General features: G+C 39.4%; 1 protein-coding gene across 1 annotated transcript; it reads left to right on the top strand.

The window, feature by feature from the left end:
• Positions 1-22,391: 22,391 nt before the first annotated feature.
• Positions 22,392-49,044, top strand: LOC127644219 (FHF complex subunit HOOK interacting protein 1A-like). The gene is made up of 11 exons (XM_052127283.1): positions 22,392-22,496; positions 27,164-27,856; positions 32,705-32,863; positions 33,129-33,215; positions 33,639-33,806; positions 34,831-34,910; positions 35,185-35,384; positions 37,344-38,297; positions 38,554-38,738; positions 47,119-47,239; positions 48,834-49,044. The coding sequence occupies exons 1-11, from the start codon at positions 22,392-22,394 to the stop codon at positions 49,037-49,039; spliced, it is 2,958 nt and encodes a 985-aa protein (XP_051983243.1). The 3' UTR covers positions 49,040-49,044.
• The last annotated feature ends 23,045 nt before the right edge of the window (positions 49,045-72,089 follow it).

Here is a 72,089-nt window from a genome sequence, read left to right as displayed (position 1 = left end):
GCTGTCCAACTATGTTTACATGAAGTTCTATAACTAGATGTTTGTGACGGTATTGAGTTAAGTAATCAGATGCTTGTGACAGTACAGTATTGAGTTCTGCAACCAGATGTTTGTGACAGTACAGTATTGAGTTCTGCAACCAAATGTTTGTGACAGTACAGTATTGAGTTCTGTAACAAGATGTTTACATAGTGACAGCATTGAGTTCTGCAACCAAATGTTTGTGACATCACAGCATTCTGTTCTGGTCGCAGATGTTTATGTGAAATCAAAGTATTGAGTTACCCAGTTTCTCTGGTGAAGCAGAAATAATGTAATTCATTGAAGATTTGATGTTATTAGCTTTAATAAAAGCATGTTTTAAGGTCATCTTTTGTTTGAGCCATTTGTTTGCTAGCAATTTTCAGCGTGTTTTTTATTTTAGAATGCACATTTTAAATTGTCAGATTTTAGTAGTTGTAAATGTAATGATCACATTTTAGAGTACTAAAATGTTTCATAGTTTGTGAAGATTACAGCAGGAACAGTAATATAACAATATAATGGCAGCCGAAAACCTGACAGTATTATACTGTGCAGCCTATATTTTCTACAGCACAGTACTGTAGTATTTTTTACAGTAATAAACTGTTGTTTCAGATTACAGCAATCTACAGGTAAATCTAGCTGCCAGTAGTTTACTGTAAATTAACGGGAAATTTTTACAGTAATAAACTGTTGTTTCAGATTACAGCAGGTCCACTGTAAAATTACAGCATTCTACAGGTAAATCTAGCTGCCTGTAATTTACTGTAAATTAACGGGGAAATTTTTTACAGTGTACATAATAATAATATATATATATATATATATAATAATAATAATATATATGTGTGTAACTTTTGTTGCCTATTCGGAGAATGATTTGTCCATTTTGACAAAAATCAAAATATTTCCACAGAATAATGAACATTTTAATTTCAACTCCATAAAACTATTTAACATTCAAATTGTATTCAACAGCACACATTATTCAGATGCATATTGCTCTGTGTGTGTGTGTGTGTGTGTGTGTGTGTGTGTGTGTGTGCATGTGCGCAAAGCAGATTCAAATTTGCCGCCAATTCCGTGTCCTCTACACTACAGTCTATGGTCCTCTAGTCCCGCCCACAACGACCGCTAACGTCGAATGTGTCGTAACAACTGAAAGAGCAAATGGTTGGTCACATCATGTTTGAGAAGTTTGAAAAATGACAAACGGTTGAAAGAGTCGTCTCCTTAACGGGTTAGAGCGGGAGTTTTGAGTGTTTTAAATTCATTCCTTTTAGGTGAGCCATCATCCGATATCGTGGATCTGCATTGGCATTTTGGAAAAAAAATGTTTTCTGGCGCGTTTCGAATGAAGTTTTCAATTCAATAAAAAAGTAGCATTATTTGCATAGATCTAGATCGATGGATCGTTAACACTTACACACCAGCTAAACGCTCGATGCACCTAAATCAAGTAAATAACGTTGCTTCCTATAAATTTACCTAAAATAACATGGCAGCCAAAAAGTAGCCTTTCCTGATTAGGTTTCATACCTATACATTTACATTTATTCATTTGGCAGACGTTTTTATCCAAAGCGACTTACAGTGCACTTAGTACAGGGACAATCCCCCTGGAGGAACCTGGAGTTAAGTGCCTTGCTCAAGGACACAATGGTGGTGGCTGTGGGGCTTGAACCAGCATCCTTCTGATTACCAGATTACCAGTTATGTGCTTAGACCACTACACCACCACCTATACCTGTTTCATATTCATACCTGTTATGGTAAACTATTTTAGGAAAATAAAATCATATAAATTCACAAAAATGTCACTTTCAACATTCTATTTGAAAATCAGATCTCTGTATTCTGTATTGCATGTTCAAACCTTACTATCAATCATTATAACAGGTTAAGTGTTTCCTCCATAAAGAGTTAGGAAAATGTAAAGAATGCTTAAATTAATCAATTACACTTTTAAAGGTGCACTATGCAAGGGTTATTCATGGTTAGGGGTAGCCCTAATCCTAAATGTAAATATTTCTTTCTTTTGTTATTTCAGGTTATAGAAAAACCTGTGCTTGTGGAGATCTACAGCAGATTACCATGGCAACCCAGGTGTGGAAATAGGGGACTGTTTTTAATCTGAAATCTGTATAGTCAAAGATGGACAATTCTTCTGACACCATATTATTGTTCTTAAAGCAAAACATATACATTTTGATCTATACTGTATTCATATTCATAATTGTATGTTTATCCTCGTGGCGCCACTGTGGCTGAGCAAGGTTTGGTATTGCAACAGTGAGACCCCCATCTTGCAAAGTTTGGTTAAGTAAATACGATGAAAATTAAATCTATTTACAAGAATTACATTTGTTTTATTTTTTCTGCTTCTAGTGAGATCACTAGTTGTCAGAAGACTTGTATTATACTACATGAGCTGTATGGAGTCATTTTATAGACATTTGTTGTCCTTTTTGAAAGTGAAGCTGGAATCAATTTACTGCAGTTGTTTAGATAAAGGTCCGCAGTAAGTTTTGGGTGAACTATTCTTTTAAACAGTCAAAGCCCCTGCTACATTCCTGACTAAAGTTTTATCTCATCTGAATGAAAAGATTGCTATAGCACAGTCTGATGACATTCATTACTTTGTCTTAAGTCTTCTTATGTGACTCTGCACTCACTGCTGGGTACAGCCTCATACATTTGGTTTAATAATATCAGGACTGGGCATCTCCCCCTGAAGTGGTATTGAAACAGTAAATTACTGTTACATACTACTTTTTTGAAGTTTGGGTTGTGGAGTTAAGTGGCCATAACATAAGTCCAAATATTAAAAGAATAGTTCACCCCAAAATGAAAATGTTCTGATAATTTACTCACCCTCAGGTCATCCAAGATGTAATCGGGTTTCTGTCTTCATCAGAATAGAATTTAAAACAGACGTTCTTTTGAAATTAATGCAAGAAATAATAATCCATCGTTTTGAATGGTCAAATACTAGATGCATCAAAATAATCCACACGACTCCAGTCGATAAGTCTTCTGAACTGAAACAATTGAACATTTTTACAAACAAAACATTAGTTATGTACTTTTAACCTGCAAATGCTTACTTCTGCCCTCGCTCTGTGATGCACACTCAGCCACGCGTCACAAGTATTGTTTTGTTGAACAACAAAAATTTTAATAGTTTCAGTTCAGAAGACTTTTATTTGTCGACTGGAGTCGTGTGGATTATTTTGATGTATCCTATATATGTATTTTGGACCATCCAAAATGATGGACTGCTCTCTCGTATTAATTTCTTGAGGAGACACCCTTGTGTTCCGAGGGCGAGTTAATTATCAGCAGATTTGGATTTTTTTTTTCTCTCAAAATCAAATAAAGTGATCTGCTGAAGAAACAAAAACCTATATCTTGGATGACACGAGGGTGAGTAATCCATATGAGAATTTTCATTTTTGGGTAAACTATTCCTTGAAAATGTTTCTTTGAATGTAGCCACTTATTCACCCAAAAACGAAACTTCTGCCATTAATTACTCTCCCTCATGTCGGTCCAAAACCTGTAAGACCTTCGTTCATCTTCAGAACACAAATGAAGATATTTTTAATGAGATCTAAGAGCTTTCTGTCCCTCCTTTGACATCCTAAGTAACTGATACTTTCAAGACCCAGAAATGTAGTAAATACATCATTACAGTAGATCATGTGACTCCAGTGGTTTAATCTTCATTTTATGGAGCCACGGCCAAAAATAAGCGTCTGACGCTGAAATTAAGAAATGGTTGAATTAAGTTTTTTCCCGTGGCTTCATAAAATGAAGATTAAACCACTGGAGTCACATGATCTACTTTAATGATGTATTTATAAATTTCTGGGTTGTGAAAGTTTCAGTTATTTAGGCTGTCAATGGAGTTGCAGAAAGCTCTCGGATTTCATTAAAAATATCTTCATTTGTGACCCTGCACCACAAAACCATTCATCAGTTGCACGGGTATATTTGTGACAATAGTCAACAAAACATTGTATTGTTCAAAATTAGCATATTTTCTTTTATTTTATTAGGATATTAAGTAAAGATCATGTTCCATGATGATATTTTGTAAATTTCCTACCACTATATATACACTCACCTAAAGGATTATTAGGAACACCATACTAATACTGTGTTTGACCCCCTTTTGCCTTCAGAACTGCCTTAATTCTACGTGGCATTGATTCAACAAGGTGCTGAAAGCATTCTTTAGAAATGTTGTCCCATATTGATAGGATAGCATCTTGCAGTTGATGGAGATTTGTGGGATGCACATCCAGGGCACGAAGCTCCCGTTCCACCACATCCCAAATATGCTCTATTGGGTTGAGATCTGGTGACTGTGGTGGCCATTTTAGTACAGTGAACTCATTGTCATGTTCAAGAAACCAATTTGAAATGATTCGAGCTTTGTGACATGGTGCATTATCCTGCTGGAAGTAGCCATCAGAGGATGGGTACATGGTGGCCATAAAGGGATGGACATGGTCAGAAACAATGCTCAGGTAGGCCGTGGCATTTAAACGATGCCCAATTGGCACTAAGGGGCCTAAAGTGTGCCAAGAAAACATCCCCCACACATTACACCACCACCAGCAGCCTGCACAGTGGTAACAAGGCATGATGGATCCATGTTCTCATTCTGTTTACGCCAAATTCTGACTCTACCATCTGAATGTCTCAACAGAAATCGAGACTCATCAGACCAAGCAACATTTTTCCAGTCTTCAACTGTCCAATTTTGGTGAGCTCTTGCAAATTGTAGCCTCTTTTTCCTATTTGTAGTGGAGATGAGTGGTACCCGGTGGGGTCTTCTGCTGTTGTAGCCCATCCGCCTCAAGGTTGTGCGTGTTGTGGCTTCACAAATGCTTTGCTGCATACCTCGGTTGTAACGAGTGGTTATTTCAGGCAAAGTTGCTCTTCTATCAGCTTGAATCAGTCGGCCCATTCCTCTCTGACCTCTAGCATCAACAAGGCATTTTCGCCCACAGGACTGCCGCATACTGGATGTTTTTCCCTTTTCACACCACTCTTTGTAAACCCTAGAAATGGTTGTGCGTGAAAATCCCAGTAACTGAGCAGATTGTGAAATACTCAGACCGCCCGCCTGGCACCAACAACCATGCCACGCTCAAAATTGCTTAAATCACCTTTCTTTCCCATTCTGACATTCAGTTTGGAGTTCAGGAGATTGTCTTGACCAGGACCACACCCCTAAATGCATTGAAGCAACTGCCATATGATTGGTTGATTAGATAATTGCATTAATGAGAAATTGAACAGGTGTTCCTAATAATCCTTTAGGTGAGTGTATATATATATATATATATATATATATATATATATATATATATATATATATATATATATATATATACTGAAGGGTGAGGGTCAAAATCCCTTGGCTCTTCAGATATATCAATACATATAGTTAAAATATATATATATATATATATATATATTATATATATATTTTTGTGAGTGGGTGCCGTAAAATCGTCAACAGAAATGAACAACTTTAAAGGCAATTTTCTTAATATTAGATATTTATTTTTTTGGCACCCTCAGATTCCTGCTTTTAAAATGGTTGTATCTCTGCCAAATATTGTCATATCCTAACAAATATTTTTCTTTATTAGCTTCTTGATTCAGCTTTCAGATGATGTATAAATCAAATTTTTTTTATTTATACATCTTTAATTATACTAATTAAAGACTGGTTTTGTTTCATTTGTGCTCAGAAGCTGAATGATGGTCTTACAGGTTTGGAACGAAATGAGGGAGAGTAATTAATGACAGAAGTTTAGTTTTTGGTTTAGCTAACCCTTTAAAAGTATTTTGAAATCTGGACCAATGAAATATGTATGTTCCAGTAATTGCTTTAAAAAAAAACAGAAGTTCACCATCTGTCTGCTAATGCCAGGAAACCCTCTCCTACTGTACTGTATAGGTATGCACATCTTTGAAAACCATGATAAATGTAGCTTTGCAAAATGATGCTCGCAGTTTATTCATACCAGTGTCAGTATGTTATCTTTTTTTTAAAATAAATAAAGAAATGTATCAGATATTTATTCATTTATTCTTCTGGCTCTTGTGGAGCTAACACCAGCTGACATGGTAGTGTTTAAAAACAAAACAAACAAAAAAAAAAAACGTTCCCATCAAAATAGCACACAATCAAAATAGAATCAAATAAGAACACAATATCTCTCTGTCTGATCGATCTATCTATCTATCTATCTATCTAAAAGGCCTATATTACATATACACACAGTGCTTAGCATAAGTGAACACACCCATGCTAAAGTTGACTAAAAAAAGAGGAATTTCTTTTAGAAATTGATCTTAATGCCTTAATTAAAAAATGAGAAACTCAATTGACACCAATTTTCTTGTGAATGAATAATGTATCTAAATAAATAAATGTTCTTCTTAAATACAGGTGCATAAGTCAGACACCCTATGTTAAATTCCCACAGAGGCAGGCAGATTTATATTTTAAAGGCCAGTTATTTCATGGATCCAGGATACTATGCATCCTGATAAAGTTCTCTTGGCCTTTGGAATTAAAATATCCCCACATCATCACATACCATTTTCCATACCTAGAGATTGGCCTGGTTTTATTTCAGTTAGCCTAATAGCTGGTTTGATTAGCATTGAGAGATGATCTTATGGAAAGTACCCCATGCCAATCGCTAGGTATGGTGAAGGGTGTGTGATGATGTGGGGATATTTTAATTCCAAAAGCCAAGGGAACTTTATTAGGATGCATAGTATCCTGGATCCATGAAAGAACTGGAATATTTAACTGAAATATTTACGATACATTATTCATTTACAAAGAAAATTGGTGTCCTTAAAGGTTGGAGTTATCCTCGTTTTTTTTAAGGCATTAAGATCAATTTCCCAAAGATTTTTTTTTTTATATATATATATATATATATATATATATATATATATATATATATAAATTTATGTAGTGTTTGTTTAGCCAATAACCTAGTCAAAAGTTGTGATTATGATTTATAACTTGAGCATCATTTGAAAGCATTCATCATAGTTTAAAAGCTGTTGCAAATTATAGTTTGTTTTTATTTTAAATGTAGCTACTTTTGTTGTATTATAATGTACTATGATTGTTTTTGCATTGTCCAATCAATTTTTTTAAAATGTATATCTGTAAAATAAATGCTTAATACTATATATGTACAGATATTTGTCTTTGATTTTACGTAATTATTGGGTTTTTATACATTTTGTCTGTTATTTTACAAAGATAAACTAAATGTACAGAGTATGGACAGAGCAACTTCATAAAGTAACTATAAATGTATGGCTTTTATTAGAGATTAACCTGAAATGTAGTTGTTTTTAATGTATTTTCACATACTTATAATGTTTTTATACATTATTTCTTAGTTATTTTACAAAGATAAACTATATTTTAAAAGTAAATTACTGTATAAAGACAGAGTAACTTCATAAAGTAACTAAAAAAAGCCATACATTTACAGAGATTAACCTGAAATGTAGTTGTTTTTAACGTATTTTCACATACTTATAATGTTTTTATACATTATTTCTTAGTTATTTTACAAAGATAAACGTCTAGTTTTCGTATGTAACCCCCGTTCCCCAATGGAGGGAACGAGATGTTGTGTCAGAGAAGCGACACTAGGGGTCTCTCTTGAGCGCCGATATTCACCTCTGAACTATGAAAAAAGGCCAATGAGAGTTGGCACCCAGTATTTGCATGTCCCGCCCCCGGACATACGGGTGTTTAAGCGGCGCAAATACGGGAGTTCATTCAGGATTTTTCTGAGGAGCCGGAAATGGTCTGGCCACAACAGTGGCTTGGCTCAGCGACGTGGCAGGGGAGACACAACGTCTCGTTCCCTCCATCGGGGAACGGGGGTTACATACGTAACCTAGACGTTCCCCTTCTGTCGCTCTCTCTACGTTGTGTCAGAGAAGCGACACTATGGGTCCACTTATAAAAGTGTCTTGCGCTGAGCCGTGTACGTGAACTGCTGATACAGGAGCGAGCAGGTATTCTTACGTGCAGGACGACCAACTGTATCAGGCTGCACGTACCCTTCCCCAATGCCCCATTTAAGCCATCAGGATTCCTTATCGTTACCCTGGAGGGGGGAACAAGGTGCTGGCCGCCAACCTGGGAAAGGGCCAAGCCTGGCCGGGCCTCTTTTCTCTCTATGTTTCTTGCATAGAGCAACTAAGGCCGGGGCCCTTACACGCATTGAGGGAAGGGGGTCTTAGCCCTTATTCAGGGTGGAGAAGACCCTGCGGAGGCCAGGCCTACCCAAGAGGGGAGGCAAGTTTAAGTGGCAAAACCATCAGAGGCCTGACTTAGGGCCTATTTGGAAAAGTTGGTGCGGTGGTGGATCCAGCCTCATAGAGGGGGAACATACAGCATGGCAACCGAGGCAGCCGTGACTGCCTAAGGGAAACACGGGAGTCCGCTCGCCAGAGGGGACAGAACCGTGGTGTTACACACAGGGGGAGTCCGAAGGAGGCCTTACCTGTGGAGCACCTATACCAGTACAGGGTAGCTTGCGGTACCCGCAGTGGCTTGGGTCTGTGAGTTCCTCCGCTGAACTGCGACCCACGAGGGCTAGGGAGGAATCAACCAGTGTCCCAAACCTGAGATCTCCTGGGAATGAAGGCGCACTGTTTCCCCTGTTTAGGGGGAAGGGCGCTAGGTGCAAGCAATTCACCCGGTCAGATCGTGGGCATGCTACCGAGTTCTACGGGCTCGGTACCTGAGAAAACACGGGACGATACTGACTCAACTCGGAGATTGTAGAATCTCGCAAAAGTGTTAGGTGTTGCCCAGCCTGCTGCTCTACAAATGTCTGCTAAGGCAGTGCCCCTAGCCAGTGCCCATGAGGACGCAACACTCCTGGTGGAGTGGGCTCGGACCCGCAAGGGGGGGGCACAGCCTGGGTGTGATAAGCCAGGGAAATGGCATCGACAACCCAGTGGGCGAGTCTCTGCTTGGAGGCAGCGTTCCCTTTCTGCTGTCCCCCAAAGCAGACGAAGAGCTGCTCAGAGCGTCTGGTGCTCTGTGTGCAGTCCAGATAAATACGCAAAGCGCGTACTGGACACAGCAGTGAAAGAGCTGGGTCTGCCTCCTCCCGGGGCAGCGCTTGCAGGTTCACCACCTGATCCCTGAAGGGTGTGGTAGGAACCTTGGGCACGTAGCCCAGTCGCGGTCTTAGGATCACGAAAGTGTCTGCCGGACCGAACTCCAGGCAAGCATCACTAACAGAGAACGCATGCAGGTCCCCGACCCTCTTGATGGAAGCGAGCACGATCAGCAGGGCAGTCTTGAGAGAGAGGGCCCTGAGTCCAACTGAGTCAAGCGGTTCGAAGGGGGGTCTCTGGAGTCCTGTAAGGATGACCGAGAGATCCCAGAAGGGGAACAGGTTAGGCCGGGATGGAGTTATCCTCCGGGCACCTTTTAGGAACCTGACGATTAAGTCGTGCTTAACAAGAGACTTGCCGTCTACTGTGTCGTGGTGGGCCGTGATAGCGGCGACATACACCTTGAGGGTGGAGGGGGACAGCCTCCTCTCCAGCCTCTCCTGAAGAAACAGGAGCACTGACCTAACTGCGCACTTCTGCGGGTCTTCGGCCCGGGAAGAACACCAGTCCGCGAACAGATGCCACTTTAGAGCGTAAAGATGCCTGGTAGAGGGGGCTCTGGCTTGATTGATTGTATCTAAGACGGTCGATGGTAGGCCGGCTAGATCTTCCGCATCCCGTCCAAGGGCCAGACGTGGAGGTTCCATAGGTCTGGGTGCGGGTGCCAGAGCGTGCCCCGTCCCTGAGAAAGAAGGTCTATCCTCAGGGGAATTCGCCAGGGAGAGGTTGTCGTGAGGAGCGTGAGGTCCGAAAAACAAGTCCGGATGGGGCAGTAAGGGGCTACCAGAATGACATGCTCCTCGTCCTCACTGACCTTGCATAGCACCTGTGCAAGAAGGCTCACTGGGGAAAATGCGTACTTGCGCAGCCCCGCAGGCCAGCTGTGTGCCAACGCGTCTGCTCCGAGGGGAGCCTCTGTCCGGGCATACCAGAGCGGGCAGTGGGAGGTTTCTTGGGAGGCAACCAGGTCTACCTGAGCCTTGCCGAACCGGTCCCAAATCAGCTGGACCGACTGGGGGTGGAGCCTCCACTCTCCGCCAGGCAAGCTTTGTCTTGACAGCGTGTCCGCTATCACATTGAGGTTGCCGGGGATGTGAGTGGCGCAGTGACTTGAGTCACTGCTGACTCCAAAGGAGGAGACGACGGGTGAGCTGTGACATGTGGAGGGAGTGTACTCCACCTTGGCGGTTTATGTAGGCTACGACCGTGGTGCTGTCTGTCCTGACTAGGACGTGTTTGTTCCAAATTAACGGGAGAAACTTCTGCAGGGCCAGAAAAACAGCCAGCAGCTCTAGGCAGTTGATGTGCCAGCGCAGCGGGCCTCGGTTCCACCGGCCTGCGGCTGCATGCCCATTGCATACGGTGCCCCAAACCAATTTGGAGGCGTCGGTTGTGACCAGAATGCGTCGGGACACCTGCTGCAAGGGTACTCCTGCCCTTAGAAAGCAGAGGTCTGTCCAGGGTTTGAAGGTTTGGCGGCAGGCAGAGGTAACTTTTACGTTGTGTGTGCTGCGGCGCCATGCTCGTCTCGGGACTCGAGTCTGGAGCCAGTGCTGAAGTGGTCTCATATGCATCAACCCCAGTGGCGCGGCCGCCGCGGAGGATGCCATATGCCCCAGGAGCTGTTGGAAACGTTTTAGCGGGACCACGGCGCCTGGCTTGAAGGAAGTGAGGCATTTCAGCACTGACTGTGCATGCTCGTTGGAGAGACGTGCTGTCATTGAGACTGAGTCTAACTCCAGACCAAGAAAAGAGATGCTCTGGACCGGGGAGAGCTTGCTCTTTTCCCAGTTGACCTGAAGCCCCAAACGGCTGAGGTGGCTGAGCACCTGGTCTCTGTGTGCGCATAGTAACTCTCGGGAGTGGGCCAGTATGAGCCAGTCGTCGAGGTAATTGAGTATGCGTTTGCCGGCTTCTCGGAGAGGGGCAAGAGCTGCCTCTGCGACTTTCGTGAAGACGCGAGGGGACAGAGACAGGCCGAAGGGGAGGACTTTGTACTGATACGCCTGGCCGTCGAACGCGAACCGTAGGAAGGGTTGATGTCGAAGGTGAATTGAGACGTGGAAGTACGCGTCATTCAGGTCTACCGCTGCGAACCAATCTAGATGCCGGATGCCAGATAGAATTTGTTTCTGGTGAGCATTTTGAACGGGAGTTTGGACAAGGTCCGATTGAAAACTCGCAGGTCCAAGATCGGTCGTAAGCCGCTGCCTTTCTTGGGTACAATGAAGTAAGGGCTGTAGAAACCCTTCTTCGTTTCGGTTGGAGGGACAGGCTCTATCGCGTCCTTTAATAGAAGGGAGGCTATTTCTTCACGCAGGGAATGGGCATGTTGGCCGTGTACTGCGGAAAAATGTACGCCCACGAAGGGGGGCGGAGACCTGGCAAACTGAATTGCATAACCGAGTCGAATGGTCCGGTGCAGCCAGCATGAGGGGTTGGGCAGTGAAAGCCACGCCTCTAAACTCTGTGCTAGGGGCACCAAGGGGACGAGTTTTTTGGACGTACCCGGCGGGGCTTCGCAGCGGTGTGGAACAGGTAATGCGGCGTCGGGAGGCAACGTGGCGTCCTGAGGCTCTGGTGCTGAGAATAAACTCAAAGCACTTACCTTGCTCCACGCATCCGGCAGGGGGCGGGTTCGTGACTGAGGAGGAGGTCTGATGTTGGCGTCCTCTGGACTTGTCTGAACCGGCCAGCCGGGGAACAGTCGTGGCGCTGAAGGCGGGGACACCGCATCCATGGAGCCGGGACTGTTGAGGCCTGAATGCAGAGTGCCGTGAGAACGGCATTTGTGGGCCAGGTGACCCCAGAGACAACAAGGAAATAGCTCTATAGAGTGTAAAGAATTTAACAAAAAATTCTCCTCCCGGCCCTCCACCGGGGAACGGAATGGTCTTACCAGCTCCGGAGCTAATGTCTCGGTCTCTGGGTCTGTCATCTCAGGAGCGCCTGGGAGCCTTCTGGGTCCTCAAGGGGGTCCGTGAGACGATGGGCGTCCAACTTCTGCGGGGAGCTCAACGCTGGGGCTGAGAGCTGGGCCCACTCACTTGTTAGTTGAGGCGGAGCACCACTTTCTTTCTTTCTTGAAAGCCGCAGGAGGATGCCCTCGGCGAGCAGACAGGGCATGGCCCCTGGCGGCAGGTTTGCGGCAGGGCAGGATGCTTTTTTTTGCTTGAAAATAGCCTTCGTCTGTTTCTTCACCACTGAGGACTGCTGGGTGGAGTCGTCAAGTGGTGTCGCCAAATGGAAGGAGCTGGGAGACGGGGGCGTTTGAGAAAGCGTGCTTTGTCTGCCTCCCGTACTGCCTGTCCATCGTTGCGTTTCTGGACCACGGAGTGGCCATTGCCTGTTTGAGTGCAGTTTCTGCAGCACGTCAAGAACAGGACCACCCAAGTGCAGATTTTGAAGTGCCCTAGCCCGGTGGACTTGCAGGAGGGGGCCATGGCGTGCAGGGGGGAGCGGTCTGGGACCATTCTACCACCGAGGGTAGCGAGAGCGGAGGAGCGAGGAAGCTGGGCTTTCTCAGCTCGTCATGCACGTCCGGGGAAGGAATCCGGGGGGGCGCGGCTGTGAGCGGCGCACATGCCCGCGGAACCAATTAAGCCCGGGGAAGCATAGCGGACCTTCTTGCGTCAGGCTCAGACTGGGTGGAGACCCGAAGGTGGCGGCCCAGGCGAGTTATCCGCATCCGACGCCGCTGTTACGCTCGCCGATGCAGCGATGTCGTCATCCAATTCCGGGGAGCTCGAGGGACCGGACAGTAGGCTGTTAAGTGGACCGCACTAATCCCGAGCTCGGGGGAAGCAGGCAAGCGTGCCGGGGAGGTGGGAGGTTTTTGAGGGGATTTACCCGGGCGAAAGCGTCCCGTTATTCTCCCCAGATCGTTCTCCATCGCCCGCGGCGCCTGCCTCAATCCCGTAGGAAGGAGGCGAGGCGCGGGGGGCGGCTGAAATGGCTCTCTCTCACTACAAGAGAAAGCTGAGATCGCAACGCTGCCGCGGTTATGTTCTCACACTGAAAACATAACCCATTGAAGAGAATGCTCATTCCAAGCTCGGACGGAAACAAGCAAGGGAGGCGGAGGGTTTCGAGGGGGTTCACCCGGCGAAACGGAGCCCGTCACTGTCCCCAGATCGTTTTCATCGCCCGCGGCGCCTGCCTCAATCCCGTAGGAAGAAGGCGAGGCGCGGGGGGGGGGGCGGCTGAAGCGGGTTTTTCTCACTACAAGAAAAAGCCTACGACCGCAATGCTGTCATGGCTATGTTCTCGTACTGAAAACATAGACCATTCATAAAAACGCTGCCTGCGTGTGATCGAAACCCAGGAATGCAAGGCAGTTTTTATGGCCGTCAGAGGTTCGGAGAATCAATGCATCCAGAAACTACACAGAGGCGGAAAATCGTCTTTAAAAAGACGCGTCCTGAGAAGGACGTTCAACGTCGCTGTGTTTTGCTCTTTTAGAGCGAAATTCACTCTTTTAGAATAACTCTTTCGAGTTGTCTGCTCTGTCGAAGCGCCCAGGGGCAAGAATGCACAGCCGTGCACGAATGAGAAAGCCGCTGTTATGCGTCAGATCCAACAGCATGCAGAGCGTCAGAGGATTAAACAGGAACTTGGTGTGTAACTCGCAGCAGACTGCATGCACGACCATCGGCTCCGAAGAAATTTTCTGAATGAACTCCCGGATTTGCACCGCTTAAATACCCGTATGTCCGGGGGTGGGACATGCAAATACTGGGTGCCAACTCTCATTGGCCTTTTTTCATAGTTCAGAGGTGAATATCGGCTCTCAAGAGAGACCCCTAGTGTCGCTTCTCTGACACAACGTGGAGAGAGCGACAAAAGGGGAACTGTATTTTAAAAGTAAATTACTGTATAAAGACAGAGTAACTTCATAAAGTAACTACAAAAAGCCATACATTTACAGAGATTAATCTGAAATGTAGTTGTTTTTAATGTATTTTCACGTAATTTATCTGTTTTTCTACAGTTTAATAACAATTATCAACAGAAATGTACTGTAATTTAATGAATTATGACTGTAAAATATTCTCTGTATTTTTACGGTTTATTGCATGTAATTTTGTGAAAACGTTTTTTACTGTTATTTGACGGAATCCATCTGGAAACTTTGCTGCCAGAGATTTACAGTTTTTTTACGTTTTTTTTTTTTTTACAGTGTATTTCTTTTTTAAATGATGATTGTGAAAAAAATAAAGCTCTTTTTTTAAATCATAAACTTGAAAAGCTGTATGTAAACGGGTAATCTTATGAGGTTCTGTGAATACACATGGAACCTGTTTTTCAGCCATGGTGTGCGGCATAGTTTAAAGGGTGGTGTCATTTCAAACACTGGTGCTTTGAAGATTTTCAGTGGCCAGAGAAATAGATATAACACAGGTTTTAAATGTGTTTGAGGCATGTCACCTGTTAGGTATTACATGATATTACTTTAAATATAAAGACTCGCATTAACTATTTGGATATTTTGGTCCATCTATATAACACCTTAATTTGACAGAGACAGGTGTGATTTCTTAGGACATTTATTTCAGTGATATGTCAGGTAGTTGTGATCTTTTATGTGTAAGTTTTTAAATAGAGTTTTCTACTATACTTTAATACTTTAAATATAGTTTTCTGCAGTTTGGAATTCAGGGATGCAAACTACTCACCTTTCAGCTAAAGTCACCTTTTTTTAAGCCTAAATTGTTCGGTAAATTTTATTTATTTCTTTTACTTGAAAGGGTTACTTTAAATGTAAACACTTAAAGCTTTAAATGCAACAACAACAACAACAAAATCTTTAAACATAAAAAACAAATCAACTAAAAATGTATATCTAGAACACCTGCTATGACTCTCTCACATTTTTTCACATCTCATGAGTTTGCATCACTGAGAGACTTGGAAATTACTTTGAAGAATTGCATTAACATAATTAAGTAAACTGTGTTACAGTAAATTAAATGGATAACTGCAGTTAAGCTGTAAACACGGATGCAGTGTGCTTGCTGACACACACACACACACACACACACACACACACACACACACACACACACACACACACACACACACACACACACACACACATGTTGTGTTTCCATGTTTTATGGGGACTTTCCATAGACATAATGGTTTTTATACTGTACAAACTTTATATTCTATCCCCTAAATCTAACACTACCCCTAAACATAACCCTCACAGAAAACTTTCTGCATTTTTACATTTTCAAAAAACATCATTTAGTATGATTTATAAGCTGTTTTCCTCATGGGGACCGACAAAATGTCCCCACAAGGTCAACATTTTTGGGTTTTACTATCCTTATGGGGACATTTGGTCCCCACAAAGTGATAAATACACGCTCACACACACACACTCACTCTCACCCTCTCTCTCTGACCATAAGACATCTCTGCTCAGTCAGGAAAACCATATTTCCTATAACATCTATATAGTGCCTCTATCCCTGTTTTGCCCCAATATTTCCTCAGACCTCTTTGAAGAAGTACACCAATATCAAGAAATCAACATAGTTTCCTCAGTTTTTTTCTCTAGAGGGTTTTCTCTGTGCCTCCCTCTCAAGTTGATTAATTGCTGTACAAGTAATTTGGGTCATTTTTTTTCTGATAACAGGTTTACCCTGGTCAATTCTTGTATGCATATTTAATCCGGACCTCCTCAAATTTAGCAGAACCTTAATGCATGCATTATTTTCAGATCTCTGTAGGAAGTTGTCTTTATTGAATAGCATAATGTAAAATTGTAACTGAAGCTCCACCTAATTGTAGAATTCAAAACAATAGCACAGAACATGATCTCAGTGAATAAAGGCACTGAGCAGTGTCTAGTCAACTGGATTACTTAGTAAAGGCCAGTCTCAACAGAAAACGTCAGTCATAATTCCCAACAGTTTTAGCACATCTCCTTTAGCTGATGGAGCTCTTTGGGTCAGTGTTTTCTTGTGCTAAACAGTGTTTAAATTGGGAGGGTTTGGGGGCAGTTAAAGGGATAGTTCACCCAAAAATTTTATTTCTTTCATTATCTACTCGTCCTCAGTGCTTGAAGTGGGGCAGTATGCAGCAGTACCTGCATTTCTATAATTTACTCTACGTACACCGGTAGTTTTTCTTGCGTAACACCACTTCTCAGAGTCTCCTGGTACGATGTAATGTCTTTATTTAATGCAAGTCTGTGATTTGATGCTTTTATCTGACCTTCCAAATGATTTTTATAAAATTGCGGTAAACATCAGAACGTTCTCTGAGCAAAACTCAGCAGTGCAACACGTACAACAGCATCGGTGCTCGTCAAGCTACCCGTGGTCCATTTCCAGAGGATCGCGCGTGTTTAAGCTTATCTGGACATAGGTCAGTTTCACTCTTCTCCAAAACATGAACCAGCAACCTTTAGGTGAGAACATTTTATCACGTCTTCTTTACTCAAATGTATTTATGCAAATTGTTTAGCTGCTGTGTGCAGTGAAAACAACAGACTTAAAAAATTATGTTACAGAAGTGATGGCAGCTCATATGCACAACCTTTTTTTCACAAGAGACAAAACGATGATTAAAACCAAACCTTCTAAGAAAATGCATAGGAAAATGTGCTTTTATTCTCCATTCCTTTCTGTTGTGCTCATAAAAAGATTATGTGAATTGAACTTGCCTGTGCATATACTAGCAGTGTTTGGTTCTACATTGTTCTCAATCCTGAACATCTTCAAATCAGTTTGTTAATCTTTTGTAATGATTATTATCTGCACAAGTATCTGGCTCCTGTGTACAAATTAATGTGTGCAGGATAAGGAATGTACATTTTGCCCTAAAAAAAAACAGGAAAAACAGACTTGATGCACTTTTTCAGTTTTAGACTACATACATTTTGTGTAAAAAGATGGTTCTACACTAGATTGCCATTGTTCTCTTATGTGTGTTGATATTGACAATGATACAGACTTTGGCAGATCACAATATTTCTCAGTTTTCATAAACAATAATCTACTTTGTATGTTTATATTTTTTAAATAAAGCTAATCAAAACCTATTTGTTAGTTGAGGATGTAAAGTCATATTTGTTCTTCAGCCAGATCTTAAGAAGGAATTTATGGCCAGATCTTGAAAATGTTATTTAAATACCACCTTTAACACAATTTAAATACTATTTTAATGTAAATAAGCATATTATTAACTGGTTTCTTTTTACATGTTAACACGTTAGTTACAAAGGGTTAGGTAAGATAAATACGGATAAAAAAGTTTGGCCCCAGTTCAGTTGATAAATCCCCAAGATTATTTACTTATTTTTAAATAAACATATGTTGTAAAGAAAAACAGTCCTTTCCCCCAAGAAAAAGTTTAATAATAACAAGGAAGAGGACCTGCACTTTTTCCTTCCACTTCAAGCACTGCTCACCCTCATGCCATCCCAGATGTGTATGACTTTCTTTCTGCAGATCATATAGATTTTTTTAGAAGAATATTTCAGCTCAGTAAGTCCTTACAATGCAAGTGAATGGTCATTTGTAGCTCCAAAAATCACATAAAGGAAACATAAGAGTAATCCATATGTCTCCAGTGATTAATTCCATATCTTTAGAAGCGATATGATAGGTGTGTGTGAAAAACACATGCATTTTTTTTTTCTTTAAATCTCCACTTCTACTTTCACTTTCATGTGGCTATCAGATGTAAAATTGAAAAATAAACTGTAGATTTAGTGGAAAAAAGGACTTACATTTTGACCACGTCTATCATATCGCTTCTGATGATATAGATTTTTACCATTGGAGTCATATATATTACTTTTATGTTTCCTTTTTGTGATTTTTGGTGCTACAAAGGTCTGATCACCATTCACTTGCATTGTAAGGACTTACAGTTCTGAGATATTCTTCTAAAAATATTTGTTTGTGTTCAGCTGAAGAAAAAAGCTCATACACATCTGGAATGGCATGAGGGTGAGTAAATGACGAGAGAATTTAAATTTTTTGGGAAAACTATCCCTTTAAGGTTAAGGGACCCTCCATAACAATAATTTAAATAAAATAAACTTTGGGGTGCCCATTCTGTTTTGTTGAATTCAAAGTTAATTATTGCCTTCTCCCTTAATCTAACTTTTCATTTGTGATTCGAAATTGAATTTTGAATGATACTGACAGACAATTACAAATTACATTAACAAATTTGATTTGTAGTCTGTTTTTGATTGTTCATACACATATAATTGTTCATATACTTACATTTCCATAATTATCTCCTAGTTGGAGGCCCCCCATTCGATTACTGGCTCTGAAAGCCGTCGGCCACCAACACAGACAAAAACACAATGTTTTGGCTGTAACATACATGGTCTGTTAAGTAAATGGGGTTTTAGTGTAGCTTTAACTGATATTTTGAGAAATTTAATTCTAAAGGCTTTGAGTTCTCAAACATGCAAACACATTACAGTACACACCACACACAGCATTTCTATATTCCCACCTCCTCTTCCCATGTCTCCCACCTTCTCATTCCTACTCATCTTCAGTAAAGTTCTGAATCTCTTTCTCACCACTCAAATCCATCTAGTCTTTTCCCTGCCTCCTCTCTCACTTCCCAATCACACTGCTCTAACTAGCATAGCTAAGCGGTTCTCTTTCCCATGTTTCATCTCTGCATAGCTTTCTTTAACTGGACCTAAATGTGCATGTCTCGTAAGAGCTCCTGAACCTTCAGAAGATGCTGATGTTATCTGCCTCAAAAAATAGGCAGACAACTTTCAGCAGTAGTCTGCTTGAGGTAGGTGGAAAATCCATTCTGCCTGTGAATTTTTTGCCCTGTAAGTTCATCTCCATTTGTGAGAATAGGAAGCCGCATGTGTAACCAAAGACAGATGTGTATCTATCTCTAAATTTCTGCTGTTTCTTTCAGTTTATGGCATGCACGCTCAAAATGCTGATGTTGAGAACATACCGGCTGTTTATGTAACAAATGCATGTCTGTCTGTATTCATACTCATGGACCTCCCTGTATAAGCACAGCATCACTATTTTTATAATTTATTTTCTATGCTGAAATGGGTAGACATGCTGTACTTTACAGTAGCAAAAAGTAGTAATAAGTCTATTTGGATTATTGGTAGACAGTTAAATAAGAATGCCAGAGACAAGGTCTTAACAATAATACATGTAATTCCCTTCCTTCTCAGAGTGCATTCTTAGGAAGTGTGACCATCAAAACTGCCTTTTCTTAGCAGGCAGATAGGAATGAGATTCCAGAACGCTTGGATTGTGGAGAATGTCATTGTTTGTGCTTCTACTCATATTTTAAACAACACACACACTCACACTGTAGATAACTGACTTGTGGGGGCCAGAGAGTTTCTTTGTTTTCATTGATAATCATTGGGCTCACACAAGCATTTGGTTCAAGCTAATAGCTGTTAACTAAACGCTAGGCTATGGGTTTGTTTATTGATTTGATAAAAAATAGCACAGGAAGCCTTACATAAGATGTAGCATGTATGATATTGCATAACTCTTAATATTACACACAATGCTCACATCCACATGCTGGTTATTAGCATCTTAATGTAATTGCTGGCAGCTGAGTTCATTCAATCGTTTTTCAGAAAGGTCTCTATCTGACTTTTTGGATTAGTAGGCTGCAACATTGTCTTAAATCTATGGCTTGTGGGCTGCATAGGCAGAGAAACTTTAGCAGTATTTACCACTTGAATTAAAATTAAAGGGAGAAATTGGTATGGCCAATGGATGTCGCAAGTATGTAAAAGAGCCAATCACCTTTTAGATACAGACATCGCCTGTCAATCAACTAGAGAAAGTACATGCACATAAGCTGAACCAACCTGAAAAATTTAAATTTTTTGTGTGATCTGAGCTGAAGAAGCACAGTTTATGATCATTTTGTTGTCAGAATTTACTGCTGATTTTAAATATGTCCTTTTATTGTAATCTTCACAAACTGTTTTGGAGATGTTTGTATTTCCCCATTCAAGAAGATAGGAGCTGGAGTTTTATGCCGCTTGTTTACATAGAAAATAGCTGCCCAGGAGCGTTCCAAAGATGGCCACCTAGGACTGACTTGCCTTAAAAGAAACTTTGACATAGGTCAGTTAAAGAATAATTCAACCAGAATTGTAAAATTTTGTCATTTGTTTTACTCACCCTCATGTTCTGTGGAGCACAAAAGTATATATTTTTGAAGAATCCTCAAACAGCTACTTTCCATACAATGACAGTTCATAGGCTGCGAAGCTTCATGGCTGCGAAGCTTCATAAAGGACAAAAAAATAACAACAACAAATAAAAAAAAAAACTTCAAAGTAATCCATACGACTCATGTGCTTTATTCCAGGTCATCGGAAGCCATTCAATAGTTTTGTGTGAGGAGAACAGACCAAAATGTAAATCATTATTGGTGATAAACTTTCCCTCCAGTAAGCTGTGTGATTTAAACCAGTTGACAAATTGTTTTTGTCTTTATTTAATTTAATTTCTTAAAAGGGACAATACATATTAATGAACATTTTCACAAATGTAAATATGTCAGATTATAGCCTTAGGCTAATTTCCATCTGCAGACCCTCTGGCAGGTTGATGTTACACACAGAAATTAATAAATACATACCAATACACTATACACAGACTATATACAGAAAAACAAGGACAAGAGCAGTGATCACAACATGTTAGAACAGACAGTAACAACAAGAGTGGACAACAAAAGACATATAGAAAATTGGAAAGCATCGACTATATTGCACAAACCACAATTTTGCACATATCCTGACTAACCTGATATTGCACTGACCCATATTACACCAAGTTTGCAAAAATGGATTTCACAGTTTGGCCAGTGTCAGTCACACATCTTGTATCTTCAGCACATTAACGGCACATTTATTTATTTTATTTTGCATTACTTAATATAAATCTTGGTTCAACAATACTAACACCAACCAGAACAGCTAGGAACCTGGGAGTGGTGTTTGAAGACCTGTCTGAATATGCAGCACATCTCCTGGTCCAAGCTCTTGTCATACAAGACTTGACTATTTCAGTGGGGTGTTGGCTGGAATCCTCACTATCATCTGACTTGAAGCTGGTTTGATTACATGGGTTGTTGATTTTCTTGGCTGTAGAATCCAGCAGGTAGAAATTGGTACGTCACTTTCTGACAAAAAGATCACTCGTGTAGGCTCCCACCAGAGATGTGTTTTATCACCATTATTGTTCATTTTATACACTAACTCTTGTAAAAGTAACTTCCCAAAAAGGCATTTTATTAAGTATGCAGACAATACTGCCTCAGTGAGTCTTTTAGGGTGATGGGGAGGAGCAGCATGGGCCAGTTCTTGACTTCTTCCTAAATTGGTGTGAGAAGTCAAATCTTCTTTTAAATACTACTAAAACAAAGGACATTTCGGTAACACTTTATTTTACGTAGTCCTTGATACAGAGTAATTACTTAGTTAATTACTTAGTAATAAACGTTGTAATTACATGTACCAAAATGTAATTAACATGTAACTAAGTTATGGTACAGCCTGTACTTACAGATTGTAATTACACACATGTAATAGGCAGCTACTGTTACACATATGTAACAAGCCGAGTCTGTTACATACGTGTTACAAACTTGGTACACTGTAAATATGTAAGAAAGTACTTAGTACCACACAATGTAACAAGAAGTACTAAGGTCTGCAGTTACATATGGCAAATGTGTACGTTTTGTAGCATTACATGTATGTAACATAAAATAAAGTGTATCAAGATTGTACTTGAGTGCAATTCATGTGTATCTACATACCTTATCCATCTTAAATAACCCACTAGTTCACCGCTAAAATACATGCATTAGCTTCTTTATTAACCTGAATAAAGGTTAATAAAGAACTAATGCATGTATTTTAGCTGATGTGATACTCACAAGCTGCAGATACAAGATGTGTGAAACAGGCCTTATACTTCCAGAAGTCTAAATCTGCATGGTACATTACATTTTTCTGTCTGTTTTTGAAAGTAGTTTTATAATAAGTACCTTCTGTGTTTATTTATGTGCAGGTGTAATTTATCCACTTTAAGCAGATCTCAGTGACTGCTCCCCTCTTCAACTTGAACATTATGGTCTAGTCCTGCTGTTAGGGCACAACAATGGCATCCATGCTTGCCAATGGCATCCAAGGTGACCAGTCACTGGTCCTGAAAGGTGTGGACCCTGAAACATGCATGATCGTGTTCAAGAACCACTGGGCGCAGGTAACTATTATTTTTCTGTTGTTCTTCCCCTGTGTGCCTCTCTTAATTTATTTACAACATTCTCTACTCTGTCACAGTTTTCTATGAATTCTTGCTTCTGTGTTGTGTCAGAACACATACAGCAATGAAAATATATATTTTCCTCAAAAGAAATTAATAGTAATTTTGAAACCTATCACATGACCATCTGAATACTATGTGCTTAATCTCAGTAACTGCCCTGTTATTGGACACTTTTATTCATGGATTAAATTAATCCTGGTTTACTGTGCATGGTACATTTCTACAATTGCATTGGCAATTAAAAACTACTGTGTTTGAATGATGCAGCATCCAGGACTCTAGGTGTCAGTGCAAGACATTGTAAGCCACATCAACATTACTGTGTGCACCTTTTGGAAATAACTTTATAGACAAGTGAACTGGGGCCATAATCAAACATGCTAGCTTAAAATAACCTCTCTCTTTCTATTGAAGCATTGAGAAGTCTGATTTATTTTAGTGAATTGGTTTGTTCAGATGGTTCATTTAAATAAAAAGAAAAAAAAACATTTCAATAAATGCTGCTGTTCACTATATTTTTGACTCTGTATTCATACTCATTATAAATTATAGTTTGTAGTTTTATTGGTTGTTGTTTAGTTTTGGGTACATTTATGTATTATTATTTTATTATTATTTAATCATTGATTAATATACAAATAAATACATCTTAAAAGTTGCTGATATTAAATTTTTTTTTTATTGTTTTATTATTTACTCATTGTATGCTGCATAAAGTGTAATCATAATAAAATAAAATTAATTAAACTATTTTGTAATTCAGCGAATTAAGTCTGCCTTCTTACGATGCTCTTAGCGCTCTACGATTACTCCAGAGCACTCGTAAATTTACAACCATTTTCAAGTACTACTTAAGTTACGATGGTTTTGGGAAAGGGGCTGCAAAACGATGGATACTACGATCTACTTAGACTTGAGATGCTTTTTGGAAACAAGGCCAATGGCATTATTGAGACCAATGGCATTATATAAGACAGACATTAGGGTGGTTTTCTGAAAGGAAACAAGTATGATGTCATCAGGGGTGGAAAGAGTACTGAATAATAATACTCAAGTAAAAGTACTGTTACATCTTAAGAAATGTAGTATGAGTAAAAGTACCTGTCCTAAAATGTACTCAAGTAAGAGTAAAAGAGTAGCTCATTTAAAAGTACTCATGAGTAGTGAGTATTGAGTACTGAGTTGCGATAGCTATGTCCCTTTATAATAAAAACTCTATGCTGCAATTTAAAAATGTTGCACCCATATCGTAATTTACATTCCCTTTTATGGCCATTTGCCAGAAAGAATACAAAATATAGGTATTTTATAGGTGTTTGTGACAACTTTTAAAATACATCACTTATGATACTGTAAACACTACATGTATCTGATTTAAAAAAATAAATAAAAGGGCGACATGATTACAGAAATGAAAAGATGAAAGTTATTTTCAATATCATAATGTATAAAACAATTACTTTAAAATCAGTTTATGTGTTGGGTTTAAATTTCCCTTAATGCCGACAGAGAGTTACAGTTGCAAATAAAACATGTTCAAAACATGTAAAAAAAAATGTAAATGCATAAAAAAATTATGAAAACCCACTAAAAAAGCAGGGTCAATTGGTGCGTTATGTCCCGCACAATATTCATTATTTAGTCACCCTTATGAAATCCCTGATGTGCATGAATTTTGAAGCTCCAAAAATCACATGAGTCAGCATAAAAGTAGCTTAATCCATATGACTCCAGTGGTTAAATCCATGTCTTCAGAAGAGATATGATAGGTTGGGTGAGAAACAAATCAATATTTAAGTCAATTTTTACTATAAATTCTCCTCCCTGTTCAGTCTATCTCCACTTTAACTTTCACATTCTTCTTCTTTTGTTTTTGGTGATTCACGTTTTTCATGCATATCACCATCTACTAGGCAGGGTGAAGAATTTCTATTTCTGTTTCTCACCCAACCTATCATATCTCTTCTGAAGAGGATTTAATCACTTGAGTCATATGGATTACTTTTATGCTGCATTTATGTGCTTTTTGGGGTGTCAATATTTTGGCATCCATTCATTGTATTGTATGGGTCTACAGAGCTGAAATATTCTTCTAAAATCTTAATTTGTGTTCTTCTGAAGAAAGAAAGTCATATACATCTGGGATGGCATGAGGGTGAGTAAATGATGAGAGAATTTTTAATTTGAGTGAACTATTTCTTTTAGTAGCCCATGGATGGCCACATCGTACTCCTTTTTGAGATACAATGTTCCACATTGATTTAGTTCTTGTATCTTTTAAGCCCATCAATATTTGTGTTCTAATTCTAATGCATGATGCATAATTTTCAGAAGTTTGTGACTGGTGGAATGTTCTGCCTGAAGTATTGTTCTACAAAGGTTAATACTTTTCTATCAGGCATTAGAAAAAACATGATAAAGGCTAAGCATAATTATACATTATTTTATCATCTCTACTTTCCTGGTAATTTATTATACAAATTAACACATTCTCTATATCAGGGGTCAGTTTTATAAAAAAAAAAATATTATTTAAATATATCACTGTTTTATTCTATTACATTAATACTTTTAAAGCTACTCAAGTTATTCAGCCAAAAGCAGAGAGTGGTTTTCTTGTTTTGTTGTTTGATTAATATCCTTTATATGATATAGCCTACTAGACTGCTCAATTCGGTTAAATGTACACTTCAAGTCTGACATTTTGATGCAAATCCGTTTTTTGTTCCACTGTTTACACTCACTTTAGACCAAAACAACTGTATTTACATTAATGCCTCATCAAGACGGGCATTGGTGGAATTACAAAGTTTATTTGATCGTTAAGCACTCAAACATCAGCCACCTGTCAATCAAACAGCACGCAACTACAGACGTCAGGAAATAAAAAGTAATACTTTTATATTTTATCTAGATCAACCAACCAGTGGTTATCTTGCTATCGCAATTGTAGATGTAGAACATAGGCTAAATATAGAAAATGACTCTGAAAATGATAAACTGAAGTTCATCATCGATATTGATCTCTTTTTTTAAATTGTTCAGATAAACATCAAAATTGTTTTATTGCCCAGCCCTATTGATAACATTGCCTTAATCTCTCACATTAACCAAATAATCTCAGTGATAGATAGCTAATTTACAGGCAACATTATAGACACCGAATCTATTAAGCAGAAATATGACATTTACCTCGATGTGTTTCTTCAAATTAGAGGCAGGATTAATGCTGATATCTGGCTTCAGCAAGTTAAATTCACATGACACAGTCAAGCAAATTTTCTCTGCGAAAAGCCCTTTCAGGTGTTAAACTGTGCTTGAGGCATCCTCCACTGTTGGCGCCAGATCTACAGTTGCTGTTCAAGTGTGATTAGATTTGATGGGAGTCACACTCTCCCTAGCCAATCACATTGATAGATAAAAATAAAATCAGGACAGGGAAGTAGCGAACACAGATGGTGGGAAAATAGCGCAGTAAAAGTAAAGTTACAGCACTTAAAATATATTCAAGTAAATGTATAACATTTATATCTACTTAAGTACAATTCCTGGGAAAAACTACTTAATTACAGTAACATGAGTATTTGTAATTCGTTACTTTACACCCCTGGATATCATATTGGATTATTTGAATATTTTAGCTAGCACACACTTGCATTGTTAACCTCTTCCTTCCTACATGCTTTGCATATATCTATGATCCACTTTTGTTTGATGCCATTGGCCATCCTTGGACTTCCTCTTCCTAGTGTCTTCAGGTCATTCTTTTGCTCTGTTAATAACTCAATCTCAGTCTGCCACACCTAACTGGCAGTTTTGTCACCATGGTTATAGAGCAGTACCAGGACAGAAGACACATTTTTTCTGTTGATATAGTTTATAGCAGCTCCCGCCTACTTCTGAGCTATTTTGCATGAAATAGATAAGATCCTTTCCCTATAAACCCTGATAAACACTTGAGTCACACTTAAAGTATGATGGTAATTTATTTAAGTTAACAAAATCAAATCAAACCAAGTGGCATTTATTTTAAAGAAAGATAGCACTTTTAAGGCAAAACACATACAGTAGATGTTTGTGGGTTTTAAATTATGAAGCAATAGCTACAGTATTAAGTTAAAAATTAAGATGGAAAACATTTCTAGAGAAACTTTCTAGTTGTCAAATGTAGATGAACATGTCAGTAGTTAAATGGATGATGGATGCTGTACCTGTGGTTTTTGAGCAAAAACCACCCATGTGAACATAAGGCACTGGGACTAGTTGGGGACCAGTTTAGGCACAAAAGGAATTGGGACCAATTTTTAAGTGTTTAAGTGTGGCTTAAGTGTCCAAATACTTTTTGAAGCCACTACATATTCTAATAGATTCACTAAAATAATGATATAAAAAAAGCATCCCAAAATCTGTTTGGAATCTCTATGAACTCTTTGGAATTTTTAATTTCCAAACATTCTATACAGTTAACGCTTTAATATGGATGGACTTTATGACAAAAACTATATTACTACAGCTGCAAAGGGAAATCTTCTTGTTATTTGTTAGTGTGACCAAAGCTCCATTTGGCTAAGTCAAATGACTTCTGATCTCTTACAATTTGTCAGGTGGTGAAGATTCTAGGGAAGCACGACCCCTTACGCATTAATGTGGGCGGCCTGGGAGGAAGTCACAATCTTGGTGGAGGAGGAGTACTGGGAAGCCTCCTTTTCGGCCCAATCCCTGGTGATGAGGCCAGCACTGTGCAGAACTACGTAGAGCAAATGCTCTTCCTCCTGATGAAAGAGGAGTGTGGTCAAAGTGGAGCCATGGGGCCCATACTGGTGTTTGTGGTGATGGAGAACGTGTTGGAGAGACTGTTTATCTGGAGCCTGAGGAGACAATTCACTGACAATATGAAATTAGAGCAGCTGAAGATGTACGAGATGTTGATTGGACAAGCCAGGCAGTCATTGCTTCACCTTAAACCTGTACTCAGGCCCTTGATGATGCTTCTGTCATCCTGCTCTGGCTCCCTGTCTGGTCCGAGCTCCTCCGCTGTGGATGCAGAACTTGTGCTGCTCCTGAATCAACTGTGCTGTGTCCTGGCTAAAGACCCATCTATCCTGGAGCTGTTTTTCCATACAAGCGAGGACCAAGGAGCAGCTAACTTCCTTATCTTCTCCCTGCTTATTCCTTTCATACACCGAGAAGGGTTGGTTGGACAGCAGGCCAGAGACGCACTCCTGCTCATCATGGCTCTCTCTGCTGAGAACCATGTTGTGGCCAAACACATCGCAGAGAACACCTACTTCTGTCCGGTATGCACCTGCTGGTGTGGGTATCCTCTTCTCTCCCTTTTCTCTCCTTCGCTTGCTAGCTATAAGATATTTAATCTAGAAAACTAGAGATTCTTGAGTACTATTTGACTGAATCCAAGATACTGCTGTTCTAGGCAACTCATTGGTTAACCAGTTGCAACAAACCCCTTGGGTTAAGAACACGCTTGATAATGTTGTGAGAGAATGATCAGCTTAACTTAAAGGTGTTTGGTGCAACCAGCAGCTGATCTTTTTGAATCGCATTGCCTATATTACCATATAAGTCTGTAAGGGCCATGTTATTTTCTGGAGTCTAAATACTGTAATGCTTTGTCCTGGAGATTCCTGGAGATGAATTAAAAATTTCTTCTGAAAAATTATCAGGCTTTCCCTCCAATGATTTGCAACAGTGGGCCCTGTTGGGGTGTCCAGCAGTACAGGATGTTCAAGCAACAGTTGCCTGTTATGTAAAGTCATTAGAACTAATTGCATAATCTGTGATGGCATGGATGAGTAATCTTATTAAGAAGAGCTCATCACCCTCAACTTCAATAGAGTCTGGCTGCAGACATGCACTCTTTGCATCACATGCACTCTCAGCCCTCTTTGACCTCACATGCACTCTCTTCCAATGAATTGGGAATATTTACCAGTCAGTTTGTGTTACTGCTAATGAAGCTGGGGAATTAAAAATTGTTATTGTATTAATATTATTATTATTATATACATAATGATTCTCATCTTTACTTTGTATTTTCAATTCAATGGCTGTTAGTTACTCAGTATCATTATTCTGTTGCCATTACCATCCTGACGGAAGATTAGTGCAAACAAGTTTTTCCTATAGAGTTTTGTTTTTGCAGCGGGGAAGCCCCCTTGACCACCCCTGCAGCCCACAAAACTGGCTCAGACCTAACATAATTGGTCCGAACTAAGTATTAGAAATAGTAATGTTAGTCAATTCAAATATTTAATTACAATTAATCATGTAATTATGGTTAAGTGTGATTAATCACAGATTTTAAAAGTGCTGATATTTTACTCTTTAAATACTTATTTTCCTGTCAAAATGCATTTAGTTCCTGTAAAGGGATCAATGGAAAGGAGGAGGCGAGAACCGGCTTGTCAATATAAATAATAGTTGAATATAAAACTTAAACAAAAGACAAACACACACATGACGGACATGTCCGTAAACTATCTCTCTCTCTCTCGCACGATCCTCTGAAGTCGACCTTTATCCCTCACGGAGGCTTGATTAGCCTAATACGGGACCGGGTGTGTAGGATCACGACCCGGCCCCGCCCTCTGCCCTGCCAGAGTTCCTTTTTAGAAAAGAAAAGAAAACAATTTATAACAATTATGTTTTATTAACATTTTCCAAACAAAACATTCCACAGTATAAAGATAGAAATGCACTTAAATGGCACCAGTTGAAGTGACATTAAGGCCATGTCAACACTAAAATGTTTTCATTTGAAAATACTTTAATTTCGCTACGTTATGGCATTCCGTCCACTCTGAGGCTGCGTCCACATTTATCTGGATACATTGAAATCTTCGAAACGCTCTCCATCCAAACGTTTGTTTTTGAAAAGTTTCTCATTCAAATCCCCTTACTGTGCATGCAAAAAAAAAATCACCTTTCCATGTACGGTCTGAAACGCAACTGTCATGTTCCACACATGTTCCATTGCCGTACAGCAATTCCGAGTAAACTTCCCGTTGCCTTTAAAGGAATGAAATGTGAAGGTGGTACAAAGCAACATTTATCTTTAACAATGCTATCAAAGTGAATATCAGGCACAACAATGCCACTACAACACGCCATCTTGTTTTGGGTTGAATGGATCACATGACTGTGTCACATGACAACAAATATGTCATCGTTTTCAGATTTCTCAGTTTTCCCTGTCCACACTACAATGTGGACAAAGCTCCTGTGTGGACGGCAGGCCAACACGTAGAGAAAAAGATGCATTTTCAAACTAAAATGTATTAGTGTGAATGTGGTCTGAGACAGATCTTTTGTCCAGCAAAAAGGGAGATTTTTCAAAATTGCTCTCCTAAGTGGATAAATCTGAAAACAGCGTATTCGCATTGTAGTATGGAAGGGGAAAGCGAAGATATTCGAAAACTATGACATATTTTTTGTCTTGTGATGCAGTCATGTGATCTATTCAACCCAAAACAATCAAGATGGTGGCCCATGTTGTAACCGCGTTGTTTTGCCTGCTATCCACTTTGGATAACATTGTTAAAGATAAATGTTATGTACAACATTCACACTGCATTCCTTCAAAGGTGACTGGAACGTTACTCGGAACGTAAGGACAATTGTTTCAGACCAAACATGGAAATGACGCAGGGCCACGCTACTTAAGTTTTTTCGCATGATATGGGATAAGGGGATAAATAAGGGGATTTTAGCGATTTTAGACGTTTCAATGTGGATAAGCAACATTTTGAAAACTTTTTAAAAAGCAGTGTGGATGGAGAGCATTTAGAAAATTGTGGATGTAGCATGATGTTTCCCAAAGTCTAAGAAAATAACTAGTTGAAAGAACTAGTCCCCATAGGTTGTGTATTCATTGCAATAGGCATTAAATCACTTAAACCCTCATCCTCCACAATTAATTGGCCATCAGGCTGTAGCTATCCACTTTGCTACAGCAAATATGAAGCCGCATTTACACGATTTGCAGCTCTTTCTTGTTCTGATTTTAGCGCTGGCACTGCCTATGAAAATTGGTTGAAATAGTTTGAACATTGAGTGGCGCCTAACAACGGTTCTTGGAAATGCACCGCTGTGCCAAAGAAACGATAATGCTTTGTTCCAGCAAGTCATGTGAATGCGAGTTTAATTTGCTGCATGTGACAGTCAAAAGACCTCGCACAGGTGAGATCTCCAACAAGCTAGCTATCAGTGCTATGTATCGTGTGTTTGGCTTGGAGTTTTAAACTAGCTGTGCTTCTGTGGTCAAATTCCAACGTACAAAGGCTACAAATTACTTTAGTTTTGTCCGATCTGAGTTTGCTTTGTACAAAACAAAAAACAAAAAAAAATAGAAACTTTTTATTTAGAGGACCTTTTTTCATCACTTGATTATTGACATGAAATCACTGTGTGTTTGTTTGTGGTGTGTACATCAGTGTAATGTCCCCTCACATATCGCAAAGGTTCAACCCTTTTCAACCAGTGTTTACACACAGCGCTTAATAAAATATCAGAATCGAATGTTACATTTATATAATTAAAGCGTTAAACCTTTTTTAACTTAATAACATGCATTAATTAATTAATTTCAACAGCACTATAAAAAAAATCTTTTTGGTAACAGATTTTAATGTTTTAAATGTTTTGTTCATAGTTAAAACAATTTTTTATTATTATTATCAAAAATAAATGACAAAAAATATATATTTTGCAAATGTTTATCTTTAACTACACATTGTTATTTGATCAATCAGTCAGTATTGATACTGATTTAACTTTCACTAGCCTTAAGTATACAACACTGTTATTGCTGCATTTCTTCATTAAGTGAGTCAGATGAAAGGTCTGACTGATTCAGTGAGTTCATTCAGTTGAGAATATGATTTAAACCAATATCTTGTGTGTTTGAGTCTTTTGTGTGATTCATTATATTAACTGGCTCATAAGAGTTCGGATTACACTAGGAATTATTTTTGTCTTTTAGTACAATTTATTCAAACTCCGAGCTCAAGTAGTGTTACAGGAACAACTGGTTGAAATGACCTAATTACATTTACATTTAAACATTAGGCAGTTGCATTTATTCAAAGCTGTGCATTCAATTTATAAATTTGAATGGTTTTATGACTCTTTAAACATTTTTATCATAAATTAACATTACTGTAGTTAACAGTGCTTTCACACTAGCACTTTGGTGCATTCCTGTCTTCATTTGGCATGATAACATTTTTTGGTTGGTGTGAACGCTGTTATCTGAACTCTGGTAAGCACCCACAAACCACTTGAAGTCCACTTGAAAATGTATTTGAACAGTGTGATGTGAACACGTTTTGTTGATGATAAGAATGCAATCATCCTAAATCTCGAAAGTGAACTGCTGTTGATAAAGTATAATTTGTCTTTGCATGCCCGTGGATGCAATTATTATGGTATAATGCATTTCTCATACCTCCTTGTCTCCAAATAAATTGCTTTCAGAGAGCAGCTTGCATTCTTTACATCACTTGCAATGCATCAGTGGCAGAAAAATGCTAACATTCTTCACATCTTCACACATTCAGTGTGTCTGTGGCAGAGAAAAACAAGTGCCGTTCTGTGCAAGTAAAGTTTTGGTGGTAAATAATATGATGTGAACAGTGACTAGCAAGGGCACGGGCAGGGAGAAGGAATCAAACTCTGGTTTGAACCAAGTGTGAAAGCACCGTAAAAGGAATAGTTCGCCCAAAAAGGAAAGTTCTCTCATCATTTACTCACCCTCATGTCATCCCAGATGTATATGACTTTCGTTTTTCTGCTTTAGAAGAGTATCTTAGCTCTGTTGGTCTATTCAATGCAAGTGAATGGTCCAAAATTACATAAAGGCAGTATAAAAGAAATCCATATGACTCCAGTGGTTACATCTATATCTTCAGAAGCTAAATGATAGGTGTGGGTGAGAAACAGATCAATATTTAATAAATGTTTTGCTATCAATCTCCGCTTTCACTTTTCATTTCCACATTCTTCTTTTGTTTTTGGTGATTCGCATTCGTCCAGCATATTGCCACCTACTGGGCAGGGAGGATAATTTATAGTAAAAAAGGACTTAAATACTTTTCTGTAATCCATCTTTTTTGTTTAACTTGATGAAGGTTTTGGCCACAGGTCTGAGTGGACTCTACTCCTCCTTGCCTACTAAGCTGAATGTCCCTGCTGAGGACTGGCACTGTCTGCACCGTGAGGACTGGCTGGAGCTGCCCGCTCTTGTGCAGTTTCTGAATCCCCTGGAGTTCTGCAATGCAGTCATACAGGTGAACCCTGAGTTGACTTAATGTTTCATTACAGTTCATGTTAACTACTTATGTCTGTGCCTGTCATACAATAAATGTGTTTATAATTAGACAAAAACCTCCTCTCTGCATTGTGGACACATTTTTCCGGAAGTCTTATATCAAGAGACAAAGGTTGTGCCTGAAATAAACATTATTGTATTCCCCATATCTTTATGTGTGGCCAGCAGTAGATAGGGAGTAAAAATAAATTAGTTGGGTGTGAATGCCTCTTTTTTTTGCATAGGTGGCCAATACTTCTATCAGAGAGCAGCTGGTGGGCTACATCCACAATGGTTTTCTGGTACCGGTTCTAGCACCAGCATTACACAAGGTTAGTTGGCCATGATGTTTTCTAATCACTCCTCATAATCTTGGCCTCTGGTGTACAAAATCTCACATTGGCTTGAAACAGGGATACCATGGTCATGGGAAACTTGGAGATATTAGTGAATTTTAAAATTATGATTGTGACATTGAAGACTGAAAGGACATGGTAATTAATAAAATCCTAAAGTCATGGAAAACCGTAAAGTTTCTAGTAGTTTTTTTTTTTCTAGTTTAAGTATTTAATCAACTAGACATTATTTAAAAATGTTTTTTTTTAACCCTTATCCAGTAATCATGAACGACTGTCATATCACAGAAATTAAATGGTCAAAAGCTGTTGGACTTCACTTTATCTTTTAGGTTTATATCCAATAACCCCTGTTCTGTTTTAATATACTGCATTATGTTCTGTTTTAAAATACTGTAGTTAACACTTGAAGAGGTGATGACCACAACAGCATACCTGGACTTGTTCATTCGAAGTGTGTCTGAACCTGCCCTGCTACACACCTTCCTCAGGTTCATCCTCCTCCATCGCCATGACAACGTACACATTTTGGACACACTAGTTAGCCGCATCAATACTCCCTTTCAGGTACCCATATTTCCATACTCTGTCAGCCAATCACATTCAGCATTTTTGAAAAGCAGTACTGATTTGAGAATAGACTACTGTTACTGTTAGTGCCACTGCTGTCATAATTATTGACATATATTTAAAATTGTTTGTCATATATTATTTGTAACATAATTTGTAATATTAGTTTTTTGCCAAATGCCTTTTAAAATTTAGTCAAAAATGTGTCTTGTAATATTCTTTAATTTTAGTCAATATTACTCTGACTAACATGGCATATCATTTTTGTTGCCAAAATGTTAATATAAAGGGCAAAATGACAAAAATACAGTATGTACCAAACATCTGCCAAATATTTTGAATAATGTATAAGTTACTAATTAATCTTTAATATTGATTATTATATGTTTAAATAATTCTATGAAAGACTAAACAATATGAGAATGCTGTCCTGAGAACCTGAGCTCCTGAAATAAGAACGTAGAATGCATATACTGAAGTTTTAGCTACTTTTTAGAAGTTGTTGTGAATTCCTTTTGTTTTAGACAGTTAAGGATATTGTTACATGTAGTACGTTTTTAAGAACAGTACATATTCACAACACAAGTTATGCCTTCTGGCAAACGTGTAAAAATTCACCCGTTCTTTTGCTTCATTGTCTGTGCAGATGTATGTTGTAATATTTTGTTTAAGCTCAAGCGGAGAAATCCCTAACATACTATGACTGGATTATTTTAATAAATGCTTTCCAGATTTTTCTTTCTGTCATCATTTTTGCCATAAGTATGTTTTAATTAAAAACTTTTGATTCTTGTCTTGATTAGTCTTTTTCGTCTCATCTTAGTTATTGTTTTCAAATTTAAATACCTTCATCAACGAGCATTTTTGTCATTCATTTCATTGACGAGATAAACACTGACAAAAATTATTTTATTTTATTCAAGAATAATATGGGAGAATGCCTTAAACCAACTAGTTTTTTTTTTCACATGCTTGGTGTGTTCATTTAACTTTTGGTTTACTGGATACTCTTTTGTTTCAGCTTGGAACTGTATCACTGGCTTTGTTCCGCACTCTCATTGGCTTTTACTGTGAGGATGTTATGCTCCAGTTGATTTTCAAGTGAGTATACTTCAACAGACTCTTCATGTTTGCTTATTCACTCAACACTTTATGTATTTCCAACAAGAAGTATTAAGTCGAATGTACTATAGATTGTCTGAAAATCTTGTTGTTGTTGTTGTTGTTTTGGAGTTCTGCAAACTTTGGTCACAGAGTCTAGTGTCAGAAAAAGACATTGTCTATTGTGACATATGTTTATCATTTTCCCTTTGAGAGTAGCTTCCTGGAGAGCTTTCATGTAACACTATAAGTGGTGTCTTGTGGTGTCCCACAGGTACCTTATCCCTTGTAACCACATGATGTTGAGCCAGCGCAGAGTCCTGAGAGAGAGAGATTGTTATTCTCTATCAGCTGCTAAGTTTCTAGCCCTTACACCCTCCTGCTGTTCTCCTGAGATCATCCCTCCTCCACTCAGACAGCTGGACTCCATCCTGTGGTCAAAAGGCACTGCTGGTGCTCATACTGGAACTATGGGTAATATAGTTGTGTTACTTAATGTGGAAAAGTTGTGAGCAATGCCATGTAGTAATTTGAGTTTCTAGTGTACATCATGTCCAGTGTTAATCTTGTCAATTACTGACAAATAGATTTTTTTTATTATTATTATTTTGTCAACGATAATGAAGACAAGGCAAAATAGACATATTTTGATGATAGTCAAAAGATTTTAATTAGAACATACTGTTAATGAAAATATGATGAGGAGAAAAATAATACTGCTATCAATGTCTTTATTTCTTTCTTTAAAATTTTTTATAAAAAATAAACTATAAAGAATTTATTCAAATAATCCACTCATAGTATGTTAGAGATTGCCCCCGCTTCACAAACGGGTTAATTACCCCACTCAAACACATTATATATGCAATTAATCAGCTACAGTAATGTGAAAAACTCTTTGCACATTATCTTGGCACATTGGATGTTTCACAAAAACATTTGACTTTCATTCTTAAGTTATTTGATATCTTCTGCTTGTGTGTATCAATAGAAAAAAATATTTTTTAGATTACCAAACATTCCTTTTGCAAATAGAATTGAATAGAAGTAGAAAAAGGAGCTCTGCAACAGATGGTATGTCCGCAACAGAGCCCAGGGCTGAGTTTCCCAAAAGCACTGTAAGCCTAAGTAGATCGTAGAAATCATTGCTGCCAATGGTCTCTACGATCAATTTAAGCTTGTGATGGGGAATGCAGCTTAGATCTCAACATCATTGAGTCAGTCTGGGATTACTTGAAGAGACAGAAGCAATTGAGAGAGCCTAAAATATAAAACTGGCAAGTTCTCCAAGATGCTTGGAACAACCTATCTGGCTTGAAAATTTATACACAAGAGTAGTTAGGAGAACTGGTGCTATTTTAAAGGCATAGGGGGATCACACCAACATTTAGTTTTAGTTTTTTATTCTTACGGCACTTTTTTTTTTAATAGTTAATTGATTTAAATTATTCATGACATTATTTTTGAAATCATCCTTTCTGTACAACATTTTTCACAACTGCCTAAGACTTTTTGCAAGTTAAGTATATCTGCAACATAATCATAATATTACAACTAACAACTGGACAGACAATTAAGTGAATGTACGTGGACTTGAACTAAGTAACACGCTAGTCAGAATGTTTAATTTGTGTTGTGAATGCGCTGTTTCCGTAAAAAGTTGCTACACGTAACGCATACGTGTAATAGTCTCTAAGATTCATTACATTGATAATAACTTCTAAAACATTCACTACATAACTTCTAAAAAGTACCTAAAACTGTTCTTCAGTGTACTCCATTCATTATATTCTATTCTGTAGCTCAGACATCTTTGTCATGTTGTTGATATTCATAAATCATATTTTTGATAAATGTATAAAAAAAATGTATACTGTAAATGTTTTTAAAATGTTTCAAAACATTTGTTGAATATTTGGTTTAAAGTTTTCGTTGACTGATATTATATGGCAAAATTGACTAAAATCTGTGAATTTGACTTGATGAAATATTGGCTAAGTGTAAAGGAAATTTTCATCAAAAGACAAAAAATATGACTGAAATGAAAGAACTGTGTGAGAATCTACACTGATCATGTCATATTTTGATGACAAAACACATAAAGTAATGAAATCCTATAATGACCTATATTAGTGCACAGCTGTGATTGTAAAAAACTTTTCTCAAAAGATTTTCACCTGTGCTGTTAGCACACTTTAATGCCTTTCATGTCTCTGTGTAAATAACTTTCATCTTAGAGTACATTTAGTCTGCAGTACACTTCTCTAATTCCTGTAACCTTATTTCTTAATTTTAGAATATGAAATCTGGATTTGCCTGTAATTAAAGTGTTCTAAAGTACTTCTATGTGAGGTTCAGTATTTTCCTCAAAAAGAGGTCATGAAATGGACTGTGTACCAACAACAGTTTTACATTTGCTTGATCTTTCTCTAGAATCAGAGGTTGTCCTCTCAGAGGAGGATGACTGTGGTCACACCTGTGCCATTGGCTCCGAGATCTACCTGGATGTCAGTTACCTGCACTACCTGTATGATGCTCGAAACAGCATAAAGAACTGCACACGAGCATGCCGTGTGTGGTCGGCCCCTTACGATGGCGAGAACCCCCCTTCAGAAGAGTACCAGCCAGAGGAGGCAGGTAGAATTCGCACATCAATTACCAGCAGGAATACTCCTCACCAAAATAAGATGCATCACTCGGGTCCACCCCACAGAGCTGCTGCTCCTGGATTGTTGGAGCTGGAGTGGGATGATAGTTATGATGCTTGTCCAACACAATACCAAACAGAGGAAAATCTCGAGGCTAATCCCATAGCAGAAGAGCCCCCAAAACACATCCAAGAACTGCAGAGATCTGCTGTTATGCTTGTAAAGGGCTCTTACGTTGAAGAGTCTGAGTTCCAGAATGATGTTATGGTCTATGACCTGGTTGCTCAGAAGGATGTCAATGACTCTGGTAACAGCTGTCATGTCCCACTCAAACTTTCTGAAGAATCAAAGCTGGAGGAGATAGGTGAACCAATAGCTTATCAAAAAACTCATAATTCAGACTCCTCAATGAGCAATGGCTTGAGCACCCCTTTGGACAACACAGAGAGTAAAAAGAGAGGGGGGGTTCCTGCACAATCAGACCATAAGTCTGTAGCCCCAGATGGAGAGGACCTCATGGCCCAGTATGAGGAACTGCTAAGGACTCTGGGTACACAGTCCAGTAGTCAATTAAAAGCATACCGTGAACCCAGTAGTCCCACTAACCTCATGGATGATGAGGAAGATGAGGTAGACTTTAACTCTTTCTCACCAGAGACACCAGAGGCAGAAAATTTGCCGTCTCCTCTTGGGACCAAACCCCACTGTGGGAGTAGGGGTCATGCTGTGCCCTTTACAGGTCAAAGAACATTTTATTAAATACTCCTTTACACTCTTTGTTTCTTTAGACAATTTTATTTCACAACTGTTTCAGAGTTTAGTTCCACCTCCAAATCAAACACAAAGAGATAAAAATACCAGGAACAGAACCAAGCTTGCCTTATAGTAGTATAGAGAATTTTGAATGTTCTGTATGATACTTAAGTTTATGCTGCTATGGAATAATTGTGTATGTTTCCCTCTTTTTCTTCTCTCTCTTTTTCTCTCTCTCTCAGGGCCATTTGTAAGTGTGTTGCTGTCCCATCTAGAAAACATGCTAAATAACTCTCTCCAAGTGAACCTACTTCTGACTGGAATCCTGGCCCAGTTATCTGCTTACCCTCAACCACTGCTGTGCTCCTTCCTCCTAAACTCTAACATGGTGTTCCAGCCCAGTGTCCAGCCCAGTGTTCTCTATCAGGTACTGGAATGCTTTGTCCTTATACATTTGGACTCTTTGGACAATATGGCAAAAAACACAGCTTGGCTCCAGAACCTAGTGTGCTGCCACGCTGCCCTCTAAGGCAGCATTCTAACCATCATGGAACCTCAATGCTCAACATAGGCAGCAACTCACAGCCACACAAATAGCACTTTGTACAGTAATCTGGAATTTTAATGCTTTGGTTTCAATTGAGTTAACTAGCTAACTGTGCAATACTCTAATATGCACACATATACACAGCATATCTTGGGGAAAAACATACATTTTTAATTACATTGGCGTATTTACTGTATAGATACATTACTGTGAAAAAGTTTTAGGCAGTTGTGAAAAAAATAATAGTGACTATGTTTTCAAAATTAATACCATGAATCATTTTTAATTTATCAATTAACTTTTTACAAAGTGCAATAAACTAACTAAAGAACTAAATCCATATTTTGTGTGATCATACTGTCTGCTGCAGGACTCCTTGTTCTAATTATATTCTATTTGCATAATTAATGTTTGGAAATCTAAAGTGTATGTTTCCTATTGACACTCTAAAGCAGAAGACATAAAATAACCATCTTAAAGGGGTCATGTAATGATTTTTTTTTTAACTTTATTATTTTCCTTGAGGTTCACTTAAAATGTTAGTAAAGGTTTCTTCTAAATAAAACTTATTTAACTTTTTCCACCCTGTCTCTGGCCCTCTGCCTAAAATGCACAGTTTTCTACTCTGTCCCCTTTTAGACTTCAATATACACACACACAACCTGTGTTATGATTGGCTAACATCTTTGAAGTGCAACCCCCCAACACTCGTGGAACAGTTTTATCCAAGAGTAAAAGAATGAAAATGTTCAAGCGCTTTACAAAAACCCCTGAAAGCACTCAGTCCAGGCAATCATTCATAGCTACACTCACTAAGCACATCATTAGGAACACCTGTACAGCTAATTAATAATGCGATAAATGCCTTGTTGATGAGAGAGGACAACTGAGAATGGCCAGACTGGTTCAAGCTGACAGAAAGGCTACTCTAACTCAGAAAACCACTCCGTACAATTGTGTTGAGCAGAATAGCATCTCAGAATGTCATTAGTAGTGCCTGACTGATTTAATGGTCAGCCGATATTATCAGCCTATATTAGCCTTTCACAGATATATTATATCGGTTTATATGTTTTCCTATATGTGCAGATATTAAACCTTTTTTTAGAACATATAAAGCAGAAAATAATGCCTGGGTGATTTAGAATTGGTGTCATAGCTTAGTATGTCTAGCAGAGCATGCTGCGACTCCATTGTTTACAGAGCTGAGCCGACGGTGGTTCTGTAGACAGTGCAGAATTAAGTGGTGCAGAGTTATGCGGTGTCTTCTCAGTAAGTTTCTAACTAGTTTTGAAAACATACTGGAAAGTTAAAAAACAATGACTCCATCATTTTCCATTTTCAATATAACTAATATAATGTTAACCCTGTCCCCGACAACCATGTCACTGACGTTTATCACATCTGTTTGCTGTTAGCCAGCTATATTTTTGTCAGTGCAGTCAGGATTGGAAGGATCAGAGCAAATTGGTGGTGGATTGTGTCTGTTGAGTGTTGATTTAATTCTACGTTGTTACCTAGTTGGTGAGACGCAATGCTGGAAAGTAAATAAACAACGCCTTCCGAGTACCTTTTTATAGTCATATCGGTCCACAATTCACTTAGAAAAGGTCTGTTTTCATTCTAGCTCAAAAATTAACTATATCGGCCACCATATCAGTAATCGGCGAATTTCCCCCTATTCTGCCCTCACTGTTAGACTCAGACACAGCTATGCAGATAGATAAACTCCTCGACAATTGACAGTTGTAATGTCCTTTTATTGACGTATCCTTCAACAATCGACAGAGTGAAACTACAAAAAGAAACAAATAAACAACATGTATTCTAATGTATGTTCACATGTAATAAACAGCATGTATTAATGCAAAGTCTGGCTAACATTCATCAAAACTAAAAACTATCAAATATAATCTTGATTAACATAAATGTTCACAAATATTGTTTTTTCAAGACTCATATTAAACATAAAATACTCACAAGCAATGCTTTCTGTAAGACAACAAAGAAGGAATAATGTAGATCACGTCAGAAGTGGATTCTGCTGTCAGTCATATTTCAACATTGACTGCTGTATTTTCTTACTCTCATCTTAGTAAAGGTTAAACATAACACTTGTAACAACTACAACGCCTCCTGCTGGAGGGAGAGAAAACTACTTCAGCACACTCCCCGCCTGACGTCCATAGGATGTCACCGTTAATTCTTGGACCGTTGGCTACGTTCATTGGAGTTGCACAGCAGAAGTACAGTCTCTGTAACTGGTCTCAAGAAAGATTTGCACGAACCCCCAGAAGCAACTTTTATCTCTACTTTCCTGACTTTTCCATCTCGGCTGGGGAAGGTATTGATCACAACTCCCATGGGCCATTGGCATCTTTTGGCTTGGTTGTCTTTGAGAAGTACAAGATCTCCTACTTGTAGATTTGGCTTGTTCGACTGCCATTTCCTTCGATCTTGCAACGTTGGCAAGTATTGAGTTCTCCAGCGGTGCCAAAAGACATTAGAAAGATGCTGCACCTGTCTCCACTGGCGTCCGTACAAGTCTGACTTGCCAAAGCTTCCAGGAGGGATAGGTGGAGATCCAGTCTTCTGGGTAAGGAGTGTAGCAGGTGTAAGAATGAAGGGACAGTCGGGATCAGATGAGACAGGAATGAGAGGTCGAGAGTTCACAATGGCGGTTACTTCTGCAAGAAGGGTTACGAGAACTTCATGGGTCAGCAGCTGAACTGAGTTGGTAGATAACATTGAGTCGAGAATACGCTTCACCTAGGTCGAGATCTTTCAGACCCTTTGCGAGATCCTCCTTGGAGAATGCTTTCATTACTGTGATGTCATTAGAGGCGATCTTATGCAGCCTCAAGTTAGATGAGGCCAGGGTTTCTTGAGCCTTTTGAATGACAGAGATGGCCTCGGTACTTGATGGCAAGGAGACAAGCCCGTCATCGACATAAAAATGACGTTCCACAAGATGTTTTGTTGTATGGTCTCTTTTCTCTTGATCTTCTGATGCCCTCCTGAGTCCATAAGTTGCTACTGCAGGCGATGGGCTGTTGCCGAAGACGTGTACCGTCATTCGGTACTCCACAATTGATTGTTCCATGTCGTTATTCTGGTGCCAGAGAAAACGCAAAAAGTTCCTATGGTCCTCCCTGACCTCAAAGCAGTGGAACATTTGCTTAATATCAGCTGTAACAGCTACCTTCTCTTCACGGAGCCGCATGAGCACTCCCAGCAGGCTGTTGTTGAGATTCGGACCAGTAAGAAGGACGTCATTGAGGGACACTCCTTCATATCGTGCGCTAGAGTCAAAGACAACCCTTATTTGGTCCAGCTTGCAGGGGTGATACACTCCGAAGAAGGGAAGATACCAACACTCTTCTTGTTCAGTAAGGGGTGGTGCTACTTCCGCATGGCCGTTGTCAAAAAGGGTTTGCATGAATTCCTGGAAGTGACTTTTCATGTGAGGACGTTTGTTCAGCATATGACGAACTGAAGCTAGGCGTTGGACGGCTTGCTGCTTGTTATTGGAAAGGCGTGGCCTAGGTGAACGAAAGGGCAGCGGAGCAACCCAACTATTTGTATTGTCCTGATAGACTTCCTTATTCATTATCTGCATGAAGGCTGTTTCTTCTTGAGAGTAACCTGGTCTCTCATCCAAACTTGTTTGTTGGAACACGGTTTCTCCTATGGACGTGTTCTCAATATGGTTAGGGAAACTGACCTTATTGTGGCTTTGTGGGATGATGCGTTCCTTTACTTGGATGAAGTTCTTGCATGGAAGGAAGTGACTCGGCGACCATTGTCCAAAATGTTTGTCTTGAAAACGCTTGCCTGTACTGGGTTTGTGAGCTCCACCCAAACAAATGTTTCCAATAATCACCCATCCTAGAGCTAGCTTCTGAGCCGAAGGGTGCATTTGGAGGTCCATTGCGTTGGTCAAGAACTTTGTGTGCTTGAATAACATCCCTACCAATGAGAAGCAGGATCTTAGCGTCAGGATCAACATCTGGAATGTCGGATGCAATGTCTTGGAGGTGGGAATGGTTACGAGCAGCTTCAGGTCTAGGAATCTCATTGCGATTGTCCGGCAGCATGTCACATTCGATAAGTGTTTGGAGCTTTAGACGTGACTTGCTATCAACAGATTCGACAATGAAGTTGTATGCTCTCCTCCCCGTAGCTTCCTCAAGGCCTGCACAGGTTCTCAGCTTGTATGGGAAGCAGCCTTTGGTGATGCCGAACGTATCGAAAATTGAAGATCTGGCAAGTGACCTGTTGCTTTGATCGTCCAAAATAAGCGTAGGTTTTGAGTTTCTTCTCAGGGAAGCCCTGTGGATAAATGAATACAGGACTGATCTTGCCACATGAGTGACTTTCGACTTCACTCCCACAGACTTGCGTACATGAAGACGTGGCCGTAGGTAAAGCTATATTGCACTCCCGCCGTTGTCGGAAGCAGGCTCTGTGGTGGTTGCCCAAGGTGCAGGACCAGGATGAAGAGCAGTAATGTGTGAGTTGGAGTTACATTCTGCACAAAAGGTCTCGGCTTTACATATTTTTGCCTGATGATTAGTGGATGCACAACACCGGAAACATATCAGATTCCTCTTCAAATAGACCTTACGCTCCTCCAGAGGCATTTCTCTGAAAGCTCTGCATTTTTTAAGCGTGAGGTTTTTTGTGGATTGGGCATTCTTTATTTGGGTCATAGATGTTTGTTCCTGCAGTTGGATTTGGCTCAGTGCTGACCACTTCGGTCCGAATGACTGAGATTGCTTCTCTCTTACTCTGCTTGTCCTGAAACCTCATCTTAATGGGTACAAGACCGGGTTGCACTGAGTGCTTAAAGCTTGGGTCGTTGCGCATTTTTGATTCTGTGCTAATGAAGGCAACAAATGCTGAGAATGGTGGAAACGATACAGAATGCTCCTTCTTGAATTTAGACCCATACGTCATCCACTTTTCTTGCATACCGAAGGGTAACTTCTCCACAACAGGATGAATGCCCCTTGCAGTGTCGAGGTACAGTAGGCCTGGGATATAGCCTTCGTCCTTTGCAGCCTCTATCTCTAGGAGAAGATCCTGAAGTTCTCTTAAGAGGTATGGGTCTTTGTTGGAGGTTCTCGGAAAACACTCAAGTCTGTCGAGTAGCGCCTTCTCCAGGGCTTCGGGGGAGCCGTAACACTCGTCCAGTCTTTCCCATACTTTGCCCAATCCTTCGGAGGGTCTGTTAATATACACTGCTCTCAGACGTTTTGCATATTGAATGGACTCTGCTCCGAGCCATTTGATCAATAAGTCAAATTGTTCGCTAGCAGACAGGTTCAAATCATCAATAACATTGTTAAATGAAGATTTCCATCCCCAATAGTCACCTGGCATGTCACTGAACTTTCTGAGGCCGCCAGTGAGCAAATCACGTCGTGCTAGAAACCTAGCTATATCAGTCATATTGCCATGTTGTGGAGTGTATCCCGTACTTTGATGTGTCGGTAATGCTCCAAATGAAAGTTTCCGCACAGGAATGTTTTGGGAAAGTTGGGGAACATCTTTACGTTTGTCTGCACTCGGGGGTCGATGGACGTACTCTGTGTCAGTAGGCTGGCCTAGTTCTTGTTTTGGTGGCTCGTATGGGACAGTTGTTGCTAGAGTATCATTGTGCTCTGTGTTGTGAAATGGACTTGAATCTGCCTTTAGGATTATTTGGTGTTTTACATAGTCGCGAGTACGTTCTGTGGAATCTACCTTCACGGACCCCGATGCAGATTCTTCTTCAAGATCAGTGGCCGCTTTTCTCAAAGACAAACGCCTCAGCTTGTGCGGCTTCCGCATCACACTGCTGTTGTAATGCTTGTAGTGTGGCATCCAGGCGCACCTCTTCTACTTTAAGCTCCGCTTTCTTAACTTTCATTTCAATTTCCATTTTTGCAAATTCTGCTCTTGTACGAGCTGCTTCAGCTTTAGCTCGAGCATTGAGAGCGGCTATACTGGCAGCTGATTTAACTGAACCTTTAGAGCTCTTGGAGTGATGCGATTTCTTGGAGCAGACAGACGCTGAGCTTTTTCTCCCTTCTTCAGACATAGTTGATTATGCTGAGGCTGATGTAACATCCACTTGTTGTCGCGTAGAAAGCATTGCTTTTTCACTATTATGCCCTCACTGTTAGACTCAGACACAGCTATGCAGATAGATAAACTCCTCGACAATTGACAGTTGTAATGTCCTTTTATTGACGTATCCTTCAACAATTGACAGAGTGAAACTACAAAAAGAAACAAATAAACAACATGTATTCTAATGTATGTTCACATGTAATAAACAGCATGTATTAATGCAAAGTCTGGCTAACATTCATCAAAACTAAAAACTATCAAATATAATCTTGATTAACATAAATGTTCACAAATATTGTTTTTTCAAGACTCATATTAAACATAAAATACTCACAAGCAATGCTTTCTGTAAGACAACAAAGAAGGAATAATGTAGATCACGTCAGAAGTGGATTCTGCTGTCAGTCATATTTCAACATTGACTGCTGTATTTTCTTACTCTCATCTTAGTAAAGGTTAAACATAACACTTGTAACAACTACAACGCCTCCTGCTGGAGGGAGAGAAAACTACTTCAGCACACCCCCCTCTAATATCAGTATCTTATTGGTCTCAAAAATCCCATATCGGTCGGGCTCTTGTTATTAGTAAGTGTATATGTCCCAATTTATGTAAAGCACAGAATCAAACTACTAAAGTTGTTCCGAATGAAATAACAATCAAAAACTGAACAAGTCGGCATAATGTTGCTACCGAATTCTTCTATTATCAGGCATACAATATATGGCGATACAATAATGGTAAATAAAGCTGAGAACAGTGAAAATAGTCCAGACTAACATAAGCTGTGAATGTGAAGGGTTAATATATCTGTATTCAGCTGTAATGAACAGTCAACCCAGGTGTTTGCCTCTGTTGTGTGGTCGCTTCAATACATATCTGGTCAACTGGGGGAGGGGATCACCCTTGACTGTTAAGCTGCTTAAATATGGGAGAGTGGGTATCCTTATGCGTTCTTATCGCACTAAATACAGATACTACAGCATTGTCTTTCGTTGCACTCCACACTATGCATTCTTCTTGTGTAATAAAATAATGTAATCTCACATCAATATTTCTTGAGCAATTATGTATCTCTTTGGAAAGTAACTGTGTAATAAGCACGCTCTGCTCCGCATTGGAGTCCTGATCATGATTTATTTTGCAATTTTAAATATGCTGACAACCAAACAGTAGTATTACATTTGTCACTCACTGGCATTACTGTTGTGTCTAGTATAGTATGCTACTCATTTTTAACACTGGGATCCTTCAAAAGGCTATACAGAGATGCAGTTTTTCCACAACCAGGAACACAACAACATCTGGAGTTCTTGCATGACATATTCATCTTTTCATTAGTTTAAAGCAAACTACAGTAACAATAGTACCACCTTCAGAACTGAAGTAGCTCAGCCAACCAACAATTTTGTATGTTGTGGAGGTGGGGCTATTCAAATGACACTGCACTGTTATGTCACAATGTAGCCAATTTCAAAAGGAGTAATTTTTTGCCGATTAGAAACTGTAAATGCTCTTTTCGGACTGGAAAATAAGTTTTGAGTTCAGAAACTCACAGTATGTTTTTATAGTACAATGACCTCTTATACAATATGTCAAAAAAATCAAGGAAAATATTATTCCTCATGACATGACCCCTTTAAGGCAAATAATGTCTTAATGTTAATAATGTTGTGAAACATCTAATCTAAAGACTTTTGCTCAGTACTGTACTATTTTATTTACTTTCTGTATTGAATGAAATATACTTTTATACTGTTTACTATATTTTTAATAATTGTTTTCTAGAGTACATTTATTCAGCATATGAGTGGAACTGAAGAAATCTCACTAATGTTTAAAGCCTTTTTCATATCAGATACACATTAAAAGAGAGATTAAAGCTATAATACTTCAAAAGCCGATGATTTCTCAGTCTTTATAAAACCCTTTGTCTTGCTATTCTATGTCATGTTGCATTTATTAGCATGTCTTTGAAGGTCATGTGTTAGATCTGTTGCTTCATCGGTTTATCAGCAGACACTAAGACGTACTCTTACAAAAAACCATTTACACTGTATCAGGAATGCAGAATCTGATAATTTATTCAGGTTTCTCTGTTTATTCCTTTCTCGATCTCTTCCTCTTCATTTTGATTTTGTAGGTCCTGGCCTCATTAAAGAACCAGATTGAGGAGTTGTCAGCAACCCAGAAAGACTTCCCTGACCTACTAACAGCTGCTCAGCACTGCTTGTTGGCCAGAGAGAGTTCATTGAGAGATCAAGGTGTTCAAGTCATTTTTTTTTATAAGATGTGACATACCAAAACATAAAACACACACAACTGTTTTACTGTAGCTTGTAGTCAAATATAATGATAATAAGCATGCACACAATCTTTGATCAAAACTCATAAGCAAAAGACTTGACATTCTAGGTTCTTATCAAAAATATGATTCTGCCATGCAAAAGCAAAATGCTGTTACTACACATTTTGTCAAAATTAAGTAAGGACCAAAATTGTGTCACTTAGGATGTAATCTGTCCTGTTACGGGTTTTGCTCAACTGTGCTCAGATTCAGAGAGAATGTGTCTTATAATCCACATATGGCTGAAAAATCTAAATACTTGTTGGTCTCCTAATCTTTTCACACTGTACATTTGTACGTTGTAAGCTGATGTGCACCTGAGTTCAGAAAACAGCTTTCAATCCAACCAAACTCTGACATCTACACCAAAAGCTTTGCTGTGAAAGCACCCTTATTATGAAAGACACTAGAGAAGAGTACACTAAAATCACTGCAGAAAAATAAATAAAATAGACCCTCTGTTCAATTTCTATTTGTAGTTTAATTAGAGGCAAGATTAATAAGGGTTTGCAAATATTCTTCTTCATATGGTTGAGCAGTAAGTCAAGCCTCAGAAGAAAACAACCTCATGTTTTCTTAATGTGGCCTTTTCCTTCTGGAATTGTTCAGTTTATTTCAAGGTTTTGCTTGACTATTCATTCCATGATTTTGCCCCAGTGTAATAGAGTATATTAAGTTTAAACATATACCCACATGCAATGAAGCATGGGAGGAAATAAAGGAATGACGTCAAGATCATTTTGAACAATAAACCAGGGGTATTCAAATAAATGCCATTTCTTGCAAAGGTCCGAACAAACATAATTTACACTGTTTAAGGAGCTTATATGTTGTATTGCTATGAAATAAAATAAGCAATGTGCATTTCAGGAATATTAAAATAATTTAAACTGCAACTGTATGTCAGGATATGTAAATTAGGAATACGGCACATTTGGTTGCATTTTTGCCTCTCTCCAAAGCTGCTTTGTTCAGTATAAATATTCTAAAATGACGTTTGTGCAACGAATGCAAGATATGATTTAAGTAGAGCAGATACTTTTTGTGATTCTGTGTAAATAAAATTCTGCATCAAACCTTAAAATTTGCTATTGTCAGTAATGAAAATCAGTGTGTGCCTTGTTTTTGGCTTTGCACAGGAATCAACAAACATAAGACACAAGCTAAATTGTGTCTAAAACATCTGCTGCCTCTTTGTGGCATTACAATATATGTGTAAATGCACCTTGTCATGGCATTTATGGTGCTTCAGGTGAATTTTTGGTGTTGCATTTGCAGTGTAAAGACATATTAACTGTTCCATGTGGGGAAAAAAACAATGCTTATAATTGTATTAATTTATGCAAATGACCTGTTATAGTTATAGTCTTCTTCATTCATCCTCTGTGTTGTCTTCAACTAATTATCTTCATATAGATTTATATGCATAATGTTATGGTCATTTCTGTGAGAATAAGGACATCTGATATGTATTGGAAAATGACACGCTTGTCTGTTCTATTCCAATCCAGACTCTGTCGGTCCACAGATTGGAGATCACCTCTATGTTTGTGAAGCAGACAGAACCAAGAAGAATCCAGCTATCCAACCCAAAACTGTGGTTTCCACAAACCGAACTGAGGTATATGCCACAGTTCTTTTCACAGAGTTTCTTAAAGAACTGGCAGCCATTGCACAAGAACACTCCGTCCTTTCTCATCTTTCCATAGAGGAATAGCCTTTCCACTAAATATCAAATTGTCATTAATGTTTCCAAGAAACTTCTGAAACATTTTGTATGAACAGTCGTTTTTATTGAAATAACTATTTTGTCAATACGATACCTCTACATTTTGTAATTTTGATTGTCAATGGGCCATTCTTATCAGCATATGCATTTTTCTCAAGTGGTGTGAACAGTTCTTGTTGATCAATGTCACCTGCCAGAAAGTAGTCACTTGACTAATGTCCATAATAACATGTTATAAAAGGACAACTGTGTTTTGAATGATATATTTTGCAGGATATTTCACATAATGGCCTTATGCTAATAGTGCCTATTTTTTAGTCCTCCATTATCTCAACATTCTCTGTAATTCACTGTTATAAAAGCTCTGTTTGTAAACTTATATAGTCAAATTTGACAAAACTGACCAAATGACCTGATGTCTGTAAGATCGCTGTTTTGCATCTCATGTTAAAAAAACATTCTTACAAAATTGCTTTGTTTCCTTGTAGAGCATCATTGATATACATTTTTACTGATAGTAGATACCTAAGAAATTTCATATCTCCTATGTAGCACAAAGGTTGTCAGTTAACATGTTTGTAACTAGCAACATATCTAATTGATAGGATGATATATATTTCTTTAGAGGGTGTAAGGTATTAAAGCAATTTTAGAGAGAGAAATTCATATTGTTTTCAGTTTTGTTTTTCAAAGATCTATTTATTTGATTGCATTGCATTAGAAAAATGCATTAATTATATGTAATTTTGCTGAAACACAATCAGGGAGAGGTTTCAAATTCACGCAAATGTTATGCAGTTTGTCATACTTTAAACTAGTTTGTTTTCTTTATTGCGCAATTCAGATCTCAATGTCATATTATCTTGTTTATGTAGAAGATATTACATTTCTAAATTTCTAATGTATCTGCATTATAGACTTCAACCTTAAACATCTTTTATGCAAGTGTATGTGGCCTTTAAAGTCAAGTCAATTTCTTTGATACTAAAGATTTAAAATGTTGAGTTATGTATGACATACACATTTTGTTTTATTTAATGCAAAGAAACTCCAGTTGCATATTGAAGTACAAGAAATCACGTTGTTCCAGGCATATGTTGTTTTAGTACAAATTAGTTATTACATAAACTTTATAAGTGCACTAAAAGCAATTTAGTTTGAATATTTATATATATTGGTATTAATCCATGTCTTCTGAAGAAATCTTATACATTTTGGGTTCGAACAGACCAAAATATAACTCCTTTTTCAGTGTACATCTTGCCATTGCAATCTCTATAATTTCAAGCTTGCTTACACTTCCTAGTGCTTGGCCCATGCAATGCTAGATGTTGCTAGGTGATGTAATCGAGCTGGATCACGATCATTATGGAGACTGCTGATGTCAAGATTTATGGAAAAGGAGTTACAGTACATTTAGAAAGTATAGTTATGGTTTAATTACTGTTACATAAGAGATCTAATGTAAAATTATGATTTTTTTATTTTTTTTTCTGTTTCATAAAAAACTGTTATTGATTTTAGAACTGGAGGACAACACACCAATAAGGTGGTCGATAAATTTGATTTGGTGCAGTTTCTTTTTCTTTTTCTCTTTGACATTGGCAAGCAAATGACTTGCAGATGACAGAGCATAGTGTATCTGCCAGAGTAAAAGGCAGGCAGGGAGTTTGTTAACCCCTTTGCTGTGTGTTAAATGGCAGTGGTGGCTCAGTGGTTGAGGCTCAGTGTTACTGACCAGAAGGTCAGGGGTTCAAGCCCCAGCACCACCGTTGGGCCCTTGAGCAAGGCCCTTAACTCCAGGTTGCTCCGGGGGGATTGTCCCTGTAATAACTGCACTGTAAGTCGCTTTGGATAAAAGCGTCTGCCAAATGCATATATATAAATGAAAATGGCTTTTATGTCTGAAGTGCACAAATGCATGATGTCTCGAATAAAAGCATCTCTTGTACTACAACATAACTTTCTTCCATATGAGTGAGTGAGCCATAACACAATCAATCATCTGAAGTAATAATCAGATGCATTCATCAGAGTGGGCATTGAGCTGTTAGTGAGATGAGCATCCCTCTACTTCTACTGCTTGTTTAATGTGGCATAGTTTGTTGACCGTTTCATATGTAATACATTTATAACTAATAGATCTGGTAGTGTACTCATATTTTGGAACTACGTATATTTTAGAATTATGTTTGTAAAATGTAGGCAATCTTTTAACAGAGCTGCATATTAGTTTTATATAGATCTTTTAAAAATGCAGGCTTGGGGAACACAAATTACCAAAAAATTATAATAATTAAAAATGATATGCTACACACAAATAATGGTACTGTAAATGTGACCTTAAGGGTTGGTATCATATGCCAACATTGTAAGCCTTCTGCATACAGGATATGCCTGTACTTTAGTGGGTTTTGGATTTTTTTAACTCATGGATACTGTTGATATAATTTGTCTCGCAGTTCCCCCGATAGTCCTTTCAAGTACTGGGGCAGCTTTTGTTCAATACTAGGTCCTTTTTCCAATTGAGTTTCAGTAATGGCACCCAGATCACTGTCTCTACCGCTAAACCTTTTACCTGCCTAATTCTAAAAAAATATTGTAATAAGAAAGATGGGCTTTTAAGTTAATTAAACAGTTAATATTAACGTTTTGACAGTCATTTCATAGAAAAATTACCTCTTATCTCTCAGATTTTGCAAATTTCAGGAATTAAAATTTTGGTAAGAATATCGTGTATAAGTATATATATATATATATATATATATATATATATATATATATATATATATATATATATATATATATACTGTATGTTTGCACCCACTGATGATTCCTTGGGCTTAATGGAATTTGAAATTCATGCCCAACAGTCCACAAGAGGGAGCTATTTATATAAGACAGATTCATTCATAAGTTTTACTGAACTGTCAGTGCTTTTGTATATATTTACAAAGCAGTTCTCCTGTACATGTCTTAAACTGTGATGAATCTGATAGATGGGAGAATGCCTTAGTACACAAATACAACTTTGATTTATCTGCCCTCCTGTTAAAGAATTCATGACAGCAGACTCTTTGCACTGGAATTGGCTAAAGATTGACAGAAATTTGCCAACATTGTCCTGACCCCCTGAAGTCTTCAAATGGAAAATCCATACAAGCCACAAACAAATTATCACTGCACAAATAGTCCAATGATCACTGATTTCTAGTCAGAGTTAAAGGAATAGTTCACCCAAAAATGGACAAACACATACAGAATTTGGAAGAATATCTCAGCTCTGTAGGTCCATATAATGCAAGTGAACGGTGACCAAAACTTTGAAGCTCCCAAAAACACAAAGGCAACATAAAAGTAATCCATAAGAGTCCATGTATTCTGAAGAAATCTAATACATTTTAGGTTTGAACAGACCAAAATAAATTTTTTCAGTGTACATCTTGCCATTGAAATCTCTATGCACAATCATAATTTCAAGCTTGATTACACTTCCTAGTGCTTGGTGCATAAGCAGAATGTTAGCTGGTACAAGGAGGTGTAATTGAGCTGAATCATGCTCAACAAGAAGACTGCTGATGTCAAGATTTATGGAAAAAGTAGTTCCCCTTCTGTCACTCTCTCCACGTTGTGTTGGAGAAGCGACACTAGGGGTCTCTCTTGAGCACCGAATATACCTCTGATCTATGATTTATGAAAAAAGGCCAATGAGAAGTTGGCAGCTAGTATTTGCATACCCCGCCCCCGGACATACGGGTACAAAGGCGAGGCAAATACTAGAGTTCATTCAGAAATTTTCTTCGGAGCCGATGGTTGTGCATGCTGTTCGCGTGAGATCACACCAGTTCCAGTATTCCTCTGACGCTCTGCATGCTGTTGGATTGATTGCGCATTACAGCGGCGATTTCTCCTTCTTGCACGGCAGTGCAATTGCCCCTGGGCGCTTCGACAGTGCAGAAAGCCAAACTCTAAGAGAGTTGTTACACAGCGGCGTTGAACATCCTTTTCAGGACGCGTCTTTTTAAAGACATGTTTCCGCCATGTTTCCGCCTGTGTAGTTTCTGGATGCAGTTGATTTTTTTTATGAATGGTCTATGTTTTCAGGGCGAGAACATAGCCATGACAGCATTGTGGTCGCATGCTTTCTTTTGTCATGAGAGAAAGCCACTTCAGCCGCCCCCCGCGCCTCGCCTCCTTCCCACGGAATTGGGGCAGGCGCCACGGGCGATGAAGGCTTGCTTGCTCCCATCTGAGCTCGGGATGAGTGTGGCCCGCTTCGTGGCCGGCCTTCCGGTCCCTTGAGCTCCCGGAATTGGATGACGATAATCACCGCTGCATCGGAGAGCGTTACAGCGGCGTCTGATGTTGATGGCTCATCTGCGCCGCCACCTTCGGGTCTGTGCGCCCAGTCTGAGCCTGATGCACAGAGGTCCGATATGGTTCCCCGGGTACCGCGAGCGCGAGGTTGGACCGGAAAATCCTGTCCCCCTCCCCCTCACGGCTATTTGATTGGTTCCACGGGCATGTGTGCAAGCCAAGCTTCCTCGCTCCTCTGCTCTCACTACCCTCGGCAGTAGAGCGGTCCCAGACCACTTCCCCCCCTCCACGCCATGGCCCCCTCCTGCAAGTCCACCGGGCCAAGGCACTCCAAAATTTGCACTTTGGTAGTCCTGTTCTTGACGTGCCGCAGGAACTGCACTCGAACAGACGATGGCCACCCTTGTGAAAGAACACATGGACTGGACCCGGTCGCAGTAGAGGAGGTAGACAAAGCACGCGTTCTCAAACGCTCCCATCTCCCAGCTCTGTCCATTCGGCGACATCACCTGACGACTCCACCCAGCAGTCCTCAGTGGTGAAGAAACAGATGGAGGCTAATTCACACATCCTGCCCTGCCGCAAACCTGCCGCCAGGGGAACATGCCCTGTCTGCTCGCCGAGGGCGTCCTCCTGCGGCTTTCAAGAAAGAAAGAAAAGCGGTGCTCCGCCTCAACAAACATGGGCCCAGCTCTCAGTCCCGGCGCTGAGCTCCCGCAGAAGATGGACACCCCCTCATCTCACGGACCCCCTCAAGGACCCGGAAGGCTCCCAGGCGCTCCTGAGATGACTGACCCAGAGACCAAGACGTTAGCTCCGGAGCTGGTAAGACCACTCCGTCCCCCGGTGGGGGGCCGGGAGGAGAATCTTTTGTTGAATTAATTTCATTTGCCATCAAATTCTCAATAATAGAGCTATTTTCTTTTTTGTCTCTGGGTCACCTGGCCCGCAAATGCCGTTCTCACGGCACTTTGCCGCCAGGCCTCAACAGTCCGCCTTCAGCCCCACAACTGTCCTCCGGCGGGCCGGTTCTGGCGAGTCTAGAGGACGCCTGCAACCGGACCTCCTCCTCCCGTCATGAACACGTCCCCTGACGGGCGCGGAGCAAGGTAAGTGCTTTGAGTTTGTTCTCAGCACCAAAGCCTCGGGACGCACCCTTGCCTCCCAACGCCACACTACCTGCTTCACCCCTCTGCGAAGCCCACGCCGGGTACGTCCAAAATACTCGTCCCCTTGGTACCCCCAGCACGGAGTTTGGAGGTGTGGCTTTCACTGCCCAACCCGTCACGCTGGCTGTACCGGACCAATCGACTCGGTTACGCAATTCAGTTTGCCAGGAGAGGGGCCCCGCTGCGCTGGCATATCAATTGCCTAGAGTTGTTGACTGTTTTCTTTGCCCTGCGACAGTTTCTCCCGTTAATTCGAGACAAACATGTCCTAATCAGGTCAGACAGCACCACTGTGGTAGCGTACATAAATCGCCAAGGCGGCGTACGCTCCCGCCACATGTCACGACTCGCCTGTCCTCTCCTCCTTTGGAGCCAGCAGCGACTCAGGTCGCAAATACGCATTTCCCCCAGTGAGGTGCTGTGCAAGGTCAGGGAGGACGAGGAGCAAGTCACACTAGTGGCTCCATATTGGCCCACCCGAGCCTGGTTCTTGGACCTCGTACTCCTCGCGACAGCCCCTCCCTGGCGAATTCCCCTGAGGAAGGGCCTTCTTTCTCAGGGGCAGGGCACGCTCTGACATCCGTATCCAGACCTCTGGAAACTCCACGTCTGATCCCTGGACGGGATGCGGTAGATCTAGATGGCCTACCACCTACTGTCGTAAACACGATCAACCAAGCCAGAGCCCCTTCCATCAGGTAGCTCTACGCCCTGAAGTGGCGCTTGTTCGCAGATTGGTGTTCTTCCTGGGCTAAAGACCCACAGAGGTGCGCAGTTAGGTCAGTGCTCCTATTCCTGCAGGAGAGGTTGGAGGGGAGGCTGTCCCCGTCCACCTTGAAGACGCAGTAGACGGCAAGTCCCTTGGTAAGCACAACTTAATCATCAGGTTCCTAAGAGGCACCCGGAGGTTAAATCCCTTCTGACCAAACCTGTTCCCCTCATGGGACCTCTCGGTAGTCCTCACGGGCCTCCAGAGACCTCCCTTCGAGCCGCAAGAATCAGTTGGACTCAGGGTGCTCTCTCTTAAGATTGCTCTGCTGATCGCGCTCTCCTCCATCAAGAGGGTCGGGGACCTGCAAGCGTTCTCTGTCAGCGACACTTGCCTGGAGTTCGGTCTGGCAGACACTCATGTGATCCTAAGACCGCGACCGGCTATGTGCCCAAGGTTCCTACCACTCCCTTTAGAGACCAGGTAGTGAACCTGCAAGCGCTGCCCCGGGAGGAGGCAGACCCAGCCCCATCGTTGCTGTGTCCGTTACATGCTTTGCGTACCTATCTGGACCGCACGCAGAGCTTTAGACACTCTGAGCAGCTCTTTGTATGCTTTGGGGGACAGCAGAAAGGAAACGCTGTCTCCAAACAGAGGCTTTCCCACTGGGTATTGTTGTAGCCTTTCATGCCAATTTTGTGAAAAATCACTCAGCATCTTTGGGGTTTTGATTTCAGAAGAATAGACTTTATTATCACACAATAAAGCCGAGTTGCCTACGGTGAAACCACAGTACCAACAACAACTACAACTGAAGCATCTTTGGTTTGGTTTTACTTAAATACACCTCCTCAAACAAGGTGGGGCTTACATGCATTATCTATCATGCTCTTCATTGACTCTGGTCTTGACCATATTAAGAAGTAACAGAATGTCCTTTGGAAGAGATCAATTCTCCCCCCTAAGTAATGCTATTTATGTTTCTGCACACACAGTCAAATAGTCAAACCTATGTGAGCACATATTCATCACGTCACAGGCCTTTACATACAGTAAACTGCATGTTTGCCCCTCAGACATAACTGTGGTATAAATCAACAATGTTTTCATCGATTACTCCTGATTAACTTGATAAAAATATACTACATATTCCCTCCTCTGTGACTTTCTATAGTCACAAATTAACATATTTAAGCATGTACGTGCTCCTGGTTTGGTCTTGTTTTTGGTTGTCACAGTTATGTAGATTGCATTAAACAAAATATTCATCCTAATTTTAAGAGTTCTTGCTTGTAGTGTAGATGTCTTCAACCCAGATGCTTTATGCATCGTAGAGGATCACCCTTTGGGGAGAGGTTAACCAGCACTTAAACCCAGGGCGTGGTTCTTCATATCTTCTTATATATTCATTGAAGGAATCAATTTCCTCCCAATTTGGTCTTTCTGTCCATTCAGGGTAGTTGCCATTGCATTGGGCCATTCACATCAATCAAAGTCATCTGCTTTACTGTTGCTTGAATCCAAAATTATTTTACTAAGGATCACACAGAATCTTATTCCTTCCACAATGTTATTATCCAGATATTATATTAATTTTAGTTAATTGTGCACCCCATTTCTTTTGGCAATCAGGTCATGTTAATTTTAGTCACCACCATATATTCTTTTCCATTCTTCATTATTATTAAAATGTACATGAGTTCAATAAAAGCATAAACAAAAATAATTTCCAATCGTAACCCTTCATCATGCAAACAGTCCCAGGTTTGCTTTATACTTCTTTAATAATTTAGGCACTTCTTTGTATGTAACGGTTCTCAAAGCTTTACCTCCAAAATCAATCTGTAATTGGTCTTCTTTCTACACAGGGTGTGATCCCCTGATAACACAGTGATAGAATTCCTGGTATTTATCGCTGTGATAAAATGTTTTAATAAAGCGGTTATTAAGACACTGTCAGGTTGAGTGGAACTCACAACTTCTGGCAGGTTTCTTCTAGACCTCCCTTTTGATGCTTCTTTCCTAAAAGCATCCATCCACTACCTTAAACCCAGTTCACCCTTCTTGGGCATGTTTCCAGGGCGGTGGAACCCTGTCTTAGGCAGCTCTCATTTTGCAATTGGAGAGTCTTTACCCGTCATTGGGTCGTCACCTCTTGCCACTGGAGAATTTTACCCATCATTGGGTCACATCTCTTGTCTCTGGTCTCGGTACCGCTCAGTCTTATTATCCAATCTGTAATAATCTGGTATCAGCAAACAGATATTTTCCCTTGCTTCAGGGAGCATCACCTGAGAACCATCACAGCCAATGGAGCCATCTACAACTGCTCAAACATTGAGACAGTCCAAAACATGGTTAAATTCGCAAAGCATTATTCAAAGTTCAACAATCTATTGAAATTGTCCAAATGAAAAGTAAAATGCAACAATTGAACTCATTTACAGTTCACTAATTTCCATTCAAGTTGTTATATTTTCTCATTTAGCAACGGTCATAAAAGACCTTGTCCCTTGGTGAAGACTATCCATCAGAACAAATCAAAATACATGATTGCCTCTGTCAAGCTTCTAAGATGCTTAATTTAAATCATCACTTTAATTTAATAATTTCTAAGTAGTTTTAGAACCTACATTTATTCTTCCAGGTGTACATTCAACCAAATCTCTTATCTTTAGTATGAGCACTTCACTTCAAATTGCCCTCTGAAAATAACAAATCTCTAATCATGATGAGGAAAGCTGTTTGAACCTTTCCTTCATATTACTGTATCTAACACATCATTTTCCATATAAAAGAAAATGAAATCAAAAGAAAATAAAACAATTTAGTGATATGGTTTTAGCCCACTTAAAAACTTAAACTGAGAGCGAGAGGGAAAGAATTTTGAGAGAGAGATTGCACTCCTTCACACTGTTGTTACAGTTATTCCCCTTTTCTTTCTTAGAAAATCACAATAACACATTTGTAATTCTACAACAGTGAGAATAGTGATAAATGTAATTTAATAAAATGATATAATCAAATATACTTTATTATATTATCTGCTTTCAACCTTTGCCATTGTAAACCATCTTCAAGAAAACTTCTAGAATTTCTACTTCTCTTATCCCTTCCCTCCTCGCGCAATAAAATTAATGCGCATTAGTATTCAGACCATTGAGAAATTTGAGTTTTTGTTTTAAACTCTCTTATGATTACTTTCTCTCTTTTCTTACTCTTTCTCAGGAGAAGGAATTTTCATTATGTCAAATAAACAAATATAAATTACCTTTTTAAATTAACAGAAAATAAATTAAAGATTTTAAACAAAATGAAATAGTAAAGTGGCACAATGGAAGTTCAGATAAATATCTTTTTGCAATAATTGTTTTGCAATAATTGATCAGTAAAATACATTATGTCCTTTGAATTTCTTACAAGTCTCATTTTTTATATCCTAATGTTATCATCCTTTAATAATATGATTTTTCATTTATTATCGTCTTATACTTATCAGCATTTTATGATCAATTATTCAGTTAAATAACAGAGACAGATGTTACTGTGCATAAACTGTATACCTCTAAAATTGTATTTTCATGGATTTAACTCAAAATAAAACTAGCTTACTAGAAATAGACACTTAATTAACACCTTGTAGTACTGATTAATCTTTTTCTTTAAAGTGAGGGTAGTCTTTGGAAAATTTAGGGAGTAAACAATCCAATATGTAACTCCTTTTTGCCAACAAATTAGCAATTAGATGCTGGATTTAAATTTAGACCCTCAGAACAATTTAGACATGGATATTGCACCCATGGATGGCATTTGGAGAATCAAACATCCAATTAGTTATATATGACTGAAATCAACTTATCAAGAGAAATTTGAATCCACAATTGAAATGTCAATTCAGTAATGATTACCAGCATTCATGATAGTAGGAGAGACAATTATATAACAGCCCACATACTGTATTTCTCAGTCTTTTTTCTTTTCTCCGGATTGTCTCCTGTAACATAAACTTCTTCAATAAATCATCTGGCTCAGCAATCTGCAATGTTGAGAGACTGGTTCCAGAATGAGTTATTGAAATGACTTATACAATGCTGACAACAGAAAGAGTAAAACATAGTTAGCATCAATTTCACACAGAATAGACATATGAACATCAAATTATTTTTGATATACAATTTCATCCTAATGTTTCTCTATGGGTTTCACCTAATACCAATCTCCAGTTTTTCCTTAGCATTATCAATATTTTTTCAATCAAATACACCACATATTGGGACTTATTTCAATATTATCTGGCATGACTGGTCTAGAACAAACCTTAGAAAAACTTCTCTAAGCAAATTTGAAACGTAGAGAACATGCAATGATTTAAATCATTCTTAAATTTATTTTCTTTAATTCTAGTCTCAGTGACAACTTTCAGTGTACCCATGATCAACCAATGCCTACACTGAATATATAAAACACAAAATAAATGAAAAATGTCTAATCTTAAAAGAATCTGCTATCTCTTTTTTCTAAATTCGGGGGCCCCCTGTGTTTGACTAGAGACATTATGAGAGACACCATGAGAGACACCGGGTTTAACCACTCCTGCTCTCTCTCCTTACAGAGCGCAGGATCTGTTTCTATTAAGAGCATTCTCAGGTCTCACTCAATCTCTCCAGTCAGACTTTTTCTAGCAAAAATAATAAACACTATCTGTCTTATTTTTGTTGGTTGATCAAGTTTACACCAATAAAGTTGCACAAACATATACATTGTTCTCCAGACATATTTAAACACATCAAAAATAAAACATATAATCATGGGTTTTTAAATGTATATATCAAGACATTATAGTTTAATTTAATAATGTTGAAACTGTTATTCTCTCATATTGGACTAGACAGAACATAAAACAGACACATGAATGTGACATTTTCACATTTAAGATTTACTTTTCATATTCCAATTTCAAAATCCTTCTTTCTAATCTCCCTTTCCCATTTTCTGTGGCTTTGATAACTACTGGTCTCACTATGAGAAATACTATCCACATTCTATCTAAAGTATTTGGAGCTGACATTTGGGAGCTGACCTTTGGGAGTTGCCCTTTGGGGTCACATAGGGAGGTATTTTTAAAAAGGTTCCTGTCATTTTACCCTCCTCTGCATGCCTCAGCTTTTCTGGCCTGCCTCATATTTCTCAGTGAATTTTAAACTTTCTGGATATAGCTCTTACTTTATTCTTTTTATTTTTCCTGTTCTTAGTTTTTACTCTTATCTTTTTATTTATTTATTTATTAACCGTTTAATCTAAATGTCTTTCTAAATCATTTTCCTTATCTTCTTCTAATATATGAATTATTATACTCCATACATGAATACATTTCCTATATGTTTGTCAATTTACTTTTTAGGATCAGTCCTCATCTAGATTTTAGTTTTTATTTCTCCACTTGTTCCTTCTTCATTTTTACTTGGCATATAAAAATGAAAATTTATTTTAGCACCCTTAATTTAGATAAATCAATACATCTAGAGAATAAATTAATATTTTATTTTTTAAATGTATTTCCTTCTACACTAATCTTCAACAGCAATATTTTGAAAAAATTTTCCCAATTTCTTTCACCTTTACTTTTTAATACACAAAGTTAATTCACGTCACTTTATTATTTATTTATTTATTTTGCTTTCTCATTTCTTTGAGATTTTACACAGTGGATTTCTAGATTTTAGTATTTCCACTGGAGTTTTACCTTATGTGATATAACAACACTTATCTTAACTACACCTTTGTTTAAATTTCAATTACTTAGTTGACTTCAGTTTAATACACTGGACTCAAAGCTTTAATTCTTATTTTCATTATTTATTATTTTATTTTTTCCTTTGCCTTTTTTTTTATTTTTCAAACTGATTTTAATTACTTTACAGTTGTTTAATTTTTTATTTCAATTTCAATTTTTTATTGTTACTTGTCCCTGTGCTTTAAAGGTTAAACTTTAAGCACAGATATCTCTTTTGACTTCACAAATTCTCTATATGAAGTTCACTTGTCTTCTGTGACTGACTAGTTCAGAGGTCTGGCATATTTTTCAGCTGCTAGTCTAAAAAAAAAACCTCAGAAGCTAAGAGTTAACTTTCTGTCTATGCAGCATAGCTAAGTCTCTCTATCTTGTTCACACACCCAACAATATCTCTTGAATGTATAGATTCTCTGTATGAAGTCAAATACATTTCTATGCTACAGTCTAGTTTAGGAGTTATGCTCTAGCCCATTTCAATCAACAGCTGCTAGACTAAGAACAGCCAAGACTAAATGTTTTCCAGCCAGTTGTGAGTTAACTTTTTGATTTCTTTTTTTTCCTAATTTCGTTTTACATCTATATTATCTCACTGTTTTTATTCATTTTCTTGTTGTTTGTTTATACTCTATTAAATGTATCTTTCTATCTATATATCTTTATCATTGGTTTTATCTCCACTTTACAACCAGACTATCTATTAGGTGCCTTTTCTGCCTGCAATTATCAGCTCTTTTCTGCCTCCATATAGTGATGGAAGGTTGAAAATAGCCCAAATATATTTTCCCTGCTGTAAATTGCATATATACACCTTACCATTTATGCAGCACAGGCTGATATTTTGGAACATTTTTAGTTTTCTATATGTTATCAACGGAAATTTCCTTCCACAGTTTATGAGACAGCTTTCATTTCCAACATTCATTCAACATATAAATGATACACTTTCTTTATTGAACAACTTTACTTCATCCGCCTTTGTCTCTTATTTATTTATTGGGCTCATATTACATCCACACAGTGTTCCTTTTATGGTCAACGACTAATCACATATTCCAATCCTGTACCGGACTTATATTTTGTTTAGTCATACTTTTTCATACACAGTCACTCTGCACACTCTTTGAACCACAATTATTCTTACAAGCACAGAAATATTACACTTATTACAAACACAAGGCTTTTATAAACACAGAGCTCTCAGAAGATACACTAAAATTCTAAAACACCCCTATTTTACCATCACTGATTCACTTCCTTAACACAGTGAACGACAACTTTTCACCCCTCTTAGGTGACCTGCAGGATTTATTATTAGTAATTTATCTATTTACTTTTTAATCTTTTATGCCTATTCAGACCTCTTATATTAATATTTCCCAAGAGCGGTATCCGCATATGCCTATTCAGACCTCTTATATTAATATTTCCCAAGAGCGGTATCCGCGATATGCCTATTCAGACCTCTTATATTAATATTTCCCAAGAGCGGTATCCGCATATGCCTATTCAGACCTCTTATATTAATATTTCCCAAGAGCGGTATCCGCATATGCCTATTCAGACCTCTTATATTAATTTTTCCCAAGTGTTATTCTCATTTATGCCTATATTAATATTTTCTTAAACTTTATCTGCCCTTATTTACTGTTATTTCATCTAAGCCCTTAACAGCAAATAAAAACCGATCATTGCATGCAATTATTTCTTCTGGAATCAAAACCCTTTATTCTTATTTTCCTTTCTTTATTGGTTTAGAAGAGCTTTTTGAGCATTCTTACCACCACAGGCAAACTGGCAAGTAACACAAACGTTTATAAGCAAAATCTGCTTACCTCTTAATGGTGGCCACCTTGTTTGTGTTTGCCTTCCCAGCCGGCCCGCGATGTAACGACTCTGCTCTCTTCTGTCGCTGTTCGGGCGCCAATTGTTGTAGCCTTTCATGCCAATTTTGTGAAAAATCACTCAGCATCTTTGGGGTTTTGATTTCAGAAGAATAGACTTTATTATCACACAATAAAGCCGAGTTGCCTACGGTGAAACCACAGTACCAACAACAACTACAACTGAAGCATCTTTGGTTTGGTTTTACTTAAATACACCTCCTCAAACAAGGTGGGGCTTACATGCATTATCTATCATGCTCTTCATTGATTCTGGTCTTGACCATATTAAGAAGTAACAGAATGTCCTTTGGAAGAGATCAATTCTTCCCCCTAAGTAATGCTATTTATGTTTCTGCACACACAGTCAAATAGTCAAACCTATGTGAGCACATATTCATCACGTCACAGGCCTTTACATACAGTAAACTGCATGTTTGCCCCTCAGACATAACTGTGGTATAAATCAACAATGTTTTCATCGATTACTCCTGATTAACTTGATAAAAAATATACTACAGTAGTAGATGCCATTTCATTGGCTTATCACACTCAGGCCGTGCCCCCCCCCCTTGCGGGTCCGAGCTCACTCAACAATGAGTGTTGCGTCCTCATGGGCACTGGCCAGGTGTACCTCCCTGGCAGACATTTGTAGAGCAGCGGGTTGAGTGACACCCAACACCTTTACGAGATATTACAATCTTAGGGTTGAGTCCGTTTCATCCCGTGTTTTCTCAGGTCCGAGCCAGTAGAACTCGGTAAAACGCTGATGAGCTGGCCGGGTGAATCACTTGCATATAGCGCCCTTTCCCTCAGTTGAGGTAAAATTGTACGTCTTTTTTCCCAGGAGATTCCACTCAACTCGAATCCCTGGTCGATTCCTCCCTAGCCCTCATGGGTTCGCAGTTAGGCGGAGGAACTTGCCGACCCAATCCACTGCGGGTACTCAAATCTACCCTGTACTGGAATAGGTGCTCCACAGGGTGAGGACTCCTACGCGCACTCCACCTGTGTATATTTTCCATGATACGGTCCCCTTACGAGCAGACCCGTGTTTTCCTTAGGCAGTTCTGGCCACTCCCCCTCGCTGAGGCTGGATCTATCACCGCGCCACTTCCACGTGTCGCCTAAAAACACGTGATATATTCATCACCTTACCTCCCCAGCTGGGTAGGGGTGGTCTCCGTAGGGTCTTTTCCTCCTGAAAGAACAGGAAATTGGGTAAGGACCCCTTCCCTCAGTGCGTGTAATGGCCCCGGCTGTCTATTGCTCTATGCGAGAAACATAGAGAGAAAAGAGGCCCAGCCAGGCTTGGCCCGTTCCCAGGTTGGCAAGCGTCGCCTGTAGTGGCCGGACCATTTCTGGCTCCTCAGAAAACCTAGACGTTACAGTACATTCAGAAAGTATTCAGACCCCTTTTTCACATTTTGTTAAGTTGCAGCCTTATGACAGAAAGGACAGACATTGATGTGACTTCCTGTTCCAGTTCTTTTTCCCCTGCTTGTGAACATCTTGCATTTAGACTGCGTGTATTCGTTTTCTCTGTTTTACACTGATTATTGCATCAGTCTCAAACCTCTGCTGATCAGGAACCAACACAACAACAGCAAAAAATTGTGTGAGGGATTCACATCGATCTCAAACCTTCACCACTCAAGAACAACCACAACAACAAACAATTGTGGTAAGTAATGACATCCCCTCTTGTTAATGCTTAGGGCTGTCAAATTAAAATTAGAAATACGAATATTCGTCAAATATAAAATAAATGCACATTCGAATGTTAAAATTGTCCATTTCAATTTTGGATGTGTGCCAAGCACTGACAGCGGCACACAAGCCATTGAACCGATCACATTCTAGGGCTAAAATCAGTCTAAGCTCAGTGAAGAAAACAGAACGTGGGTGTCTCAAGACGTACTTCAAAGGCTGAATTTTCTTTTATACATGAACGCAGTGTCTAACATTACAGCGCTCCTGCAGGAGACACTGACGTGGGTGACGGTCCTTCTAGCGCATACTGTAACGGCCACCTAATGTTAAGTACTGTTATGACAAGAATGTTGATGTGCCTTTAAGACGACGTCTCCAATGGTGTATGCTCTTGTTATGAGAGCGTGCATGCAGGGAGAGGAGAGTATAATTGCTTGTGTGTAGAGAGAGATGGCCGCTCTACCGCTGAGTGCTGTTACTATATGCCAAATGCGCTCACCTCTACTTTTGTTTGTAGCATTAACAGAGTATTTCTTCCCCTGTTTATACTCGCTCTTTGACATGTATGAGAAGAGTGTGATCATGTCAACATCTATAAATCCTTGTGGGACTACCTGATCATCTGCCTCGGAGTTTTCCTTTTTGCATTTTACTATTTTTCCCTGATTCATGGGCAAGCTCCAAAATCCTCTGGCAGACGTTACAATACTTACATTAAAAAGATGCATTCGTAGTGAATGGCACCTTAGGTGGAGGTATTTTGCTGTTGTGTCTTGCTCGCTTACTAGTGTCTTGCTGCGTAACCATTAGGTACGTACATACAACTTTATTTAATGAGCAACACTGTGGTATTATTGCCGGTATTATGAAGCTTGTGTCTGTGGTAGTACTTTAAGTGTGCAACACAAAGGTAAAACAGAACTGTCTATTGTAGCAATTCTATTCTCATTTTATTGTATTTTTTACTTAATATTTCAGAAAGTGAATTTGCTAAATCTTTTGACTTCATAATTTTACACACTTTTGTTAACAACTAGATATGTTCTGGATTGGATGTAGAAAAGAACAGTTGTCATGTAGCTTTAAACTCATCTTAAATAATGTCTTTCAAATTCGAATTTAATTAGATCCTTCAGTGCCACATGTTTACTATAGCTTTTCCGTCAGCAGTGAGGGATTAAGATTTGATAAATGTATGGAATTAGTCAGGCTGGAGAAGGTTAATGAGACAGAGACATGCATCCGAACGCTAGTGGAGGTCAGTGAGAAAGAGAAGCCGGTAGATACTTTAGCAGGTAAAACAGTGAGCAACACACACACTTTGGTTCCGGCTGTAGAGTCCACGCAGCAGGGCGTTTGGGTGACGTCTTGGTGGCATACTCACTCAGCAAACGACACCACCCTCCCATTTCTGTTAGGGTTTCCAATCGGTTCTCCCCACTCAGTGATGCACCCACTGAGAATCATGTTGAAAGTGCCCTTGTTATAGTAGATTCTATTGTAATGAAGACTCATGGAAATAGAGACTCCAGCCACTATAGTTAAATTTCGGGGGCTCGGGAATCTCCTATCTTGTATTTTGGCTCATAATCTTAATAGTGATAGTATTTGACTAACTGGAGCCCAGGTCAAGAAGCAGACAAACTGGCTAAAATGAACATCTGCTAGCTGCCTTGAGATGTCACACAGGTAACATAACAGGTGAGACTGTATCACCTAGATCAGTGGTTCTCAACCGGTGGGGCGCGCCCACCCGGACACTCTCCCCGGGGGGGGGGGGGACTGCGAGTAGGCTACGACGGAAGGAAAAAAAAACTGGAATTGTTTTTTTTTTGGGCACATTTTTTTTTATCACTAAACTACTGTCATAAAAAGTTATAGTTTTGTATATACATAACTCCTTAATAAATGTTTAAATGTGTTTGGACTGATTTAAAAAAAAAAGTTTTGAACAAATTTGATTGGTTTGTCGATAGTGAGCGCAAATGCAGGTGATAAGCGTAAGCGGTTTCATTAAGCGAGTCATTGAGTCGTTCATTCAAATGATTCGTTCAAACGGCCGATTCATCAAGAATGAGACAGATGTTTGTGAATGGGTCATTGAATCTTTGACTCAACCGATTTGTTCACAACACTGGATCATTCAAAACACGATTGAGTATTGCTGTGAGATGCGCTATGCTAAATAAATAACAATACATTGTTGTAACAGCAATATCTCCAAGTTTTGTTTTTCACTGTAAAAATGTCATGATTTGCCAATGCAAAGAGAGTGCCGCCACCTTTTCCCCCCACTTCAAGCACTGATTATAACACAAACAAATCATCCTCCTGGCGGCTTTTTTTTCTTGTCAAAAGCGGCAAATCCAGCGACTTTTACTGCTGTTTTTGGAGACTTTTGTGGTGTTTGGAGACCCGAAAGCACGAATCACTCTGCAGTTAGGCCTACTGTGCTCAACGAACAGCGGGTGCTGCCGTGAGCCCCTCTCCCGTCCAAAAGCACTCACAGGCGGTCAGTCTCTCAGTAGCCTCGCGCAGCAGTCAGAGCAGAGAGGAGACACACACCCCTCCGCGTCCAGGCTGCAAATGAATCGCGCATGCGCATGGCCGCCGCCGTTCCCGCCCTGGCTTACAGAGCGGGGTATAAATGTAAATGTTCACTCACTCTCACACAAAAATAAATCACTGCATTTAAATTGACTCACGACATAGCTTTCCATTCACTCTAGTCTAGTCTCTTGCCAAGTTCGCTTGTGCCAGCTCTCGCTAGTCTTATCAATCTCGATTTACATAGGCCTTTACTACAAAACCCCAACATTCTTTTTAAAGACTAAACCCACAAACATTCTTTTTTAAGATTAGATCAAATCTCAGCCCTAGCCAGTATTTTTTTTTAACTGCTAAGCAGTAGCTACACTTAGCTAAAACTAGCTACACTTAGCTAAAACTACCCACACGACTAAGACACACACACACACACACACACACACACACACACACACACACACTGACGAGGACTACAATCGTTAAGTATTAAAATAAAATCTGAATTGTCTGCAAAATAATTATTTTGTTTGTTTAATTAAAGATTGTGCCTAAGTCCCAACTGATTAGCCCCTGATACGTCTCTCAACATACACCACACACACAGTTACATATTGCCTAAACTTTATTGAAAACACATAAAAATGGAGAAATTTCTTGTGAGGACCAACAAGCCAACCGACGCACCACCAGCTGCAAAAAAGCTTTGTAGGTACGATGAAGCATACCTGCAATTTGGGTTTACAGTCACTGCTGATCTGAGACCTCAGTATGTCGTGTGTTGGCAAACGACAGTATGAAGCCCTGCAAATTAAAAAGGCACCTCGAAACAAAGCATGCTGGCATTAAAAATAAACCAGCTGAATATTTTAAAAGAAAGCTTGATGGCCTCCATCAGCAACAGGCAACCATTTCAGTGCACAGCACTGTGTCTAAACAGTGTTTGGAGGCATCGTATGTAGTGGCCAAAAGGATTGGTAAACTGGGTAAACCGCATACAATCGCTGAGACTCTCATTTTGCCGGCAGCGCAAGACATGTGCAGAATAATGATAGGCGATAGTGCAGCAGCCAAACTCGGTGCAGTACCACTGTCCAATGACACAGTCGCTAGGAGAATTGTAGACATGTCCAATGATATCAGAGAGCAACTGATAGAGTTCGTAAAAAGAGTCCTTACTACGCGCTGCAGCTGGATCGAATCCACTGATATTGCTGGGCAGGCACAGCTCCTCACCTATGTCAGGTATCTGCGGACAAGGCGATTGAGGAGGATGTCCTGTTTTGCCGGCCTCTTCAGTCGCACACTACAGGAGAAGCCATTTTCAATGTCCTTGATATTTTTATCCGTGAAAATGGTTTGGCTTGGGACCGATGCGTTGGCCTATGCACGGATGGTGCGCAGGCAATGACGGGGCGTGAGCGTGGCCTAGCTGCTCGCGTTCAGCAAGTAGCTCCACTTGTGAAATGGACACATTGCATGGTCCATCGCGAAGCACTAGCTGCTTAAAAAATGCTGGTTCTCTGAACCAATCCGTGAAAATAATAAATCTCATAAAATTACGGCCGCTAAACTCTCGCTTGTTTGGGGTCCTCTGCCAGGAGATGGGGTCAGGGCACGAACAGCTGCTTCTGCACACTGAAGTTCGCTGGCTCTCCAGAGGGCGGGTGTTACAGCGGTTGTATGAGCTGCGAGAGGAGGTGAAGTGGTTTTTGACAGAAATCAAATCAGATCTGGTGAAGCATCTGGATGACACTATATGGCTTGCGTCTCTGTCCTATTTGGTCGATATATTTGACCGCTTGAATGACCTCAACCTGTCTTTGCAAGGCTGCGAAACTCATATTTTGCTCCTTGCAGACAAAGTGCACACCTTCACACAAAAACTAGACATCTGGCATGGCCGCATCAGTCGAGGGAACTGCGACATGTTCCCCAGCCTTGCAGACTTTATCACTGATGCAGGCACGTCACACGATTTCTCCTCCCTATTTCAATCAGCGTCGGAGCACCTGTCAGCAATGAGAAAACAATTTGCGTTTTTGTGTGCACAGCAAACGAGCTATCAATTGATATGCAGGAACAGCTTATTGAGCTGAAGAGTGACAGTAGACTGAAGGAACTCTTTAGCTCCTGCCCTCTTTCATCATTCTGGGCAGCATTGATGCAGGAATACCCTGAACTCTGTGACGTCGCCTTGAAGATTCTCCTTCCTTTCGCGTCGACATATTTGTGTGAGGCAGGATTCTCAAAAATGACTGCACTCAAAACGAAATACCGCAATCGTGCACAAATCGAGGATGATTTGAGGCTATGTTTATCAAACACTGAGCCAAGAATTGAGGATCTTTGCAAGGCAAAGCAGGCTCAGGTCTCACATTAACATCACCTACCAGCAAGCTTCTGTAAAAATGCAGATGATGCCTACTATTAGGCCTAGTAATAATAACAATAATAAAGCATAAATTAATATCAGAGGTCTGGTGCCAATTCCCAATTATAGCAATAGCCTAGTAATGATAATAGGCCTACTGATGATGATAATAATAATAATAATAATAATAACAACAATAAAGCATGTAACCTCATATAATTATATAGCAATAGCCTAGTAATGATGATAGGCCTACTACTACTCATAATAATAATAATAATAATGCCTGCAAGCTCACATTAGAAATCTGGTGCTACTGCCAATTATAATAATAATAATAATAATAATAACAACAACAATAAAGCATGGGGCGGGGCAGGGGGCACTGGGGCCCCAACTGCAATGAACCAGCTTTGGGGGGGCCCAGCTTGCAAAAGGTTGAGAACCCCTGACCTAGATAACGCATAGAGACTGTGTCTGTTCCTCGAACTACCAAACACAAACCCCAATCTAAATCATTTGAAAAAAAATCTGATTAAGGTAAAACTTGATAAACCCTTTCACAACACACATCGCTTCAAAGCAGCTTTACAGAAGATCAGCATTAACAGACGATAAACCTTTAATGTCTATAAAGTCGATGAATGATCATTGTGCAATTTAGATAAAATACGATTCTTAATCGTGTTTAAAAATAATTAAATAATAATTGTATTAATAACCCCAGTCAGCAAGCTGTAGGCGACTGTGGCAAGGAAAGCAAAACTCCATAAGATGTAGATTAATGGAGAAAAATAACCTTGGGAGAAACCAGACTCACTGTGGGGGCAGTTCCCCTCTGACTAACATTATGAATGTAATGTAAATATTACTTATGTATAGTTAAAATCATGGTTTAAAATGATTAAACTAAGTAAGGGTTAAGGGTCAGTGTTTAAACATCAATTGTGTTTGAACTGTAAGATTAATGACCACAGCCTTTGAAGTCCATCTTGATTAATTGCAGAAGTTCACATAGATGCAATTGTCCTTGTTAATTGGCTGATGAAGGCTTTTGTTGGCAATAGTTAGTCTATGCATTCCATTTTAAGATCGTAGTCCATCAATAGACCGAGGTGATGCAGGTTGGAGTTGGCATCAGTTCATCCTCTGAAGTCCATCATAATAGACTGAAGTGATATATGGCTGGCACCGGCTGCATTTAGTCATCATCATTCAGTGACATGTAACAGTGGAGTCCAACATGAAGCAGGAATGGTGCTGGATCCAGCCGGTTCTGGTGACCTCAGGATAGGAGTCCCGAGGTTGAGACAGGGAAACAAATAAAAAGATGTAAGCATAGATGCCATTAAATTTATTGCAGAGTTAGAGATCATGATCACTGTTTCTGGTTTCTGGTTCTGGCAGACCCAACTAAAGCAGCCTAATTGTGGGTTGGAGGATAAATTAGGTGTATGCCTGGCTAAATAGTTGAGTCTTTAGTCTAGACTTAAACTGAGAGAGTGTGTCTGCATCTCGAACAGTGTTTGGAAGACTATTCCATAGTTTAGGTGCCAAATATGAAAAGGATCTACCTCCTTTTGTGGATTTTTATATTCTAGGAACTATTAAAAGGCCAGAATTTTGCGATCTTAATGAACGTGATGGAATATAGCATGGTAGAAGATCACTTAAGTACTGCAGAGCTAGACCATTCAAAGCTTTGTATGTATTTAACGGAATTTTAAAATTAATTCGGAATTTAACAGGTAGCCAATGTAACGATGATAAAATGGGGCTAATATGATCATATTTCTTGGTTCTTGTTAGCACTCTGGCTGCTGCATTTTGAACCAACTGAAGTTTATTTATTGATCTTGCTGGACATCCTCCCAGTAATGCATTACATTACTGAGGTCATGAACGCATGAATTAGTTTTTCGGCATCAGCAACAGAGAGCATATGCCTTAATTTAGCAATATGTCTTATTGCTGTTCTACAAACATTTGTAATTTGATTTTCAAAGGACAGATTGGTATCAAATATAACACCTAAGTTCTTCGCTGTTGAAGATGATATAACAGTACATCCATCTAGAGCCAAATTATATTTTAGAGTTTTTTGGTCCAATAATTAGAACCTCTGTTTTGTCAGAATTGAGTAGAAGGAAATTTTTGGCCATCCAATCTTTTATTCCATTGATACACTCTGCTAATTTGGAGAATTGTGAAATCTCATCAGGTTTTGAAGAAATATAAAGTTATGTATCGTCAGCATAACAGTGGAAACTAATTCCACGATTCCTGATAATATCTCCCAGGGGAAGCATATACATGGAGAAAAGCAGAGGCCCTAAAACTGATCCCTGTGGCACTCCATATTTTACTTTTGTTTGGTTTGACAATTCCTCATTTACATAGACAAAGTGGTAGCGGTCTGCTAAATATGACCTAAACCATGCTAATGCAACTCCACAAATTCCAACATAATTCTCCAGCCTATTCAAGAGAATGTCGTGATCTACTGTGTCGAATGCAGCACTAAGATCTAAAAGCACT

Source organism: Xyrauchen texanus, chromosome 5 (genome assembly GCF_025860055.1).
Source record: "Xyrauchen texanus isolate HMW12.3.18 chromosome 5, RBS_HiC_50CHRs, whole genome shotgun sequence".
Classification (NCBI taxonomy): Eukaryota; Metazoa; Chordata; class Actinopteri; order Cypriniformes; family Catostomidae; genus Xyrauchen; species Xyrauchen texanus.
The sequence above is the reverse complement of the archived record's forward strand: the minus strand, read 5'-3'. Positions and strand labels throughout refer to the sequence as shown.

What these genes read in the sequence shown, in the direction of transcription:
- LOC127644219 (XM_052127283.1), top strand. Translation starts at nt 22,392, where the DNA reads ATGGCATCCATGCTTGCCAATGGCATCCAAGGTGACCAGTCACTGGTC. An exon ending in TCAAGAACCACTGGGCGCAG is followed by an intron (nt 22,497 to 27,163) that starts GTAACTATTATT and finishes ACAATTTGTCAG; the next exon opens with GTGGTGAAGATTCTAGGGAA. An exon ending in TGCTCATACTGGAACTATGG is followed by an intron (nt 35,385 to 37,343) that starts GTAATATAGTTG and finishes ATCTTTCTCTAG; the next exon opens with AATCAGAGGTTGTCCTCTCA.